The sequence below is a fragment of the Lissotriton vulgaris genome, chromosome 8 (genome assembly GCF_964263255.1).
Source record: "Lissotriton vulgaris chromosome 8, aLisVul1.2, whole genome shotgun sequence".
NCBI classification, from domain to species: domain Eukaryota; kingdom Metazoa; phylum Chordata; class Amphibia; order Caudata; family Salamandridae; genus Lissotriton; species Lissotriton vulgaris.
This window is the reverse complement of record NC_141696.1, coordinates 1,048,935,174-1,049,007,262: the sequence shown is the minus strand read 5'-3', so window position 1 is coordinate 1,049,007,262 and position 72,089 is coordinate 1,048,935,174.

Here is a 72,089-nt window from a genome sequence, read left to right as displayed (position 1 = left end):
AAGGACATTCCTGGTGTCGTTTTTTTCCAAGATGACATTCCTATTCATGGCAAGTCTGAATTGGAGCATGATGATAGAGTTACACAAGTTCTAGGCATTATTCAAGCAAGTGGTTTAACTCTAAGAGCTGACAAATGCAAGTTTTTTCAAGATGGCGTTGACTACTTGGGTCATCATATTTCCTAGAACGGCATAGAGCCGAAACTTAAAATCAGAGAGGCTAATCAAAATACACCCACACCTATGAACAAAGATCAACTCCGTTCCTATTTAGGTTTGGTGGAATATTATGCAAATTGTATTAGCAATTTCTCTACTAAAACTGCTTCTATGAGAAATCTTCTCAAGAAAAATGCCACATTTTTGTGGGATGATGACTGTTGCAACAATTTTGATTCCATCAAACAAGAAATTGTTCAAGCCCGGCCTCTTAAACTTTTCAATATCAATGACTTATGTATTGTTTCTACAGATGCAAGTAATGTTGGTTTGGGGGCTGTTCTTCTTCAGAAGAGGTGTGATGGTCGAGAAGAAACCATAGCTTTTGCTTCGAGAACCTTGAGGGGTGCTGAAAGTACCTACTCAACTATGGAGAAGGAAGCTCTTGGTTTGTGGTGGGGTGTTCAACATTTAAAAAAAATTCCCAGGGGGAATGAATTCATCCTGAGAACAGAGCACAAACCATTGGTTGACTTATTCCCAACTAAGGGTGGTGGTAGGGCCGCTCCACTTATTGCGAAATGGCAATTCAGACTGCAGGAATTTCGTTATCGGCTTGAGTATGCGGCTGGAGTTAAGAATCATGTTGCTGATTGCTTGTCCAGATTACCTCTTGCAGTTGAGAATGATAATCCTGAATGTGATGATTTGGAAATTGTCTGTGCTGTGTGTTAGCTGGAAAACACCATTGGTCATGCTCTTTTGGAGAGTGAACGGTTGAATAGTATGTCTGACGACAGTGTTGTGGTGAAGGTCATTGTCTTCCTAACTAACGTGTGGCCTATTGACAAGGATTGCCCTTCGGATTTGGTGCCCTATAAAAGAGTAAAGGATGAGTTGTCTGTGGTGGATGGTGTGTTACGTAGGGCGGGTTGTTGGTGGTTCCCTTATCTATGCGAAGTAGAATTTTAAACTTGGCTCACGAAGGTCATCCTGGTATTCGTGCCATGAAGCGCAGTATTAGACAAGATTTTTGGTGGCCAGACCTTGATAAGGATATTGAACATTTTGTAAAGGACTGTTGTGTGTGTGTCACAAGTGATAAGTCCCAGGTAACTCGTCCTTCCCCGGTTGAACAAGTTGTTGTAAAAAATACTCCTTGGACGAAGCTAGCTTTTGATATTGCTTATCCGTTTGGACTCATTGGATGTTCCCCTAAATATGCTCTGGTTTTGATTGACCACATGTCTAAATGGACTGAGATGAGTTTTGTTGATAACATCAACTCCTCTTCTATCATCAATTTTTGAGACGTTTATTCTTAGGGAGGGTTTTCCAGAAGAGTTGGTGTCAGACAACGGTACCCAACTAACTTCAATTGAAATGCAACATTTTCTTAAGGAGGTTGGCATCAAACATGTTCTTACATCCCTTTACCACCCCCGTAGCACCGGTCTGGTTGAACGTTTCAACCGGGTAGTCAAAGAACACATGAAACTTGCTTTGGTGAATGGTTTTTTTTGGCTCAAGGCTGTGTGTGATATGTTGTGAGCGGTGAGAACCCCTCCTCATATAAGTACTGGAGTTGCTCCATTTACTTTGCTTCGGTTCGGGGAAGGGTGGCTGGTTCCAAATTAATAAGGAGTGGATGTCCAGAAGAATGGTGGATGCTAAGAAACTATCTTCTGTAACTGATGTTAGAGCTGCTGTTCAATCCAAGTATGATACCAGGTCTGTTGTGCGTCACTCTTTAAATGTAAAGGTGGGAGATTGGGTGAGAATAAAAAACAGGTTTTTTTTCGCAAGGGAGAGCCTCGGTTCTCATCTTCTTTAAGAGTGACTGCTGTGAAAGACCGTGTTGTGACATTAACGGATGTAAGAGTCTGGAACAAATCTGCCATATCACTTGTACCTCATCCTATGGTGGATAGAGTCAACAAAAATGTGGGTGCTCATTTTCCTATGTCATTGTACCTTCGGGTATCCAGGGGAATGGAGGTGTTGTTCACTCTGATCGGGTTCCTTCGAGGTGTGCATCTTCCAGATAGAAATGTGCTCCGGTGAAATTTCGTGATTACAAGATGTCATAATTGGTTACTTACAAAATGTCATTATAATTTGTTTCTCACATTTTATTGCATTGATCTTACTTTTTACTTTTGCCTCTAATTTCATCTATTTTCTTTTTCTCCTCCTGTTTTTTTTATTTTTCATAGTGTAGAGAGAGAAGTGTGTTGGTAGCGGTCATGCTAATATGTCATATTCCATGTAGTGACAGTTTATTATCACTAAATTTCTTAATGTTCTGTTTTCACTTTTCTCTTTTCTTTTTCTTTTCTTATTTCTCTATTCTTTTTTTTCTTATTCATGAAGAAGGGGTGGTGTGTTGGGATCTACTCATTCCATTCTATTCTGGAATGTTCCCTGCGTGGAACGATGCATGTTCTATGCACGGCAGTTGCTGCCGGTGAGCTGTTGTACCTGGACATAATTAAACTACCTCCCACAATTTTGATGTGTGGCGCTTGCTTCTCTTCGAATGGGGTATCATATCTGAGAGTGGGTAAGGAAGTATCGACCCTAGGAAATTTCCAGTACAATACCTGGCTAATCTATGTTAAGAGAAACCTGGCTGAAATTGGACTCTGTCATCTTTCGTCCAGTCCAGCTCTTGTAGATCACGCCACAGTTGGCTTAATAAAAGACACCTTCATGAGCTGGAAACTTCTCGCCTTGGACAGGCCTGTTCCTCACATTTGACTTTTAACTATTTGCAAGAACAACATACATTAGGTATTTAGCTAATTGAATTTGTCACTGTTGCACACTGCACTTCAACTTCTGCTTGGGTACTCTACTTACCAGAGGGTATTTGACCAAGTTTGCTGTTAACCGTTTTGGGACCAATTGTTGTGATTGTAAGTTTGGAGTGTGGGAGACACACTCTCTTTTTGCTGTTTTCCACTAAAACCAATCACTTACGCTCCAAATGGCTTGTACCACTTGTGAAAAGTTGGCCTGGCATATGCTGTCCACTATTCTAGTGGGCACCTTGCACCAGTCCAAAAGACCCCTTATTGATGGTAGGTTAAAGACAACCTCTCGGAATGCCCCCTTACATTCTAAATCTCCTCATCAAACTGCATAATGCCAACTATGCTCAGGTTAGATGGGGTTTGAACGGGGAAAAGACCGACAAGATCTCGGTTGTGAGGGGTGTTCGGCAGGGCTGCGTTCTAGCCCCCACCCTATTCTCCCCCTATGTGAATGGGGTGGTAGAGCACCTGCTTGAAGAACCAGCAGACGCCCCCACACTGGGTGGCGTAAAGATCCCAACTCTGTTGTTTGCCGACGACACACTCCTCATTTCGAAAACCCCTCAAGGCCTACAAAAACTCCTAAACCGCTTCCAGGATTTCTGCGTAAACAGAGGACTTGTCATCAATGGGGACAAAACAAAGTATTTAGTCATGCACCCTCCCCGCAAACTTGGCCGCCCACCCATCCTGAACTCAATCCCCCTTGAAAGAGTGTCAGAATTTGACTATCTGGGAATCCGTTTGAGCGATGCAATGAGCTGGACCCCCCACATCAACAAAATGACTGTGGGCCACAAAAGGGTGGGGGGAGCTCTGTTAAAGGAGTACAACAACTCATCAAAACATTGTGTAGCTCCGATAATAGATATCTACAAAGCTCGTGCAGTATCCGCATCACTCTACGGAGCTGAGTTATGGGGCCTAGGCAACATGGAGTCTCTGTCTAAGGCAGAAAACAAATTCATCAAGGACCTGTTGGCTATCCCGATAAGCACCCCGACAGTTCCGGTGCTCCTGGATGCAGGTTGTAAGTCAATCAAGGACCAGGCCCGCCTCCGACCACTCCTGCTTTGGGCTCGCTTGTGGAGGGTCCCCGAACTAAAATCTTAAGCAGACGGGCTGGCAGAGGTGATGCATTCAGATGGCTGGCAAAAGATTAAATGGCTTAGGGACATTAAACACCTACTTGGGGACCTGGGATTGGGCTCTTGTTGGTCTACACACTCATCACCCCCAAAGGAGACCCAGAAAAAACTCTATTGGGAATGGGTTTCAGCCAAGCTCATTAGCAACCAGCGTCACTGCAGCTCTACCGCAGCCTTTTTGGAAATTAAAGACTTTGTTGCCTTTGAGCCATATTTAGACATTATTACCATCCCCATGGATCGGGCTCTCTACATTAAATTTAGACTAGGGACCCTACCCCTAGCCAATCTCCTCTCCAGATGGAACACGTCTAAGCAGGCATCACGCCACTGCGCCTTATGTACCGATAGACCCGAAACTGTGGCACACTTTCTCTTCGAATGCCCGGATTACGTGCGCCCTAGATCCCACTGGCTCAAACCACTTTGTAGAGAATTGGGCACTCGAGACTGTTTGGTGGCTCTAAGGATCTTATTAACGGACACAGCCCCTCCTATTGTTTGTGCAGTATCTACATTTTTAAAATGGGCTTGGTTGATCCGCTTAAAAAGACTGTCTATTTCAATTTAATCTCTTTTTAACTAATTTATTCTGATCAATTGCCATTTTTACCTGTTGATTTTAATGCTCAGTCTTTTCCTTTATCGATGTGCTGTTTTAAATTTGTTTTGTAAATGCTTTTATGATATATGCATATCGAAATAAAGCTATCAACCACCACCACCACTATTCTAGTGGGCACCTTGCACCAGTCCAAAAGACCCCTTATTGATGGTAGGTTAAAGACAACCTTATAGAAAGCTATCCTAGTGGTAGCTCTGGAGAGCAGCCTTCAAGCTAGGTCTTGAAGGAACGTAAAGCAGCTTGGTTTACCAGTCTATAATATCATAAATGATCAAATGAAAGGAGAACCACACCAGGTATATATATAAAATATATGCATTTATTCTAAACACACCCCTCTAGTCACTTTATGAGGCTTGAGGCAAAAGTACAGTACAATTACTTAAATAGCACACAGTAAATTAGCACAGTATACGTTTTGCCCTAGGGGACTCACAAACCATATACTAAGAAAGTGGTATAAGAACCACGAGAGAGATAAAAGCAAGGCCTAAGGCCTGTAGAACTGCTGGGGCAATCAGGAACCACCCAAGGTAGGTACGCAGGAGACCCACGGGGGACGCGTGCAGTGTCTAAACACAGCCGCGAATCACCCTTGACTTCTATGTAGAAAGTCGCGATTAGATTCGTAAAGAATAAGAACACTGAGGAGTGGACTAGGAATAACTCCCTTAAGTACTGGACACTTCGAGAATCAAGACCCACGAGAGCACCGAAGTACTTGTGTTACCTCACCCAGGGAAGCCGGGTATATAGGTGTCTTTTCGTGTCGGGTTTCGTCGTCGTTTTCCTGTGGAGAGCTGCAAAGAAGTGCTGCAGGCAACCAGATGAAGAGTGTCCAAATGGATCTTAGGGTGGATCGGAGATCTGAAGAACCTGAAAGCAGAGCGGACAGAGTCTGGGTCACTAGCCGGTGACCAGGGAGGCGACAAGAAGATGCCAGCCGATGTCAGGTGCTTTCAAGTGATGGAGGTGAAACTTGACTCTTCAGCCACACGGACCAGGAGGCATAGATGACAACCAGGAGCTGGATTCAAGCTATCCCATGTCGCGAAGCCTGCAGTGTCGGTATCCGGATTGGACCCAACAAGCCTTGGCAACAGCAACCCATGCAGAATGCAAAGATTGGCTTCGGTGCTGACCAGCAAGGTCTGAGGGACTCACCCTTTGAAGGGGAGTCAGGACTCATCTAGGGCAACTAGGAAAGCCCAAGAAACAAAAGAGATTCCTTTTTTGAGACCCACCAGTCGACGGACCAAGGATTGAAAAGGGGCCTCAAGCAGAAATGCAGGAAGCGGGCCCACGGAACACTCGTAGGCTTCGGTGCAAAAGGTGATCAGGGCTTGGACTACAAGTAGCCTAATGCACAACTTTGGGAAAGCTCGGAAAGTCAATGCACTAGCAAATGTTCTGGATGTCCATGAGTTCCGGTCCCACGTCTCTTGTGATGGCTACAGGTCTCAGCTTTGCTGGGGACTCGCGTCGGCCTCGAAGATGTCTGGAAGTCCATGTCCTGTGTTGCAGATTCTTCGGGATCCTCAGGAGCCTCGGAAATGCAGACCGGCAAGATGCTTCTTTGGTGCCTGTTTGAGCAGGGGAGTTACTCCTTGACCCTAAGGAAGATTTATTTAGTCTCCTACCTGAAATAGAATGTCAAAGATCCAAGATATATGTTGTAGAGTTTCATCCAGGATAATCTAAAGTCCTAGGGACTGGGTTCCCATGCTTATACTAAGTTTAGGGGTTGGACTAACTCTAAGGTCCCACCTATGGGAGGACCTGGGGAGAGGGTGGTTACACCCCTTCCCTTTTGTCCAGTTTTGCGCCAGAGCTGTGGCTGAGTGCCCCAGCAACCGGTATGAACTGGGAAATGCCCTGGACACCTTGTGTGCCCCAGGCACTGTCTGAAAAGCATTCACTGAATGCACACACCCTGCCCCAATACACTAAAGCCTGTCTGGGGAGGTGGTTACACCTCCCTGTGACAAGAAACCTACTGTCCAGGCTTCCCATGCTGGAGTTTCGTCCAGCAGCAGGAGGTCAGACTCACATCTGTGGCAGCAGCATCCATTTTGTGATGCGGGGGCTCTGTTTATCTTTTACCGGGCAGACCAGTGTGTACATGTCTTCTCCCTCTCTGCCAGAACTGGCGGGGGTAGTATTCCAAAGTGTTTGACACCAAACACGACATGTTTTGATGCAGCCATTCCAAAGTTGGCATTAACCGCGAGGTTATAATGCACTTAAGAGTATATGGTATGGCTGTATCACAGAACAGCTATAAGGAAGGGATTCTGAAAGCTGCAGAGGAGCTCAGCTCATGCTAGGGCACCCTCTCAAACAAAACAAAACACTCTGCCTCCAGGATTGTCAAGGCCTGCCATAGTAGTGACTTATGGGTTTATATGTGTCTGTTTTAAAAGGTAGATATAGGTATACTATACCTAAGTAAGGGGTGCAAGCACCACCTTACCCAGGCTGCGGTAGCAGACCTGTTGTGTCATTTTGGAAGGCTTCCCAGGCATAATACATGCTCCAGCCCCAGGTAGGCCTCTGGGGTACCTATGCCCTTGGTACCTAAGGTACCATATACTAGGGACTCACAAGGGTAAGCCAGTAACCAATTTGGAGTATCCCTAATGTACATGCAATCAGTTTAGAGAGGGAAACAGATAGGCTGGGACCCTGGATAGCAGGATCCCAGTCAAACTAAGTCAAAAACCATCAGAACACCAGGGAAAAAGTTGAGGTAACCATGCATTCGGATTCCACCTTCACCACTATTTAAGCAGTTCTCAATTGTAGACTCACTAAAGCACTTGCACTTTGCCTCAGAACGGTTAATCCAGAAGTCTGTATGGCAGTGGCCTGTTAAATTCTGCCTGCCTGGCCAGTTACAATAAGGTACTTGATATCCCAGGCTCAAGCTAACGATTATTTATGTTGGTGTTCCTTTGTATAATTGTCAATGTTTTTTCTCTTTTGGTATAATGAAGCATTGTTGGCCTAAGTATAGGACAAATGTCCCATAGTTTGTCACCTAACCAATGAAAACTTTGTCTCAGTGTAGTTTACAGCCTTTATACGGAGCTGAATATGTAGAGTGATGGAAGCTGGTGGTTTTAAAGGGATGAGAGTGCAGCAGTATTGTACAGGACTACAATGCAACCTTTGGCAGCTAACCAGTGTTAAAGAATAAAGGAATTGTCATTTTTAAGAAATGCTTTTCTTCTTTGCAGTGCTTTATAGACTATTATGAAAGACCACACAAATATCACAAAGCACTTTGCGGGTAATTTAAAGTTTGGCAGAAGCTACTCCACTGCAAACATGACAGCTTACCCTGTCCGCCAAACTGACAGTCTGTCCTCCCTGCTTAAGGTTGAAATAATGGTAAGCTCCTGACAGTGGGGGCTGCGTTGGCGGAAAGCTACTTCCGATGGCCCAACAGTATAGTACATCAGATCCCACTCTGTTTAGAGTGTACAGTCTGATGGGTCTTTTGTTTGTCCATCATCGCCAGGGAATACGTGGCGATGGGGCACAAGAAAAAATTGTGGGCCCTGCGTCCACACCATGAAAGAAATCTCTCAGGGTGTGGAGTCATTCTGTTTTTTGTTACTTATAAAAGTTCCATTTTGGGAGAAAAATAAAAAATCTTAAGTTTAGATCCCTGCCGTCAAAACCAATAGTGGCCGTCCACCCAATGTTTTGTGCCTTGAAGGGAACTATGATGATTGCAGTTCTTTTCAGAGTACATAGATGACCAGAGGACCAGTGGTCATCTCTAAATAAGACAGACTACTGCTCATCACGGTGGTGAACTTTGAGTCCTTTGCTAACCTATGGATGTTACTCGGTCCGCCAGGGTCTAAATCTGTTTGTAAGTTGAACATAATGTAATTGACTTAAATCTGCCTATTTTATTGTATTTGAATATCTAGACTTGCATGGTAGAGTCTAATTCCATTCATATATATTGTATAATATAACTTGCATATAATAACAGAATCTGTTATGGAAGTTAATTGGTTGGCATTCATTGTTACTATATTTATCTCTTCCCCAGGCATATTTTTCGGAATCAGTGGGAAATCTCTCAAACAAATTTGCTACATACTTTACTTCTGCTGGCTGGACTTTTTCCCTGAACTGGATTACTATATTTATCTGCTATTTTCTTTGGTTTGGATGTGCTCTTTCTGGGTTGTGTAGATGGTATTCACTTTGTTTATTTTACTATTAGCCAGGACTAATAGTTTATCAGGCCCATCAAATTGGCAAGCTAGAAGTTGATACTATACTATGGGTCTGACAACTTACTGTAAGAATTTAACTATAAATTGGCTCAAACTTCAAATTGCAAAGATTAACTGTCTATCCATGTCATGTGTCCAGCAATGTGCTTTATTGTGATATGGGCAAATCAGGGCTGGAGCTATGGTCCACTGCTTGAACTGGCAACTGTGGGGCAAGGAGACACAAGTGCTGATCGTGGCTTTCACAGTTGACTGAAGCATAGTCATGGGCAGATTTCCATTTCCTTGTAGGTCAGTTTTGTTTCTTTGAAAGGATGGAGGATTCTGCTCTTCTGCTCTTCCATCTCTGTCTCTCTTGCCTCTTTTCTCCGTGCTTTTTTTTCTCTCTTTCCTTTTCCCTCTGTGCACTCTTTTTTCTTTGCCTTGTATGTCTTTCCCTTTTTCTTTTTTTTGAAAGTGTTTTTTCTTTCTTTTGACAGCATGATCTCCCCTGCCGCTGCTTTCCCGTGCCGCCTCCCCCTCCAGTGTGTCCTTCCCACCTCTCAACTGACCCGCCCTCCCCTGATGCCTACTTAATGCCAGCTGCTGCGTGGCAAGAAGAGCAAGACCACTGACCTGGTCAGTGTGACTGCTCTCCCCCACGCAGTTCCACCTCTGAGTGTTGCTCACTGTTGCAGGTTGCTCGAGGCCCTCCTCCACCTGCAGACTCCGGCTTTTACGTCGTCCCTGGTTGCCCAGTGGAAAAGTACTCTGCTCTGCAGCCTTTTTACCTCTACCTTTCTTGCCTCTTTTCTATGTGCCCTCCTTTTCCCTCTTGGCTCTTTCCTCCATGCCCTCTTTTTTCCTTCCTTTTGTCTTTCCTTTTTCCTTTTTTTACTGCATACCCCAAGGTTGCTGCCCCCATGGCCTCTCCCCCTCCAGTGTGTCCTTCCCACCTCCCAGCTGACTCCCTACTTAATGTGGGCCACTGCACCGTTGCACAGCTGGCGTGCCTAAGGCATGTCAAATGAAAGCCCATCTGCTCCCCTCCGCGACCCGTGCCAGGGACCCAGGTCCTCAAACCCACCTCCACTACGACTCCAGCACCCTCCAAGCTCTCAACCCTGGAGGCAGCAACAACTGCCAGCTCTCTACACCAAACCACACCCAGGGTCCTCTCTCCTGTCTACACTGCTGTCACACCTTCACTCACCTCCGTACCTCAGCAGCATCTCCCAGCCTACTGGGCATCACAGATCACAAACCACTCAACTGCATCCTCCTCAAAGTACGTTCCCTACACAAGCACAAAATCTGGGATCTACTAAACACCCACTTGCGGGACGTCACCTTCCTCACAGAAACCTGGACCAAAGACAACTCTTCACCCAACATACAAGATCCTGTGCTAGAACCTCCCCATCGGCCCAGGAGGAGGCATAACAATCAAATGTATGACATTAGAAAGCAAACATTTACAATGCTTGCCTTTACAACACAGTTTTTACATTGCAACATCCTTTACAATGCATTATTTTAGTCTCAGTGTAGTTTACAGCCTTTATACAGGGCTGAATACGTAGAGTGATGGAAGCTGGTGGTTTTAAAGGGATGAGAGTGCAATAGTATTGTACAGGACTACAATGCAACCTTTGGCCGCTAACCAGTGTTAAAGAATAAAGGAATTGTTATTTTTAAGAAATGCTTTTCTTCTATGCAGTGCTTTATAGACTATTATGAAAGACCACACAAATATCACAAAGCACTTTGCGGGTAATTTAAAGTTTGGCAGAAGGTACTCCACTGCAAACATGACAGCTTACCCTGTCAGCCAAACTGACAGTCTGCCCTCACTGCTTAAGGTTGAAATAATGGTAAGCTCCTGACAGTGTGGGCTGCGTTGACGGAAAGCTACTTCAGATGGCCCAACAGTATAGTACATCAGATCCCACTCTGTTTAGAGTGTACGGTCTGATGGGACTTTTGTTTGTCCATCATCGCCAGGGAATACGTGGCGATGGGGCACAAGAAGAAATTGTGTGCCCTGCGTCCACACCATGAAAGAAAACTCTCAGGGTGTGGAGTCATTCTGTTTTTTGTTACTTATAAAAGTTCCATTTGGGAGAAAAATAAAAAATCTTTAGTTTGGATCTCTACAGTCAAAACCAATAGCGGCCGTCCACCCAATGTTTTGTGCCTTGAAGGGAACTATGATGATTGCAGTTCTTTTCAGAGTACATAGATGACCAGAGGGCCAGTGGTCATCTCTAAATAAGACAGACTACTGCTCATCACGGTGGTGAACTTTGAGTCCTTTGCTAACCTACGGCTGTTACTCGGTCCGCCAGGGTCTAAATCTGTTTGTAAGTTGAACATAATTTAATTGACTCAAATCTGCCTATTTTATTGTATTTGATTATCTAGACTTGCATGGTAGAGTCTAATTCCATTCATATATATTGTATAATATAACTTGCATATAATAACAGAATCTGTTATGGAAGTTAATTGATTGGCATTCATTGTTACTATATTTATCTCTTCCCCAGGCATATTTTTGGAATCAGTGGGAAATCTCTCAAACAAATTTGCTACATACTTTACTTCTGCTGGCTGGACCTTTTCCCTGAACTGGAATATGTTCGCCATAAGCAGTTTCCTGTTTGCTTGGCATATGCGGTGACAATCCATAAATCACAAGGTTTAAGTGTAGACAGTGCTTTGGTGAATATTGGCAGTTCTGTGTTCAAAGAGGGTATGGCTTATGTAGCATTGTCACGAGTCAGAACTTTATCGGGATTGTATTTGATTGAGTGTGATCTAGATTGTGTTAAGGAATACAGGGGCATATTATCAAGGGGGTTTATCTCCGCTTTTTTGGCTTTAAAAGCCAGGAAAGCGGAGATAAAATTATCTCCCTATCACCTAGCTGCCGCTAACACCAGTTAGCGACAGCTAGTAGGAGATAGCGACCATCTTGGGCCCCACTTTGCATGTCAGTGATATTTATCACTAATGAGATGCAAAGTGGGCGTGCCAAGATGTTAGAGACTGAAAACAGTCGCTAACATCGCTATCTCCTATTACCAACTTTTGGAGATATTCGCGCTAAGCGGGAATATCTCCAAAAGCTAACACCTGCCCTGAGCAGTTCTTAGCCATGTTATCCAATGGGAGGTGGATAACATGGCTAAGAGCATTAGCTCGCTAATGCATGAATATCGCTGACTTTTCAGCGATATTCATGCTTTGCGGCGATTTTTACCGCATTTGCGTTAAACCTTGGTAATACCAAGGTTCATTTGCGGTAAAAATCGCTGCAGCGCTGCGGTATATTTTTGTCTCTAACCAAGCAATAGCGATAATTATCCATTTGCTTGGTAATATGCCCCACAATAGGTTAAGAAGAGAGTATGCGCCACATTTGCCTCAATATCCTTTGTTTGAGAAACGTGTGGTAGGCCGGAAGCGAAGAAATTTCACCAATAATAGGGAGGTTGTAGCAAAAAGACAAAAAGTCGATGAACCCAAACTTGTAAGCAGAAAGAAAATCAATTCTGTTGAAGATGTTGTTGGTTTTGAATTTGAAAATAGTTCTGGTATCAACTGCTATGCTATTGTAGTGGTTAATGTTGTCTTTTCTCTAGAAACTTTAAAAGAACAGATTGTGATCAATTCGCATCAAAGTTTTTGCTGTTTGTTGAATTCTGTGATAGAGAAATGTAGCGCTGATAGAACAAGAGTAGAAAGTGTGTCTGAAATTCGAAATCTGTTAGACAAATGTTCAGGTCAAACACAATTCTCTCAAAATATTCAGCAAGATTGTCAGGAGCTTTTAATGTATATGCTTTATGTATTGCAAGATGAAGGTGTAGATGTAGATCATCTATTTGGCCTTTCTTATCAATGGCAGCATGACTGCGAGAACTGTAGGGTATCAAGTACTACTACTAGTGTGGACTCAGAAAGATTTATATATTTAACTTTGCTAGACAGTAAATCAGTATCCTTTAATAAGCTAGTAAAAGCAGCCGATCAAAACATGGAGTGTAGCCAATGTAAGTCTGCAATGCTGTCCACATTATTTATACGAAGATATGGCCAGTATGTCATTTTAATGTTCCAACGATGTAGGCCTGATGGAACAAAATTGACAACTTTAATTAAAAAATTTGTGGCTTCGCAGTTGTCAATATCAGGAAGGACTTTTCTAACTGCAGCAATTATATATCATGACGGTCCTTCAACAACATCAGGACATTACACAACTTATTTGAAGTCTGGAAACGGCTGGTCATTCTGCAATGATTCTGTTTTAACTTTCAAAAAAAGATTGCCTTTTGACCTTAAAAATTCTTACCTGGTGTTCTTACAACCAAAATTTTAGGGAAGGAATCTCGGGATTTGCTCTGAGGAATTTCAAGAGGTTCTAATGGCTCCTACACTATATGGCCTTGTGGATAAGTGTAGTACAGAGCGAAAACTGTTTGTTTTAATAAGCTAATTCAAGCAGCAGATCAAAACAAGGAGTAGAGGTAATGTAAGTCTGCAATGCTGTCCACATTATTTATAGAAACTTATGGGTGAAATGTCATTTTACAATTCCAACTATATAAACCGGATGAAAGTAAGTTGTCAACTCTAATTAAAAATGTTTTGGCTACACAGTCGTCGATTTCAGGAAGAACATTTGTAACTGCAGCTATTATATGACATGATGGTCCTTTGACAACATCAGGATATTACACAGCTTATTTGAAATGTAAAAAAGGCTGGTCTTTCGGCAATGATTACCATTTGACTATGAAGCAATGTTGCCTTTTGACTTAAAAAATTCTCACTTTGTGTTTTCAGAAGTGGGAATTTAGGGTAGGTAACTGGCCTATAATGATTCTAGGTGTTGATATAATTTAGTGTGCTGTTTTAAATTGCTTTGTGATTAACAGTGCTCAAGAGAATTAAATAATTGTAGTAGTCATAGAGGTAGTGTAAGTGTGCTTCATAGTAAGCAGTATCAGTGTTATAGGAAATGTGGAACATGAGTGAGCAAGAAGGGTGAGATATTACTAGTACAGGATTGTGAAACTGATCTTGGACGTTTTCTTTATGAAAGTTGTGGAAAAAGAAAATGATGGGATTTGCTTAGAAGAATTCCAAGAGTTATAAATGGCCTTGAGGAGAAGTGCGGTAGAGAGCGAGAAGTCATTTATTGTATGTCACATTTTTGTCAAAACGATGGAGCTTTTCTTTCAGAAAGTGGCGGGCAGAAAATAATAACAGCACAACAGAGTATAAGCTGTTCATAGGACATCCTTTGACGTCATGGAAAGTAAGTTACTTTTGAGGAGTTCTGATTTCTGATTAGTTATATTATATGGATTTTTTAAACACAATCATTTTGATTGTGTTTTTTTTTCCCGCTGTTATATGATGAATACCTTCAACTCACTGTTTTTAGTGAAATTTGATATATTCTGAGAACAGCAAAAATAAACCATTTAATATGTATAATTATTTCTGTACTTTGAATTGTGATTTTTAATATGTACTCCTCTTGTCTCATGCTCACTCATCTTTTACTACCTTCTATCAATCCTCTTTAGATACTCACATTGCCTTTTGTTTTATTCTCTTTCACCCTTGTTCTCTAACTGCACTTATCTTTCAAACATTGTTTCCCTATTCTAACTCTGCTTTTTTCTTTTCTCCCTTGCACCATTTTCCAGCTTTTAGACCCTCTGTTTCGCTTGTTTTTTCCATCTTTCCTCCCTTTGTTTACTAAATTAAAAATGTTTAGGTTCTCCTTTTTCGGTGCAATCAGTTAGTATAACTCACCCTCACTTACTTATTTTTCTTTCTTGCCTTACTCAGTCTGTATCTGACAGTCTTTCCTTCACTTCTTCTGTCTCCTCTCTCCCTCACACTTTTTTCCTTTTTGTCTCTGTCTGTCTATCACCGTTTCTTTCTCTTTCTTTCTGCATATTTATCTCTAACTTTATTTCTTTGTAAAATTGGATGATTTTTAATCTTTTCCCTTGTCTTTTCTAATTTTTAAATACATGTTTTAATATTTTTTAAATTTTTGTTCTTTCTTTCACAGATTGAAAGTATAAAAATAACAAGTGACTAAGTTAACGACAATTATAAGGTAAGTGTTTAGTACTCTTTCCGTTACATCTCTATCACATTTAACTTCTATTAGTTCCACTGCTTCATTTCTTTAACCCTCAGTTTCCTGCCTTTGCTACTTCCCTCATTCCTTTTCTATTACTTACTTATTCTACTCCTTCCACTCCTTTTCTCAGCCCCTCTGTTCTCATAGTTCCTCACTCCTGTTCACTCAGTCCGTCTCTATTACTCTCACTGTCTCTGTCTCTTCACTCTTTCACTACTTGTTCATTGTGCTTTCTCCCTGTAGTTGAAGCACACTATGTTATTTACATTTCTTTGCTGCTTCAATTATTCCTTTTCTGTCACTTCTTCTTTTCTGCTTTCTGTTTTTTCTCTCTGTTATTCCACATGTTTTAACCTTACTCACTGTCACACATCTTGTTTTATTCCTAGTTACTTTTGCTCACTCTTTTCTTAACACCTTCCCTCACGGTTGTTGTTTTAGTCCGGTTCTATCCCTACCTCTCATTCCACATCCTTTACTGATTTTCTTCTTAATTTGAACATTCACTCACATTCTCCAAGTAACTCTTGTTTATTATTCTTCTACTCTCCTTTTTTTCTTTCACTTCCTTATCTATTTTGTTTTTCTCAATTATACCCTCTTACATCTTTTCTTTGGAAAATAGATCTATTAAACAGTATCTCTGTGTTACTCCCTCTAGCTGTCTTTCTTTTAACATTACTCTCTGTTTCCTTCCCTTATACTCACTCTTCCTTTTTTTTTGTTTCGCTTCCTGTTCGCGTACCGGCGCGCGAACCGGGAAGCGAATCAAAAGAAAAAGAGGTTGCCAGAGTGCTAAACATTCTAGCATTTTTTTATAAATGGGAGGTAGTTCTGAAAAGAACTTTTTTTTAAATTGTTTTTGTTGTTTTACATTTTTTTATTTATTTTTATGAACATTTTTTAACTTTTTTTTGTATTTTAAGAACGGTTTTATATTTTTTTTGATTTTTTTGGGGGGGAAACGAAAATCAGTCATTATAAAGGGCTCAACAGGAGCAACAAAAAAAAAAGATAATTTACTTTCTGGGGCGTTTTGTACATTTATGATTTTCATAAGCTCTGTTGATTAGACGTACACTTTTCTCCCCATAGCAAATTAATTTGCCGCAAAAAATGCAGATATGCTTCAGGTCCCCGAAGTTCATCTGGATGTTTGGGACCGTCTCCCTCGCCTCTGGTCCCGTCACTGCCTGTTCGGTTGATTTACTGGCCACAGGAGGGGGGTCTATTTGCAGGTCACGTACCTGCGCAGCACTATAATTAACAGGGTGCCACCTGTCCATGTGGCGATGCATGGTGTGATTCCCGAAGCTGTACTTTTTTTCTGTCCCTCAGGACAGAACTTTGTCACAGATGAGACATGTGACGTAACGGGCATTCACTTTTTTTTGGCCCCGGGGAAATGTGAAGAATTGCCAGATATAATTATTCTTCACATGGGACCTCCTTGGCTCTTCAAGCAAAAACGGCCTCCTCTCTTGCTGCTCTTCCTCTTCTTCCTCCTCTTGATTAAGGAGGACCTGAGGAGGTGGCCCATCCTTTTTTGGTGGTGGTGGTGGTGGTGGATTGGCTCCAGCAGCTGCAGCTACAACACTTGCCATTTTAGAAAATATGGAAAGTAGGTCTTCCTTTCACAAAGAAGAAAGTAAGAGTGAGGAAAAAAGGTGGGGGATTTCATCATTTGTGAAAAAAAATGTAATGAACCAATGAAAAGTGTTATTTTCAGGTCACATGACCTGTTACGCTTACGTTACGTGCCCCGTCACACGCCCGGCTCGCTTCCGGGGTGTTGCGTTTCGCACCTCGGGACGCGGACCTGAGCACTTCCCGGTGCGCTAACGTGGCGCGTCATAAGACGCATTACGCGGCAACGCGATACGTCGCGCTTACGCGATGCGTCACGATGTTGTGTTCGGTGAAAGTTTCCCGGTGCGCGAATCGGGTCGCGGCACCAAATTGAGCTAACGGGAAGCTACCCGGTGCGCGGACCGGTAGCGAAACAACCAAAAATTATTTAAAAAAAATTAAAGACAGAAAAAAATTAAATTAGATACATATAAAATATATTTTTCCTTTAAAAGAACAAAATATTTTACACCATTTGATACTTGCTATTAAAAAACCATTGAAATTCACTGAAAAAACCATAGGTTATAGACCATAGATAGTTAGGAATTAGTATTTACAAAACCTTGAAAATTCACTGAAAAAACCATAGGTTTGAGACTATATATAGTTAGGAATTGGCATTTACAAAACCTTATTTTACTCACACAAAACCATTGAAATTCGCATATATAGTTAGTTGCACTAACTATATATCGCGCACCTGCAATCCACTGCTAATGATGTCACATATTACATCATTCATGACATGGTCAGTGACATCACTGATGACATCACTGATGACATCTCAAATGACATCACTGATGACATCACTGATGACATCATCCAGTGACTGTGTGTTTCTGTAAAGTTTAAATATGTTTTACATATTGAAGAATGAAGTGGATGTATAAGTGTCTGGATGAAGGATTTAGTAGGTGCGTGACTGACTGAGTGAGTGAATAAATGTGTCTTACTGAATGCATGGGTTAGTGACTAAACTGTCTGAAAGTGTGCATCAATATGTCTGTTGTTGTGCAAGCTGCTGCATGTGTTGATCAGTAGCTATATGAGTGGCTCTATGGGTTAATAATTGGTTGCCCAAGTATTTGTATGGAAGACTGAGTGTGTGTGTGGTTGGCTGGGAGGTGTGTACTTGTATCAGTAATTGTATAAGAGAGTAAGTATGTGTTAGTATATGTTTGAAAAAGTAAGGTGTTCTGTGTTTAACTGTATAGATGAGGAAATCGAAGTGTGATTGATTCTTTACAGGACTGACTAGGTGTGTGAGTAACTCTATGGTGAGTGGCAGTGTGTGAGTGTCTGCATAGGTGTATGAGTGCATATGATAGTGTTGTAATAATGAGTGACTGTATGTATGAGTGATTGTATGGGTGAATGAGTGAATGTGTGTGTAGACGTAGGAATCAGTGAGTGCGTATGTAGTAACTGGTATTGGTGTGTCAATGGTTCCAAAAATGATACTCTGTATTTAACACTGGGTGTAACAGAGGTTGTTTTAGAGTGTGAGGAGGTGCATTGTATTATCACATGAATTATATCATCAGTGACGTGATTATTGATGTCAAATGAGATGTCATCAGTGATGTGATCAGTGATGTCAATTGAGAAGTCATCAGTGATGTCATCAGTGATGTCATTTGAGATGTCATCAGTGATGTCATCAGTGATGTCACTGACTATGTCATGAATGATGTAATATGTGACATCATCAGCAGTGGATTGCGGGTGCGCGATATATAGTTAGTGCAACTAACTATAACTATATATGCGAATTTCAATGGTTTTGTGTGAGTAAAATAAGGTTTTGTAAATGCTAATTCCTAACTATATATGGTCTCAAACCTATGGTTTTTTCAGTGAATTTTCAAGGTTTTATAAATGCTAATTCCTAACTATATATGGTCTATAACCTATGGTTTTTTTAGTGAATATATATATATATATTACCTACTGGCAGTCGCCAGTAGGTAGTTATAGTTAGGATTTTTTTCAATGCAAAATCTCAAAATTTTATTTGGAATAACTTTGGCGCCGGTTGACGAATCTGCCTGAAAATTTCCTCAAATTTGCCTTGCGGAGCTCTGGTTCTTTCTTGAAAGTTTTGGGGGGATTCGTGAAGTGGGGGCCGAGATAAAAGGGGGTCCCAAAACGTGTTTTCCCCACGGTAATTTCCATAGGGCGCTCGAACTCACTTTTAGCCCGAGCGACTGAATGGATTTCCACCAAACTTGGCAAAATTGTAGGGACTGGTAGCCCGATGTGCTTTTGCTATGTCTCAAGATATGTGCTCCAGTGGATTTTGAGTAATTTAGGTTAAAAAAATATATATATCTATAGGCGCGCCCCAGTACGCGCACTAGGGAGCGCACCGGGTGCGCCACGCGACTTGCGCACGGAAAGCTGATTGGCTCTCGGGTGTCTGTAAACATTCGAAACAGTCCGGAGCGGCCGCCATCTTGTGTCTCCGTAGGATCGAGACACAAGAGGTGGCCAAAACAAAGGGGGAAATGACCATAAGGGGGCAGGGTAGACCCCCCCTGACCCCCTAGGTTTGATGTGGGGGCTATAAAAGGGCCCCACGGGGCAAAAAAAAAATGTTTTTCGTTTTGCGCGGGGGGGAGCGCCCGGTACGCGCACCGGGGAGCGTACCAGGGAGCGTACCATGGGGAAAAAAGAATGACAGACTTTTCAAAAATTATATGTTTATTAATTGTTCTTTTCATGTAGGTACCAATGCAGAGTCTAAAATGTAATATACACTGTCTCCTTTGTAGATATCTTGCATGTTGTTACAGAAGTTATTGTGGTATATGGAATTCATGCCAGAGTCTGTCAGGAAAGCAGAAACAACATGGAGGCAGGAGATGATAAAGAGATGTTAAATACACATTGGAGATGATATAGTGGGAGAAAGGAAGTAACTATGAGCAAACTTACTATGTAACACAAAAAAGTTGCACAGTATACTATAAGTCTCACTTTTTATTATAAACATTTTGGAACTACTTGATGAATTACATATAAAAATGAATAATGTCTCGAACAATTTTTGATTATTAAATATACATTTATTTTTCTGATTCTTTTTCAAAATTTAATAAAACTTCTAACAATATATTGTCTGGAATGTCCTCATTTTCATTCTGTGAATTTATTGATTCCACACACTGAACTAATTGATGGTCCAGAGACTCATCCATAAAATCAAAGTTATCATTCTCAGCAATTTTTTCTTCAGGGTTGTTGTCCAAAACAATTTCGAAAGAAATATTCTGTTCTCTTTCCATTTTGTTGCTGTAAATTGCATAAAAAATAAATATATCAGTAGAGATAGGGCACTGTTGGGTTTAAGTTCAGACAGGCACTTGTGAGTTTTTAACAGTGAAGTTATCTTTGGGCAGTGTATGGTTTCAGGCAGGAAGTAGAACTATTAAAAAGTGCCTGTGATGAAGCCTAAGTAAATTCATAATTATACCAGAGAAGCCTAACTCAATCCATAATTATAACAGAGAAGCCTATCTCAATCTCTAACTCTTACAGAGGGACAGTATATAACTATCTGAAAACGTTTTCCCAAATTAATTTAAAGTGCATAACATAGTTCTCCTTTCAAATTAACAACTTACCTATTTCAAAGTAGTTGAAGTTTTCTGTCAAAATTCTTTCCAAATGTACCTTAGGTAGTGTTAGTCAAAATGGCTGTGTTTTCCTTCTATTTTTCATATATATTCATGTACTTAACCAATCAAATGTCAGCACATTAAAGTACAAAATGTAAGTAACATTTTAATTGGTTGAAAATTCAAACAGTTTCATTATGTGTTTTTGTCATGTAATTTACCTCAGGATATTTAGACAGGGCTACAGCCCAAATGGCTCAATGGAATACCACCAAATTTGGGTAAATGGTGGGACTGCTATGTAGTAGGGCCTATTCTATATTTGGTGTAAGTGTCTCCAGTGGTTTTTATGTAAATTACTTTCCCAAATTTTTTTTGGGAGCGCTTACCGGTGCGCGCCCCGGTACGCGCACTGGGAGCGCTACAGAAGTCCGCCATTTTGTGTTTCTGTAGAATTGAGACACAAGATGGAGGACAAACAACGTTGGGAATGGGTAGAAGGGGGCATGGTAGACACTTCCTGACCCTCTAGGTTTTCTGAGGGGGGTTTAGAAGGCCCATTTATGTCCCCCCCAAAAAAACATTTTTAAATTTTCCACGGGGTGAGAGCCCGGTACGCGCACCGGGAAGCGTACCGGGGAGCATACTTTGGTGAAAAATAGTGAAAAAAGTTGTAAGAAAATCATTATGAGTGATCAGAGGTAGGGTAGCCCTGAAAAGAGCTTTTGGGTTCTGTGGCTGATTTAAGTACCTACAAGTAGGTTCCAATGCACAGTCTTAAATTCAGGAGGAATATTCTATTCCTCTCATCTGAGAAGTGCACACCATCTCCTCTGTAGATGTCTTGCATGTTGTAACACAAGTTATTGTTGTATATTGAACCCATTCCATAGTCTCTCATGTAAGCAGAAACATATTTATTCACATGTTTCCGTGCTTTCTCAAATTGTGGACAAAATTGGTTGGACCAGTTCCATTTCTGTCTTTGGCATATATTGGAATATACCAAGGCAGTTTGTGGAAAAAGTTTCATCAATTGAACAAAGGTGTCCTTTAAAAGCATTTCCAGACCAACCCCAGTCATAGTGCCCAAGTCATTTCCACCACAGTGCACTATTAAGAGGTCAGGGTTTGGCAGATGCAAAAAGGTTTTTACCAATGGTATCAATTGGTGACATCCCAATCCTCTCTGGCCAATCCACTTGATTTCCACATTTGATAAATCAAGGTTGTGAAAATGTCTGCTAGCTGCATACCTTTGAGCCCAGTGGATGTAGCTATGTCCAATAATCCACACAGAATACATGATGAGAGAAGGTCCTGGTGCAGTCAGATGAAGTGTGGGAATGAAATGGCAGTTGGAACAGTAGGAGTTTACAAAAAAATAATTGGGGAGTTTCCCTGCTTTTGAATCACAAGCAATGATTGGGGGATTCAGATAGTTTAAAACTGAAAGTTAGGGTGCATGGTTGTATTGTGTGAAAGAAGCAATTTGAATGGTTAAGAAAAAGTCACTAAAAGCAATAATGCCCTGGATAAGCTGGTGTATTGAGAGGTCAAACATCCTTGCTGACTTAATTTGCAACATTGTAGAATAAACTTTTGAACCTGAGAGTTCAGTTAGGAGGGAGTTGCTATGGTAACGGATAGAAAGGTCTGAGAGGGGGAAGGGTGTTGGTTTGAAAAAAGTGAGGGAAGAGTTTTGATTGGTTGAAATGAGGCATATGTGTGTAGAATTAGAGGTTTTCTCTGCCAGTCTTGGTTTCAGTGTATTGAGTGCACACCTTTTGCTCTGCTAAAGAAAAATTGGTGTGTGTGTCTGACACTGTTCTCAATCTCCCAAAGCATTTGTAAAGGTAAGTAATGATTCTTTTAATTTAGATAGAGACTTGTTTGCTCTATGGAGAAGATTTGGAAGCAGATAGTGAAGTTTCAGTAGTAAAATTAAATGCTTGTACATAGGACTTGTGCTGTGTTTGTAAAAAGTTATTTGAAAAACGATTTTGGGGTAAATGGATGGCTTATATTTTTGAGAAGAAATTAATAGTGTTTGCCTCATTAAATAAATATATTTGAACCTTTTAGAATGATGTCACCTGCATTACCTCAGATTTGGAAGCAGATTGAGATTCTTTCTTATTGGTTTGTGGCATGTTTTTTGGAAATGCTTGCTATTTACATTTGCAAGATAGGGGATTTGTATTTTGTGAAACAGTGAGGTTTCAGTAGTGAAATTGAATGCTTGTACATAGGTCCTGTGTTGTGTTTCTTAAATGTTATTCCAAAAACGATTTTGGGGGCAAATCAATGGTATTTACATTTGGGTGTTATTTATGATTGCCTTGTGGCGCCGGTGCGTCACTTTTAACATGGGAAAAAAGTGACACACCGGTGGCGCAAGGCCTTCATAAATAAGGTCCTGAGTTTCTTTGCTGTTGATTTCTGTCTTGCTTTTTGATAATGCTTGCTATGAGCATTTGCAAGATGGAGGATTTGTATTTTGTGAAACAGGGAGGTTTCAGTAGTGAAATTGAATGTTTGTACATAGGTCCTGTGCTGTGTTTCTAAAATGTTATTCAAAAAACGATTTTGGGGGCAAATCAATGGTATTTACATTTGGGCCTTATTTATGATTGCCTTGTGGTGCCAGTGCATCACTTTTAACATGGGAAAAAAGTGACGCACTGGTGGCGCAAGGCCTTCATAAATAGGGCCCTGAGTTTCTTTGCTGTAAGTTTGTGTCTTGCTTTTTGATAATGCTTGCTATGAACATTTGAAGATAGGGGATTTGTATTTTGTGAAACAGTGAGGTTTCAGTAGTGAAATTGAATGCTTGTACATAGGTCCTGTGCTGTGGTTCTTAAATGTTATTCCAAAAAACGATTTTGGTGGCAAATCAATGGTATTTACATTTGGGCCTTATTTATGATTGCCTTGTGGCGCTGGTGCGTCACTTTTAACATGGGAAAAAAGTGACGCACCGGTGGCGGAAGGCCTTTATAAATAAGGCCCTGAGTTTCTTTGCTGTTGTTTTGTGTCTTGCTTTTTAATAATGCTTGCTATGAACATTTGCAAGATAGAGGATTTGTATTTTGTGAAACAGTGAGGTTTCAGTAGTGAAATTGAATGCTTGTACATAGGTCCTGTGCTGTGTTTCTAAAAAGATCATTTCTCTATGCAGCAAAATGTTTTAACCAAGCATTATCCAAAAATATGAGTAATCTGAGGAAACATAGATGACATGATTGTGAAATGTGTTAATATATTTCTTGAATCATGCAGATACTATCTAATCAACCTTTTTCTTTGTAATATTCTAGCCTTGAGTTACTCTCTATTACACCTTTTGTCTGTTTTATACCGTCTCTCTTTCTGTTTCTGACTTTTATTCTCTCTTCCTGTTACACCCTCTGTCTGTCCTATTTCTTGTAACATCCTGTCTCCGATTTACTTCCTCTTACACCCTCTCTGAAACTTACTCTCTGTCTCTTCCTTTACAGGCTCTCTCTGTTTTAGTCTCTTTTACAACCTTTTCTCTTCTAACACCCTCTCTCTGTGTTAGTTCCTGTTACACCCTTTCTCTATTTTATACACTGTTACATCCTTTTTCTGATTTACTCCCTTTTTTGACTTACTCCTTTTCCCTATTACATCCTTTTTCTGTCTTTCAACATATTATACACTCTATTTGTCTTAGTCCTTTTGCATGTTTTACTCCCTCTACCTGTTTCTTTGTCTGAGTCTCTCTGTGTTTTTGTGTTACTCCCTCTAGCTGTTTTTCTTTGTCTTACTCCTAGTTATATAGTTGCTGTGGTATAAACCTAGATATGTTGCAAATTAGTGTTTATATCGTTTGCTTATTGTGATTGCTTTGTTGTTTGCTAATAGTGGTCTATAATGTGTTATTTTTTTCTTTACCACAGATTGAAATCAACATTTAAAAAGTAAGCAAAAATGCAGTCAAGGCAAAGGAGAAGAAAAAATACCATACGGAAAATAACAAAATTAGCAACGGAAGTAAAGGAATCCTCTACAACAAGTACCTCAAAAAACACTCAAAAAGGTCCTGGTAAGACAACTAAGGCTTTTTTTCGCAACATATGTAAAACAAAAACAAATGTTAACGGTAATGTGAAGATCCAGAAGGAGAGAGCAAATTTGAAAAGGAAGGAGAGGCCCTCAAAAAATGTCTCTATTGGAGCAGGAGAGAAGAATATGGATAGCAATAGAAGGTTAAATCAATTTAGGGACATTCGTAGATGAATGTTTCGTAATAGGGTCGTTTTAAATTTGCTAAAAAATGAAAAGAAAGGTAAACAGAGAGCTGCTTTTTACAAGAAAAAGAAAAGTGTAGAGAAGATTGTTGATCAGGCTTTTGAAGTTAAGAATTTTTTTTTATTTTAGTAATTATTAGAATTAGGATACTTAATAAGGCAATTGATGTTTTCAAATCGAACAGTAGATGGAAAAGAATAATTAATCGGACTAATTTTTATGAAGTATTTTCTAGAGAATGGATGCATAGTTCAAGTTCTGAGCCATTTTTTATTGAGGAGAGTTACTTTCAGGAAAATGATTTGGTGCATGCAGTTGATACGAGTGGTCGAGCATATGAGGTGAAAGATGGTTGTGTGATGGAAAAAGAGAAACTTGTGTCTAGAGATGCAGAAGAGGTGTTAGCTGATGAAGTTTTAGGGAGACGTACTAAGGGTCCAGTGTACACGGAAGTGCAGTAGTATTTGTAGTGTGCAACAGGATTCAATCGATTTGCTTCAAAATTTCTTACGTACATATAGTAAGAAAAGTGTAAAACAGAAAGTGAAGATCTTGCAAGAGTTAGATCCTTGCAGAGTGAGAGAAAACACAGGTTTGCGGGCATTCACTGGCTTGTCTTTCTAGAAAAGTATGTCAGAGTGTTTTTCATCTTTTTAGGATGTTAGCAGTGCATCATAATAAGGTGAGGAAATTAGTGAGAAGGTTGTATTATGCAAAAAGTCCAGCACTTAAGCTTAAACAGTTAAACAGTGCTCTTTTGCATGGATCTGAAGTAGATGTGAAGACTATTTGTGAAGAAATTGAGTTTTGGTATTTTGGGAACAAAGAGGACAGCGTAGAAATGGATATAGTAATGGATGGTAATGTGGTAGACAATGTACATATTTCAAGTACAGAAAAATTTGACGAGGAAATTACCAAGTTTAAGGTGAAATCAAGTGAAAGGCCTAATTTAACTTGTGTGTGTTGTCGACGGACTCATTATAAGATTCAGACTAGGTTAGTTGATTTATATGCAAAATGTGAATTGGAAAAAATTAGTGAATGGAAGGATTTTGTAAGTTATTTGTTGGTGGAGAATTCTTTTGATTTGAGTTTTGATCAGCGTATTTGTAATTATTGTTTGAGAAAATTAAATGAAAATAGAATGCCTGCTAGTGCTGCTCATAATAATCTTCAGTTGATAGATATTCCTTCTGAATTGATGGATTTAAATACTTATGAATCAATTTTGATTCAATGTGTCCATCCTTTTCAAGCTATTGTTCGCATGGAGCCTAAGATAGGGAAATTACCTCCTACAGATTTACAAAGAGGATTAAAGGGAAGAGTTGTTTATTTGCCTCTAGATGTCAAGAAAAATATTGATACAATTGGTGTAGAAAGAGTAGAAGAGGATCCTCTGGTTATTCTAGTTAATGGGATTCCAACAAAGAGTAAGAAAATCTGGCAAGATTTAGTGGATGTTAGGAAAGTCAAAAAGGCAACGTTGTTTTTGTTCAAAAACAATGAGTACTATAAAGATGTAAGTGTTGGAGCAGAGGAAACAGCTACAGAAGAAGACAGTGATTTTTCAGTTGGCCAAATTGAAAAAGTTGATGTGTCTAGAAGTGAAGAAATATATAAACATTATACTGTTCATCCTTTGCATTCCAAAGAAGTAATGGGGAATGCAATTGACTTGTTTCAAATGAAAGCAACAAAAGTAAGTCCTATTAGTGTATGGGAAGAAAGTTTGGAAGCTCGTTGTTTTCCACAGTTATTTCCAACAGGTCGAGGTGGACGATATGACGATCGACCAGTTCAAATTCCTGCAGCTGAATACCGGACTTTAAGATTATATGCTGAAGATCCAAGGTTTCGTCAATGCATTCCGTATTTGTTTCATCTACTGTATGAAAGTGATTTGTCTGGGCTTGCTTATGCAGTTAATCATATACTGAAAAGTGGAGCTCATCTGCAAAATGTTTCGGCGAGGGACTTTATGGAGAAAGTCAATCTGCAAGACAGTATTTTGGAATCTCAGCTAATCAATCTCATGGCATGCCAGCGTGGAACAAACGAGTATTGGTTCCATCGTCATGGGGAATTGAAATGTATGCTAAGAAACTTACAGCCTGATTCATCATAGTGCCCTTTTGCGAGTTTGAAATAGCGAATCATAAGGAATCGCTATTCCAGACTCGAAAAACGGCATTCATGTAGGAATCACAAAAAAAAGCGATTCCTACATATTCCTTATTTGCGATTAGCAAATTGCTAATCGCAAATAAGGAATAACTCCCCATTCATTTCTATGGGCCAAAAGGCCCATAGGAATGAATGGGGAGTATTCCTTATTTGCGATTAGCAATTTGCTAATCGCAAATAAGATTGCGATTTAAACGGTGCCAGGGGAGTCCAAAGGACACCCTGTAGCACCCCTTAAAAGTAAATACGAACAGGTGTTGCACACACACATGTCCAAAGGACATGTGTGTGTGCAACATGCAACTTTGAAAAATGCTTTTAAAAGCATTTTTCTAAGTTTTCGCTATTTACCACGAGGTTTGACCTCGCGGTAAATAGCGGGCCGAAATTGCGAATTTGCAATTTTAAAATGGATGATGAATTGCATTTAAGGAATCTCAAATTGAGATTCCTTAAATGTAATTCATCGCAAAATAGCGAAATCGCTATTACCGATTTTTGCATTTGGGATGATGAATCCCAAATGCAAAAATAGAGCTCGCAAAGGGCCAGATTCTCAGAATCTGGCCCTTTGCGAGCCCATTTCGGCTTGATGAATCAGGCTGTTAGGAACTCCTACATGGTTCCTCACTCTCAGCTGTGCTGAGTATGCATGGGGCTTACTTACTTCAATTTCAACGAGAGGCAAATGGAAACATACAAAATATAGAATTGAAAACACCTGGAGAACTGTGTTCTTTGGATCCAGTGAATGTTTGCAGATATTTTAATCATAGATTTGAAGCTATGATGTCTTTTATTACCAACAAAAAAAATCCTCCCCTTGGAGAGGTTTTGGATTTCTTTTGGAGGAAGGAATATCAAGCGAGAGGTGCTCCTCATATACATATGTTGTTATGGATTAACCCCTTCCCTGCTGGCCCGTTTCCGCCCCCGTGCGGTAAACAAATGAACAGGGGCGGGCCATGACGAACCCCAGCCGTCATCAGCACACGAGCACCGTAGTGCATGACGGCTGGGGTTCGTCACCAGCATGGAAGGGGTTAAAGATGCACCCAAATTTGGAACTGATTCGGATGACACAGTGATGAGTTTCATTGAAGAATATTCAACATGTGCTGTTCCGAAAACTACTGAAGAAAACAGTTTAAGGCAACAAGTTTTACGTTTTCAATCTCATTGTTGTGGAAAGTACTGTCGTCGAAAATTCAAAAACAAGGAAAAGTACTACATGAAATGTCGTTTTGCGTTTCCACGACCAGTGATTTCTAAGGGAAGAGTAAATAATTTGATGTCATCTCTACGACATACTGTGATGAGGAAATCACCCAAAAATACATACAATTTAAAAAGAAACGAAGAGTACAAGTACATCAACGTCTACAACCCAGTGATTTTGTCCATGTGGAAAGCTAACATGGATATTCAGTTCGTTGCTGACAACTCTATTGCTGTGGCTCGATATGTGACATCTTACATCACAAAAAAAGAAAAGACAGAACTGAAGGAAATGTGGGAGGACATTTCACATGAAAAGAGTCTAAGCAAGAAATGATACAGTTTCAGTCTGAAGATGTTGTCGCACCGAGAAATTGGAGCATATGAATGTTCTGATTGGTTATCATCAGCAAGTCTCTATGCCAAATGAAGAACAATCATTTGGGTGAGTCTAGGTCTTGCTGCAACACGAAAACGAGTTTTGAAATCTGTACAAGAATTGAATATTTGGCGGAGAAAGAAACAAACAGTACAGATATTTTGAAGACAAACATGTTGGATATATACTATCCAAATAGAAGTACTCATCTTGAGAACACTTGTTTGTATGAAGTTCTGCAAAACTACAGTTATAAGAGGAACATCACAGAAGATATCAATAATGGAAAATATGCTGTCATTGGGTATGAAGGATGTCTAGTGAAGCAGAGAAAAGGCCATTTGATTAATCATCGAAATTTGAGTTGCGAAGCTCCAGACAAAAGAGAATTTTACTATTTAGCTCTTTTGCAACTCTTTAAGCCATGGTGTACAGAAGAGAAACTACTTGGAGATTTTCTCTGTTATGAAGACTCTTTTAATGCAACTAAGGATACCATAGAATGTCCTGTTTTTCCAAATTATCTGCAAATAATGAACAAAGAAATAGAGCAAGAAACCACAATTGCTGAAGAGATTGCTAGAGACAGTTCTCAAGACAGTCAGAGTTCTACTTCATTGAGTCAGGATCCACTAGGAGGAGCAATTATCCAAAATGAAGCTGCAACTGCCATGGATGAGGTGGAAAGAGCTATGGAACAAGCTCAAGAGGATGTAGTTAACTTAAAACATTTGGTAAAGCAACTAAACGTTGAGCAGAAAAAGATATATGACGAAGTCACAGAACAGATTGAACATGGATTCAGACATGAGAAAAAAGTGTGCTCATGTACATCATTTAAGCCTGTTCGACTGTACGTAAGTGTAGAAGCGGGAACAGGAAAAAGTTTTCTGATTAAAGCCATTGCAACTTATTTGCAGAAAAGGACTGAATCACCGCTGTCTTGTGTTGTAACCGGTCCAACTGGACTGGCAGCACATAACATTAAAGGGATTACTCTACATCGTTTACTGACCCTGCCAGTTGAGCATGATAATAAATTGCATTACAACAAGCTATCTGGAGATGCGTGTTCTGAAGTTTCCAGAGTCCTGAAGAAAATGAAACTTCTTATCATTGATGAAGTAAGCATGGTCTCAAATCTAATGCTTGCTTTTGTGCATTTGAGAATGTAAGAAATTCTTAGAACAGAGTATGATGTGTTATTTGGAGGAAAAAACATTATTGTTTTTGGAGATCTACTGCAGTTGACTCCAGTAAAAGGACAACCAGTGTTTAAAATGCTCACGCATGAAGATACCAGGAAGTCCCTTGGAAGCATTGGAAACGTTAATATATGGTTAAATTTTAAATATGCTGAACTGCTTCAAAATATGCGACAGGCAAAAGATGAAGATTATAAAAATATTCTACAAGATGTAAGAATCGGAAAAGTAAGTGAGCTTGGGAAAGAAGCTTTACATGCTCGATTAATTTCAAATTTGTATCCAAATGAAAACATTCTTCCAGAGAATATTTTTTTAAAAATGACTGAGAAGAAATCTGGGATATGTTTGATGCCAACTCTGCAAGAATGTTCCATCTTCAACAACAAAATGTTAAAGTTAGAAAATGAAGAGATTGTGAAACTGGAAGCAATAGATAAAATAGAGCATATGGGTGCAACAATTGTTTTGTCGAAAAATTTGAAAACAAAATTGGATTCATTAGAGAAAAGTATATCTAAAACAGCTGGTTTTGAAAAGACTCTGAATGTGTGTTTAAATTGTCGTATCATTTTGAGAAGGAATTTAAATGTTGAAAGAGGTCTGGTAAATGGAGCAATGGGTTATGTTGTTGATTTTGTGAATTATAGAAATAGAGATGGAATTGAATTTTTAAAAATAAAATTTGATGGCATTGAGCAGGTACAACAAATCAGTTGTTGTTCTGCTAGATTTTTGCTTGTAAAAGACTTAAATGTTCGCCGAAAACATTTTCCTGTTTGTTTGGCATATGCGGTGACAATTCATAAATCTCAAGGTTTAAGTGTAGATAGTGCTTTGGTGAACATTGGAAGATCTGTGTTTAAAGAGGGTATGGCATATGTGGCATTATCACGAGTCAGAACTTTATCAGGATTGTACTTGATTGAGTGTGATGAGACAAAGATTTGTGCAGATCTAGATTGTGTTAAAGAATACAATAGGTTAAGAAGAGAGTATGCTCCACATTTGCCTCAATATCCTCTGTTTGAAAAACGTGTGGTAGGCCGAAAAAGAAGAAATGAGAATAATTGCAGTGAGGTAGTAGCAAAAAGACAAAAAGTAGATAAAAATGTAATTCAAAACAGAAAGAAAAAGGATTCTGATGAAAATGTTGTTGGATTTCAGTTTGAAAACTGTTCTGGTGTCAACTGCTATGCTAATGTAGTGGTTAATGTTTTTTTTTTCTTCAAACTTTACAAGAACAGATTGTTGAAAATCGGGATCAAAGATTGTGTGGTTTATTGAATTCTGTGTTTGAGAAATGTAGCAGTGAGAGAACAAAAATAGAAAGTGTAACAGAAATTCAAAATATTTTAGACATGTGTTCTGGTCAAGATAAATTTTCACAGAACATTCAGCAGGATTGTCAGGAATTTTTAATGTATATGTTTGGTGTTTTGGAAGATGAAGGTGTAGATGTAGAAAATCTTTTTAGCCTTTCTTATCAATGGCAGCATGACTGCGACAATTGTAGTTTATCAAGTACTACTAGAATAGACACTGAAAGATTTATATATTTTACTTTACCAGACTGTAAATCAGTGTAATTTAATAATCTAGTTAAAGCAGCAGATCATAATATGGTGGGTACCCAATGTAAGTGTCCAATGCTGTCCACATTATTTATACAAACTTATGGTCAGTATGTCATTTTAGTTTTCCAACGATGTAGACCTGATGGAACTAAATTGACAACTTGTATCAAACATTTTGTGGCTTCTCAGTTATCAATTTCAAGAAGAACCTTTACAACTGTAGCTATTATTTATCATGATGGTCCTTCGACAACATCAGGACATTATACATGCTACTTAAAATGTCAAAAAGGTTGAAGTTACTGCAATGATTCTCATTTGACTTATAAACAACGTTTGCCTTATAACTTTAAAAATTCTTACCTAGTGTTTTTTAAACCAAAGTTTTAGTAAAGGTAATTGGCCTTTGAAGACGGGAGAAGTTAATAAAAAATAGTTAGTTAGTTAGTCTAATGTTTAAAATTATTTATCTCATATAGGTACTGTAAGCGGATTTCATAGTAAGTGATATCAGTTTTATAGGAAATGTTGAACATGAGTGATCCAAAAAAAAGGATATGAATTTTTAAACATTGTGAAAATGTCATATGAGCTTTTGTTTGAAAACTTCGTGTAAACGGTAATTTCAGAGTTTAATTAGAGAAAATTCAAAATATACTCATATATCTGACACTATTTGGCCGTAAGGAAAGTAAAAGGTATGAGTAATAAGTCATAACGTAACACAAGGAGGAAAATGAAAACAAAGAGAATTATTTCAGATGTTCTTAGATCTTTTTTCATAGGAAGTCGATGAAATGGAAGTTTTAGAGAACAGCAGAGAATTTTCCTACCAAAAGGACCTTCACAATCTACTATTTGGCCTCAAGGAAAAGTAAGTGAATCAAAGATTAGTGTACATATATGATTTGTAAGTTTATTCGTTTTTTTTTAAACACAATCTTTTAGATTGTGGCTTTTTTTTCCCCGCTGTTATATGATGAAGAGTTTGAACTCACTGTTTTAAGTGAAATTCAATATATTCTGAGAACAGCAAAAAAACTATGTAACATGCTGTATAAGTTATTCTATAGTTTGCATTGTGTAATTTATATTGTATTCTCATTGTCTCACACTCATTTTCCTTTTTCCACCCTTTTTCAGCTCTCTTTACTCACTTACGCTGCCTTTCTTTCACTTTGTTTCATTGCTGTTCCTTTACTCCACTTCTTTCACAACTCCTCAATCCAATTTCAACTGTCTGCATTCCTTCTGTTCCTTTCACCACTTTTCAGATTTCTCACATTCTCTCAGTACCACTGCTTTAGTTCTCTTCCCCTCTCTTTCCTTCTTTTGCTCCTTTACTCTTTTTCCTTTCTTCACTCATTGTACTGCAGTTCACTCAGTCCTTCCCTTTGTCTTTCTGTGTACTTACTTCCTCACTCCTTTTTCCTCTATCGTTCTCTATTAACCTCATTCCTTTCATCCCTTCACTCTGTGACTCCCCTTCTCTCACTCTCAGTCATCTTCCATTCCTCTTTCTTATTAATGGATCCTCATTTAGACTCCTTTCCCTTTCACTCATTTTCCTTTTACTTACTTCTCTTTCCTGATTTCGTTTTGGTATCTCACATTCTTTTAGTATCTTACTTATCTTCAGTAATTTGTTCTCTTTCTATTTCTTTTTCCCTCTTTTTTGTCTTTCTACATTACTTTATTTCTGTTTCAGTATCTTTCACTCTTGCTTTATTTCTTAGTACACTTTTTTTCATTTTTTACTTCTTGACCTGTTTCTTCTATTTGAAAATATATATTTTACTAATTATAACTTTTTTTTCTTTTGTCTTTCACAGATACAAAGTGTACTTTTAACATGCAAGTAAGTTTTCAATAATGATATGGTAAGTGTGACTAAAAAATGTAGTTTGTCATCACCCTGTGCTTTAACCTCACTACTTTTCTCTCACCCTACCTCACCCCTGTTTCCTTACTCTGCTTCCCTCACTTATTCTTATCCTCCATGTTTACTTTTCTTTTCCTTACTTTCCTACCACATTCAACTTCTTTCAGTGCCCCTGCTCATGCACACTCCCTCACTTACCTTTTTTTCTGGTTCACTTAGTCCCTTTCTGTCACTCCTTCCTTTACTCTCTCTGTTCGTTCTCTCTGTCACTCCCCGTGTCTTACCCTTATTTATTTTTATCCACACTCTTTCACTCCTCTTTACTTACACTAACTGCTATTTTCTTTCCCTCCGTTACCGCTGTTCCTTTTCTCTGGTTCCGTCACTACCCGTCATTCCCCATCCTTTACTCTCCTTCCTTTTACTTTCATCACCCATTCACATTCTCCCAGAACCTCTGCTTTAGTCTTCTTTCTCTTTCTTCTCTTCTTTTGCTCCCTTATTTATTTTCCTTTTCTCAGTTACTTCCTCTTATACCTTTTCTCTGTTTTACTATCTGTTACACAGTCCCTCTGTGTTCCTCCCTCTAGCTCTCTTTCTCTTTACACCACTGTCTCTGTCCCCTTTGCTCATGCTCACTCCTTCATTCTTTTTTTTCCTTTTTTTTTGGGGGGTGCGCTAACGGGACGCGCCCCGGTACGCGCACCGGGGTGCGCACCGGGAGCGCTCCAGGGTGAAACATAAAAAAAAAAAATGAATATACTTTAAAAAAAATATATTATATTAATATACAATATAGGATTCATTTTTAGAAAAAAATACTTTTCTTAGCTATAGACATTTGCTAATAAATAACCTTAGAAATTCACTAAAAAACACATAGGTATGAGGCCCTATATAAAGTTAGGAATTAGCAGTTAAAAAACCTATGAAATTCACTGAAAAAAACCATAGGTTTCACACCAGTTATAGTTACCTGGAAATTTTACTGTCATAAAACCATTGAAATTCCCACGTTATAGTTAGTTGGACTCACTATAACTTGCGCGCCTGCAATGCACTGCTGATGATGTCACATATTACATCACTCATGACATGGTCAGTGACATCACTCATTACATCACTGGTGACACCATCCTTGTGACAGAGTGACAGACCTCCTTTCAGTGTAATGTAACCCTTAAAACACATATTCAAAAATAGAAATTAATATTTTCAAAAAAATGGAGATACCCATACCAGTTACAACAAACAATTCAGTAATTCCAACATCTATATACACATCCACTCATTCACCAACAGTTCTATATAGACACTCATACATATACTCACTCATCATATGTAGTGATACACCTATACATCCTGTTACACACCGAAAGTCATCCAAAAGTTACTCACACGCATACTCACACATGCAAATAAACTATTGAGCATCCATTTATTTGCATATACAACTATACACACACTACCACCTTACTTCTAAGGAAACTTACACATACTTACTCTCTTAAACAAACACTTATAGAAACACATACTAATTTAAACAGGAACTCTTACAATCTCTCGCTCTCACATATACTTACTTATAAACATCAATACTCACATATACTAGATTAAAACATGTCGTTACTGTTAACGACACTAGTGAGACAGTCATTCACTCACTAACACACACATATACACACTCATCCTCCCTTACAATCCTACACATATGCTGTCTTCAAAACACATACAAACAGTGAGTCAGTCATTGATGCATCTATGTGCTAAGTAATACCCCCACCAAACCATACAGACACTCATTCTGATACTAAAAAAAACATCTAATAACCCATATACACACACATGTAGGTACTCACCAACCCATGCAGCCACTTATACACAAAGTGAAACACTGATACATATATTTAAATATTTAAACATTACTCGCTAATATATGTATTCACTAAGATACACTTAATAAGCAAGTTAACCAATCAATTTTTTTTTTTTAAAACATACATTTAGACACTTATTTAAACATTTATTCTTTCATCTACCTTTACATATACATATATAAAACATATTTATTTCTCAGAAAGACACACATTCACTGGATGGTGTCATCAGTGATGTCATGAGTGATGTCACTGACCATGTCATGAGTGATGTAATATGTGACATCATCAGCAGTGCATTGCAGGCACGCAAGTTATAGTGAGTCCAACTAACTATAACGTGGGAATTTCAATGGTTTTATGTCAGTAAAATTTCCAGGTAACTATAACTGGTGTGAAACCTATGGTTTTTTCAGTGAATATATTTATATATATATATATATATATATATATATATATATATATATATATATATATATATATATATATATATATATATATATATATATATATATATATATATATATATATATATATATATACAAGAACTCCTCCGTGGGAAGAAGAGAGACCACAACAGGGGAAACAGCGAAGGCACTTTTATTCTGCAGAGATATACATTCTAAGTGGCGAATGCATTTCGGCATCTGTATCGCCTTCCTCAGCGCCAGGGGTGTGTTCAGGATGCGGGCTCCAATCTTCATTTAAATATCCTGCCCCTTCCTGAAGCTAGGCACCTAATTCCGCCCCCAACGTAAGTTCCGATGTCAAACACTTCCTGCAGGCTGCTTGTTGTGCAATGCCTACAGGGCCCAGAATGCAGTGTTCATGGCAGGTTAGTGTTTGCGGGAGTGGTGTGGCGCCAACAAGTTGTTATGCCCCCAATTAAGGTGTGTACGCCGATTTCAGCTGCCTCCTCGGGTCCCCAGACCGCAACAACCCCCAAGCCACAGGGTTTCCTTTCGGCGGAGGCAAGGCTAGAAGTCCATCTCGCCCAGGTGTTATATTACTGATTACAGAATCGCCCCATCTCCTTCTGGTCCTGAAGGTGGGCCTTGGTCAATCCAAAACCATGAATACAACGAAAATTCCACCGAGGCAGAGACCAGCGTGTCCAAGTCCAACTTAATGCTGCGGGGGCCTCTCAAGCGTGGCTATGGTGCACGCGCTAAAAATATGGACAAGAATTTCTCCGTGGGAAGAAGAGAGGCAACAACAGGGGAAACAGCGAAGGCACCTTTATTCTGCAGGTTAGTGTTTGCGGGAGTGGTGTAGGGCCAGCAACCCCCAATTAAGGTGTGTCCGCCAATTTCAGCTGCCTCCTCGGGTCCCCAGACCACAAAAACCCCCAAGATTTCATTTTGCTAAAGTTTTTTGACTGTACTTAGGTCAAGTGTACAATTTTAAATATTGTCTATTGAAATCTCATGTATTGAGAATGAAATATATGATTGATTACTGAATGATGAATAGATATGTCTAAGAGTCTTTTTGAATAATTTGCTGAGACATTTTTTGTCTTCAGTTGTGCTCCACGTAGGCTGTGGTTTTCCACAGCCTTCATAGTTATTTAATTACACGGAGGGGTTGGGGGCTACATCCCTCATAACGTGGATGCACGCAAAACTTGTGAAAATTGGTCGAATTTTGTCTTATCTAATCTTTATTTATTGTTAGAAATCAGGTGTGCGGATTCACTTTTCACATTTGTAGCTTCCAAAAAGGGCCCCACAGTGAAACCAGCACCCGCTCATTTAGAATGTCTTGCAAGGACATAGCTGGCCTAACCACTAATCAAGCAGAAACTAAAGCATACACCACTGATGAATCTGAATCTATATATTCATTAGTTAGAGAGGTTTGGGACTTTAGTTCCTCCACAGGCAACACAACACAACAGTTACAACAGTTAGAATATTTACTTAGGAAGGAGATAAACCAGCGCCTTCACGCAACAACTTTAATAGAATACCAAAAAGTTAAGAGGACCCCGAGAGGACTGCACATTGCTTTGAGACCAATGTTATTTACATTTAATAAAGCTTTTATCTCTCGCTGGTATGCGATATTGAACATATGTTCTCTGGACTTGATTTTTTAAATTATTGAAGAGATTTCATCAATACTAACACACTTGTCACATGATATTAACAAATTAAAGGATGATATATCTCAGAAAATGTATCAAGAGGACTGGAATAAAGTACTGGAAGAAATCAACAAAATTTGGATAAGCATGCATAGGAGATACATGAGCGAAAAATGTGCAAAGTTCGCAGGTACACCATTGACTATAAATTAGATGAGGTGTACTCATGGGCTGAGGCCTATGCACAAAAAAAATTGTTTTTAAAAACTGGAAGTTAACTCATCTGCGGAAAGCATAGTGAAGATCAAAATTTGACAATACAACAGCCTAAAGCTACCTTAGCATAAACGCAGACAAGTGTACCACCACAGGAAACTGCATCTTCGTCAGGTATGCAGCCGCCTATTTTAGCGGAGGGTCAGGCGTCAAAGTCACCACCAGACAAAACTCCAATAGCCCCAGTACCAGTACCCGAAGGGGGAAAACCAAGAAAAGCCCCACAATCAGGCAGACTTCAGAGGAATCAGAAGAAATAGAATCTCTGGTCATGAACATTTCTAGGAGAACTTTTAGTAAAGATGAGTTGAAAGTTTTGAATAAAGGTATTTCCTTTGTCCCAACATATTCTTCAAATAGTCTAGAAACTGAAGTAGCCTTATTCAAGTTCATGCGGAAAATGCGTTTAAGATGGTTCTTTTCCACGATGCCTGCAACTGAAGATCAAAACCAAGAATCGAAACTTTTTTACCCAAAGAGCAAGTTTATGTCTCCTATCACACATAAATCCCTTGATACTTTCAAACTTTTGTTAAAAAAAACTCAAAGCGATTGGGTACAATAAATCTTCCCGGTCAAACCTGACACGAAAGGAACTTCGGATTCTAAATGCTCTAAGACAAGACACGTCTCTCACCTTTCAGCCCGCCGATAAAGGTGGAGCCATGGTAGTTCTTGACGCAGACTATTATAATCTGAATGTAGATCTGCATGTACAAGATCAAGACATAAACATTCCATTGGACGAGGATCCTACCAATGAATAAGTGACCTTATGGACTAACATCGTGACAAAAGCTGTAAACAATGGTATCATTGATGAAAACACTGGCACAATCTTAATTAACCATACACCAAAGGTTCCGCATATTTAGTTGCCGGATGTAGCTCTATCCATGAAACAGTAGGATACTATCTAGATTATCATTTACAACCATTGGTACAATCTTGGGAGACCTACATCAAGAATACGACCAACTGTTTATTGAAATTGGAAGCTGTTCGCCATGTCTTTGATGATGAGATTCTCTTGTGCACCATTGATGTGGTTGCTCTATATACATCGATAGCTCACAATGAAGGTTTGGAGGCCATTGAATGGAGGCTGCTGGCCTCTTCTTTAACATCGGATAAAGCAGTTTTCTTACTTGAACTATTACATTTTGCTCTCTACCTCAGTTATTTTATTTGGCAGATGAACTTTTATTTACAGAAGACGGGCACATCCATGGGCTTTCCTGGAGCCCCATCGTATGCCAACACATTTATGGCTTACTTTGAGTACAATCATATACTCACAAACCCCACATGGACAGAAAATGTGGCCATGTTTCTGAGCTATATAGATGACATACTTGTCATTTGGAAAGGCTCGAGATCCCTGATGGAAGACTGCATTGCTGAATTAAATTGTCATAATCCTAGAATCCAATTCACGCATGATATTCAATGTGAGAAAATTCATTTCTTAGATATAGAAATAATAAAAACAGGAAATGGTCTTGTAACATCTGTTTACAAGAAGCCAACGGATGTCAGAGTGCCCAGCTCTATTTGCTCAAGCAACATCTACCAGTTTCCCAATTCACAAGAATAAGGAGGATCACTTCAGATTGCTACAGTTTGTACCAATTTGATACAAAATCAACTTACCAGATATAAGGCAAGGGGGTACCCGGTTGAAATATTAACAGAAAGTTGCTTTAAGTAATAGGGAAGAACTATTAAAGCCAACTGAGAAAAAATTGAACAAACATGAGGTTTTTGTATTGAAATACTCACAAGCATCTCAGATTAAAGCAATCATTAGAAAACGTTGGGAAATTATAGATCATGAACCAGACTTTGCTGATCTGTTTCGAGGTCCCTCAATATTTGTGCACAACCGTGCCAAAAATGTAAGTGAATTACTGAAATATAAAACTACTGTTGAAAAACGGAATACTAAGGGCATGGTGAAATGCCACAATTGTGGCCAGTGCAGTAATGTAATTTTGGGCGATGTGTTCCCGCATCCACACACAGGCAAAAAAATGAAATTACAACATACATCAGATTGTAATCGTGACAGAGTGATTTATGCTATCAAGCGCCCTTGTGGATTGGTTTACGTAGGGAGGACGAGCTGCAAAATTATAACGCGCATGATAGAACATAAAAGTAGAATCCGCAATAAGAACACTAACTCCTCTCTTGTAACACACTGGTTACAGGCCTCACACACCATACCACAACTCAGATTCACCATTCTTGAACAAGTTATGTCTAGTTCAGGTACAGACATTAATACAACCCAAGCACAAAGGGAGACACATTGGATAAAAGTGTTAGAAACAGTGACCCCAGGTGGGCCTAATATTGCCTTATAGCCCGCCGTAGAGGGCTATACCGGCTATTAATGGCCCTCTCCAGCGTTAAAGGCCCCGAGCCGAAGGCGAGGGCCTTTAACAAGGGAGAGGGACTTTAATAGCGATATAGCCCATCTACAAAGGGCTATAAGGCTATTAGAACATTCTGCCACTAGAGGACAGAATGTTCTAACAAAAAAAACAAAGCCTTTTGGGAGCATGAGGGGATTGGAATCCCTTCAGGTTCCCTGAAGCCTTTGTTCACAGCCAAAGCTGTGAACAAAGAAACATTGGAATGTTGGAGCTCCAGGCTTATACCAGTAATTATAAGCCCAGAGCACTCCATTGTTTTCAATGGAGCTCCCAACATTCCAATGTTCTAATGACCATTATGAATTATTATGTTTTCTCTAAACCTTTAACTTTGTAAAGGATTTGCACTCATACATTTTCTTCACATGTTGCATTATGTAACACTTCCTTGTTTCATTTCCTTTATGTTTAGAACCATGGTTTAATGGAGGTAGGGTGTACCCAGTTTGCGATCTATAGTTGAGCTTGTGGTCGACTGGTTTAACGGAGCGGTAGGTCCTGAATGGCTTATACCGTGAATACACACAATGGACAATGGATGTTTCTAGCTCGTGCCATTGATTCTTGTATAACAAAGTTTGTTATACTTTTTTTTGCGGGCGCATTCAGACGGCATCTCTGAGTACACACACGGCCCCTTTAAATCCGCTATACATGATGAGCATTCTGCACGTATCACGCCAGTAGCGCAATCGACACAGGAGGAGAGAGGCGCAGAGCCGTTCCTAATCTTTTTGTCATGGTGAGGACTTGTTGGGTTAAAGGGTGTGGTATATTACTGCTGTTACCTCTGTTACACTGCTTCACCGTAACAATTGGGCTCATGCTATACTTTACTTACTTTTTTCAGAACCCAGATAACTTTATTATCGTAAGGGGATCGGCGTGCGCCATAAGTTAAGCTCGAAATATAGCGTAGATACAGTGATAATCATGCCGTTTACTACCTATGATTCGGTACTGCAGTTGTTTTATGTCACTCGTTTAAAAAAAAAAGATTGGGTTCATATCGCATTCTATTTCTGTTTTTAGTATACGGATTACACCTTTGAGTACACACATGCACATATAGGAGTATATGTTTCATCACTGCAAGACGGGTAAGAGATCTGTCAGCACTGTTGTCAAAATATATGTTTATTGAGTAAGGCACCAAGGTCCTTTTTTAATACCTATCTGCTCCTTTGATTCTAGCCAAACGTATCTGGCAGTCTTTTGGAGGGTAAGAGTCCCTCGTCTGGTACTTGTTTCTTTTTTGGTGACTCAAAAGGTATCTTTGGTAGGTTTATGCCTATTCTGATCAGCCTATTCACGGGCATCTAATAGAATAGGTGCTCCCTCTGGGTGAGGTTCTTTGCATTGTAAATGTGACACTTCTTCATGTGAAATCATATATTCATGAATATGATATCTGATAGTTATGCTCTATAGCATACCCACCTCTAGTTTATCACTACGTTAAATTTCATCCCTTCTTTCTTTTGAGTGCAAATTCTATTTGATTGTACTGAAAACTGTATTCTGTTTGACACATTTACAACTTAATGTGCTTTAGGTCCCTGAGGAGGACGCAGCTGATTGATCAAAGCTTCTACGTGTTATTGACATTTATTTTTTTCCCCTGATGAAGGGTTCAATTTGAACCCGAAATGCATTGGGATTGTCCTTTAGAATCTCACTGGCATGTAAACTACTCATGTGATTTTTGTCAAATGGTTAATGTGATTTCATTTTGCTAAAGTTTTTGTACTGTACTTATATCAAGTGTACAATTTTGAATATTGTCTATTGAAATCTCATGTATTGAGAATGAAATATAGGATTGATTACTGAATGATGAATAGATATGTCTAAGAGTCTTTTTTGACTAATTTGCTGAGAAATTTTTTGTCTTCAGTTGTCATCCACGTAGGCTGTGGTTTTCCACAGCCTTCACAGGCCTCTTCAGAAGTCAGGATGGGCTGGGTACAGCCCCATGGCTACCCTTTGAAGTGCAGCCAGAACAGGGCCACAGCTCCTCCTCAGCCACCCTGCCAGGCTTTCACCTTTTCAAAATAGTAATTTCAAATCTTACTTGACCATTAGCTTGGATTTAAAAAAAAATATTTCAATGAGTCCTTGAATCATCATTTTAGCTAGTACCAAAATTAAGTCATTTAGGGCCTACCCGAGGGGTGAGTTATATGTATTAAAAAGGTTGGTTTAGGTCTGTCCACAGGTTTATTTTGCCAGGTTAAAATGGCCGTTCACAACTGCACAAAGACTGCAGGGGCAGGCATGTAGACAGGTTTTTCAATGATACTTAAGTGGTTGACACCATGGCCAACTTGTGGCATTTCATTTGCAGGCCCTGGGTACCTGCAGTTCCATATACAAGGTTTGTATAATTCAACTAAATGTATGTCAATTTTACCATGTTAAAAATAAGAACACAAACACTTTATTACTGCTTAGCAGCAGTAAAGTGTGCAGAACCCAATGGCCAACAAAAATATTTTCAGTCAAAGAAGGCCAAAAAATCTGGAGGAATACCATGCAAAAGATGGTCATTTATCACTTATGTCCTCCCCCAGCTGAATGCAGGGAGAACTACCATCCCCATGGAAGGCTAAGGTGGAAAAAGATGATCAACATAGGCATTTTTAGGAACAGGGCTCTGTTCCACTATAATATCCTTATCCTGTAGGAAGATGGACACCCTTAATATTTTTTTATTATCTCTCTGCATTTGCATCAAACATCCACAGGCTTTGTGGTGTATGTGAACCCAGAAGTAAGTTCCAAACAGGTATGCTCTCAACTACTTCAATGCCCAGACAACTGGAAATAATACCATCTCAGTTACACTCAACCTCTGTTATCTGGGGACTAGCGTCCTGCTGATGAAGGCTACAGGTTGGACTAGGCTCCTCATTCAGCTGTGACAAGACATCCCAAATACAATGTTCTAGAGCATCTGTCTAGACTAAAAATTCCTTGTAGAATTTGGGTGCCTTAAGAACTGGTGCTGTGCTATTGACTTCCTTCATGGTATCAAATCTATCTCGCACACCTCCATCGAAATTGCGTTCTTCTTTTGCCTCTTGAAAGTAATCTCAGTTAGGGGGTCAACAGTTGTGCCACAGCCCTTCAAACATATCCTGTAGAACCCAAAGAGGCCCAAGAAAGCTCTTGTCTTGGTCATGGGGACTCCAAAGATATAATGGTCCGTATTTTTGGCTGAAGGGGTTGCACCTTGTGCCTAGCAGGCTTGGTGGCTCAAGTACAACAACTGAGCCCTACCCTATTTGACACTTACTGGCCTTGATAGTCAGGACTGCAAACAATAGGTCCTTAAGCACTTCCTGGAGGTGGTGTAAGTGGTCATCCCATCTGGAAATGAACACAGCAATGTCATCCAATAGGTGACACTAATGTTTTCCAGACCAGCCAGGACCCAGTTGACCAACCTCTGGAAGGCAGTGGAGGTATTCTTTAGAGCAAAGGGCATCACTAAAAACTTAAGGTAGCTGTTTGGGGTGGAGAATTCCACACTTTCCTTTACTCCCTCAGCTAGGGTGATCTGTCAAAGGTGAAGATCAATTTGGCAGCTCCCAGATCAATGAGCTCATCAGCTCGGGAATATGTTGAGCATAAGTCTTGGTGACTCAGTTGAGGGCTTTGTAAACCACAAAGAACCCAAGTTGCGGAGCATTGCCTGGTGAAGCAGCCTCGGGGACCAGCATCAATCGACCTGACCAGGTATTACAGGAGGGTTCAATTACCTGCAATTTCGAATACATCTTCCTTTATCCTGGCTCTCACCTGTCAGACAGCCTGTGCATTTTGTTTCTGACAGGCATGCTGCCACGCAAATCTATGTCATGGTTCCACAAATCAGTGAGTCCTGGGGTAACTGAGAGGAGAGAGGCATGCTGGCCCAATATGTATCCATAGTCTTTCTGGTGCTTTGGAATTCAGGGTAGAGGAAAAGACAAATCCTTCCACTGCCCTATCCTGTTCCTTGGAAAACAGAATTGCCCACACTATGGCAACGTCTGTGCCATTGTGCAGGTAATTATTTCCCTTGTTTCTTTGGAGCCAGAGTATACTTTAATGGTACTATGATATACAAACCTGACACCAACCCTGTATGTTTTCACAGATTTATTTTTCCCAGTCCCTGTCCTGAAGAGAACCTACAACACCCAGGTTCGAAACGCGTCGACACCCCACCCTGTGGCAACTTCAAAGGGTGCCGCTAGGACACAACTAATTCCACTCTATTGGACCCTAGCAGTGCAACCCCATTTAAATATCTGACCACAGGTTTTGGCAGACAGGCAGGCACTCATTTCCACCTCTATCCCGCCTGTCTCTTGGGTTCATAGTTCTAAGGACTGGTTTTCCTCCTTGTTTCATGCATCAGTATTGCATTGTTTAAATCTGCAATTGAATTGAATCACTTTATGTTCTACTGTCTTGGTGTGTTATTATTTGTTTCATTTGACTCGAGTGTTGTAAATAGTGTACATTTGTAAATTTGCATTTTTGTAGATACCGTGTATATGAACCTACTGTCTTGATGGTTTTTTGTTTGTGCCGGTGTTTTTTGAAACTTTAAGAATCTGAAAAAAAGAAAAATAAATGTGTTCTGGAATATAAATACAGTGGTCACGTAGTACATATAGACTGCGTGCCTGCAAGATTTCTGTGTTAAATTGTCCTGTCCAGCCACCCTTTTCTGTTTATCATGATATAAAAAGTGGCAGCATGCTGCAACATCGTGGTTGGAATAGGGAAGATCATTAAAGAAAACAGTGCTCACCCACTAGATAAAGCAGACCGTGTAACAACACAAGTAAAAAGTCCAGTCGTTATGAGAGGATACAAATCCAGACAAGGCGGTACCAAGGAGGGACTACTAAGCCTATTCACAAATGAAAATCAACAATTTCGAAAGGACAGTAACGAGAACCAATTAAGAAGACGGGTGGGAAATTAACAGAACTTCCATGCCATACCTCAATATAGCATGCCTTGCAGAGGAGCACATGCCCTGCCAGGGCTCAAACTGAAAACAAACAGGCGCTTGGCCTGAAATGATACAGTGCTGTGTGAAGAAAATGTGCACAAGCGCCAGTTGAGCCCCCAGGGCACTATATCTAATATGACCCCCGGGTGGTTCCTTTATAAGGGTGGAGGAGCATCGCCCCTACCTGCGGTGACTCTTCCCCACCCTCTAGATGCTACCATTGTTACTACTTTATAATTATCACCGGCAGTCAGGCACATGTGCTCTGTTCTAGTGGCGAGTTTTAGAGTTTCAGGGCTGTCAGACTGGCAGCAGCAGGAGCGGGGTGATTTCTGAAGCTGGCTGCTAGTGCGCATGTCAGAAGGGCCGGCCGTCTTGCGACGGCCAGCTAAACATGCACACTTTACACTGCACGACGCACAGATGGTGTTAACCTGACGGGTATTGCAGGCACAGGTACCCAGACTCAAAAGGAGCACTAGGTTAGCCTGCTCAAATCAATCCTGGGGCTTCTCTCATGCTGAGAGCAGCTGCAGGATTGGTTAGGTTCACGTTGGCACAAAGTCAACGTGAACCTCTTTACATTTCTTTCCTACCCTGAGCGTGTGCACTATACACCACCTGGGAGTAAAGCAGAGGAGCTAGGGTGAGGAGGAGAGGAAGGGATGGTGCCAGGATCTGAAATAGCGATTGTGGCAGTGAGCGAGGCTGGGAGCAGTTGAGGAGCCAGAAATCGCTGCACTCACAATGCTGCCAGTCTGACTCTGGCCTCCGTATTGTTGGCATCCTTGGTCTCCCAGTCTAAGCTGGAGCTTCAAGACAAGTAAGCGCTAATAAAGAAACAGCTGTGTGCTTGCTTTTGTTCTCCTTTGAACTGACCAGAGGTAGGGGAATGGTGCACTGGGGGGCTGTTGATGTCAATGCTCCAAAGTGCATGCTCACTGTGTCTTGTTGTATTTCGCAGTTGACGTGCCCGCTATCACGTCCTCACTGAACAGCAGTTAACAAATAAATATGTTTCCAATTAATAAACTTCAATGTTTGCCCTGCCACTCCCGGCGAAGCAAACGATCTCCATAGCTCCACGCAGCGCCGCCTGTGTGCCCCTGCTGCCACTCGCTGGTAAGTGTGCTCCCTCTTAGTGCCCCATTTTTTGTTCTGTGCCACTCGCTCTTCCCCCCTTTTTGTGCCCTATTTTGCTTGTGTACCACTTGTTTCCCCCCCTTTTGTGCCCCATTCTGCTCTCTGTGCCACTCGTTTTCTCCTTCTCTTTTTGTCCCATTTTGCTTTTTGTGCCACCGTTTTCCTGTGGCTGTGCCCCCTGCGGCCCTGCCCCCTGCCCACTTGCTTCTCCTGCCTCCCGCCACCCAGCTGCTCCTCCCTCCCACCTCCCCATATATGCCAGATGCTGCGCGATGAGGAGAGCGAGCCCTGACCTTCCTGGTAGGTCACTCCCCCTCCACGCAGAACCGCCATAGTGCCCCTGCTGCCACTGCCGAGGAGTCGCTGGTAAGTGTTCTCCCTCTTAGTGCCCCATTTTTTGTTCTGTGCCACTTGCTCTTCCCTCCCTTTTGGTGCCCCATTTTGCTTGTGTACCACTCGTTTTCCCCCCGGTTTGTGCCTCATTTTGCTCTCTGTGCCACTCGTTTTCTCCCCCTTTTTGTGTTCCATTTTGCTTTCTTTGCCACTGTTTTCCTGCTGATGTGCCCCCTGCAGCCCCACACCCCCTGCACACTTGCTGCTCCTGCCTCCCGCCTCCCAGCTGCTTCTGCCTCCCACCTCCCCATATATGCCGGACGCTGGTGTGCCAAAGGCCGCGCCAGGACCGCGCCCAGTGCCAGAACCCCTGGCAAACGCCACAACGCCAGACTCCGATACGACGCCAGCACCTTCCACGCAATCAACGCCGGCCGAGACCACAGCTGCTTCCAGGCCGCCCCAAAACGCACCCAGAGACCTTTCTCCTGCCGCATGTGCAGCTTCACCTGTGACAGAGCCACCAAAACACCAAGGACAGGACCCAACCACCTCCGCTGAATACTCCTAAACACACGCTCCGCACGCAAACATGCCGTCGAGCTCTGGGACCTGTTCGACACCTCCACCCCAGACGTTGCCTTCCTGACTGAGACCTGGAGGAATGACTCCTCGGCTCCTGACATCGCCATAGCTGGCCCGGACCGATACAAGATCGTCCGCAGAGACCGCATTAACGGAATTGGAGGAGGAATAGCCATCGTCCACAAGTCTACCCTCAAGGTCTCCACCCACTCCGACGACACTGTTAGCACCGCCAAACACCTGCACTTCCAGATCCATACTGACCTCAATACCACCCTCAGCGGAACACTCATCTACAGACCCCCCAGGTCCCGGACACAGTTCAGTGACTCCATCGCCGACCTTGTCAGCACCCATGCACTCACCTCCATGGACTACATCCTCCTCGGGGACCTGAACTTCCACCTCGAGAACAACAAGGACCCCAACTCCGCTACCCTGATTGACAACCTCGCCAACCTCGGCCTCAGACAACTCATCACCGCTCCCACCCACACAGCCGGCCACACGCTTGACCCCATCTGCTCCACAAGCACCCATGTCACCTTCGACCATACCACCGAACTTCACTGGACGGATCACCACTGCATCCATTTCACCTACAAGAAGCCCACCACGCACCACCGCAACTAACAGCTGCCCCGCCTCTGCTGGAGCAAAATCACCGAATACCAGCTGGCCACCACCCTCACCCAGAACCCTCCCACAGACCCCAACAACCCAGACGCCGCCACCCGCAACCTCAGACAGTGGATCAAAGACTGTGCCAACACCCTCGTCCCGCTCAAGAAACCCTCCAACAGAAGCACCAGCAAGAAAGCCACCTGGTTCACCAAAGAACTCCAGACTTTCAAACGAGCATGCCGGAAATTGGAGAATAAATGGCTCCACGAACGAACACCGAACAGCCACGCAGCCCACAAGGACGCCACCCACAGACATCACAATCTCATCAGATTAGCCAAGAGATCATCTTTCAAAGCCCGCCTGGACAACAACACACACAACAGCAAAGAGCTTTTCAGCATCACGAAGGAAATCTCCAACCCCAGCTCCAACGACAACCCTCCCTCACAAGAACAGTGTGACTCGCTGGCCACCTTCTTTCTCCGCAAGATCGCTGACATCCATGACAGCTTCATCACCACCACGACCACCCAGACAACGTCAGACTTCACCCCCCCTACGAACACCACCCGCACCAACCGCCTGACCTCCTGGACCAACTTCAACAACAACAAAACACGCAAGATCATGAACTCCATCCACTCAGGATCACTGTCAGACCCATGCCCACACCACATATTCAATAAAGCAGACGCAGCCATCGCACTCCAACTACGGAAAGTAATCAACATCTCCTTCAAGACAGCTACTTTCCCGGAAAGCTGTAAGCACGCCGAAATCAACGCCCTTCTCAAGTAGCCCAAGGCGGACCCCAAGAACCTCAAGAATTTCCGGCACATCTCCCTGCTCCCGTTCCCGGCGAAGGTTATCAAGAAAATAGTCAACTGACCCGCTACCTCAAGGACAACAACATCCTAGACCCATCCCAGTCCGGATTCCAAAGAAACCACAGCACCAAGACAGCCCTCATCACCGCCACAGATGACATCAGGATCCAACTAGACAACGGCGAAACATCAGCCCTCATCCTCCTGGACCTGTCAGCCGCCTTCGACACGGTCTGCCACCACACTAAAGACATGCTTCCAGGAAGCCGGAATCCAAGAGAAGGTCCTGGACTGGACCAAATCCTTCCTCTCAGGCATAACCCAGAGCGTCCGTCTCCCCCCTTCTGCTCCAAAGCCACCAACATCCTCTGAGGCGTACCCCAGGCATCATCCCTCAGCCCGATGCTGTTCAATATCTACTTGGCCCCCCTCGCTCATGTCGCCCGCCAGCATGACCTCAACATCATCTCCTACGCCAACGACACCCAGCTCATCCTCTCCCTCACCAAGGACCCGCACACTTCCAAAACCAACCTCCACGAGGGAATGAAGGCCGTCGCTGAATGGATGAGAGGAAGCTGACTGAAGCTGAACTCGGACAAGACAGAGGTGCTCATACTCGGATTCACCTCCTCTGAATGGGACAACACAAGGTGGCCGACCATACTGGGAACAGCACCGACACCCACCGACCACGCACGCAACCTAGGAATCATCCTGAACTCCTCCCTCTCCATGTCGAAGCAGATTAACCCGTCTCCTCCTCCTGCTACAACACCCTCCGCATGCTCTGCAGGATCAACAGGTGGATCCCCACCGAAACAAGAAGAACGGTGACACAGGCCCTCGTCATCAGCAGGTTGGACTACAGCAACGCACTCTACGCAGGAATCCCGGCCAAACACCTACAACCACTGCAACGCATCCAAAACTCCTTTTAAACGTCCCTTGCCACAGCCACATCACCCCCCTCCTGGGAGACCTACACTGGCTCCCCATCAACAAGAGGATCACCTTCAAGCTACTCACCCATGCACATAAAGCACTCCACAACACCGGACCAGCCTACCTCAACAGGAGACGCAGCTTCTACACCCCCACCCGCCAGCTCCGCTCCGCTCCACCACCCTCGCCCTAGACGCTGTCCCCCGCATCCAACAAACGACCTCCAGTGGCAGATCCTTCTCCTTCCTCACTGCCAAAACCTGGAACACCCTCCCTACCCACCTACGGCAGACTCAAGACCTGCTCACCTTCAGAAGACTCCTCAAGACCTGGCTCTTCGAGCAGTAGCGGCACCCCCCCTCAGGGCCTTGAGACCCTCAAGGGTAAGTAGCGAGCTCTATAAGTACAATGATTGATTGATTGATTGATGTAGTCCTTAAAGAATAGCCTGTTCCATTCCAGGGCCAACTCTGATGCTAATATTTCCCCTCACAAGCCAGCCTTATCTCCACTAAGGCTCTCTGAGATTCTATATGTTTCTCCTCCGGGGTCTTTTTTTAAGTGGACTTAGCTTTCCTTTCTACCATGACCAGAGTGTCCATTTGCAGGCTCAGCTCCCTCTCCTGTCTTCCAGCTATTTAAGGGTCAGGCTATTGGAGGATATATTCTTACTGGCTGGTGACCTCACTTCTTTGGGGCTTCCACTCTTCTTCGGCTCTGCGGCCATGGCCAGGATGTTCTCTCCCTCTATTTCACTGTTCTCTTCTATATCATCATCCGCTTGCTTCTTTGATGTAGACTAAAACATTTGTACCTCATCCTAGGATCTGAGGACTATCTAGTGAACCAGTTTCTTGGAAACATTTTCTAGCTTCACTCTCCTCTCCTTGCAAAATGTTGTCACCACTACTACAGTGAGACCTGCAAAATTTGTAGCTCCCTTTCCATTTGTAACACAATTCACAGGTGTAAATTATAAAGCAAGAACTAAATTTGTATTTCAAAAAAAATCATTGATTAAAATTGGGGGGTATTTGAAAATAAAACAATGATTTTTTATATCAGAGTATAACAAAGTATTTTTTTGTTTTACACAGACAATTGAGTGGCATTTCAAAAGTACTGGACCCCACAGCTGAGCACCACTGTAGGAAATTGTCTTATTGGTTGAAGGGTGCTGGTCTTTTTTGCAGGGTCTCCCCCAGGTTTCTGCCTTCTGTTGCTGAGACAGTCTTTGTTGAAATGATGTCTTTATTTACTTTTTCCCCTGTTAACCAGTGATAAAGTGCTTGTGCTCTGTCAATAAACCATGGTGCATGTGACATACACAGAATTGGTACAATCAATTTTTTGAAAGTATCTAGTAATTGTTGCTATATGTACAAAAATCTGGTAAATTAAATGCTGCTATTGAAGGTGATGCCTTGAAACTAGTCCAAGGATGCTTGTTTCTGGTCAAAGGAGGATGTGGCTTGGTAGTTTGAGCTGGTCTGTTCCCCTGGGGAGCATGTTCAAGACTGATTTGCATATGGCAGGGTCCGTACTGGGGTGGCGTGGTGAGCAAAAGACTGATGGATTAAACCCAGATATCTGTGACTGGGGCGAATGTCTGCATTGTTCGGCATTCCGTCCATCAATTGTTCTTTTGCTTTTGTCACCCTAAATGTAAAGGGTATGCCCAGATGCAGGTCCCGTGCTTACTGCGCCACTAGTTTCAAGCTACCCTGGATGATGAGGTTTTATACCGCAAAACTAGTCCCAGGATGCTTGTTTCCAGTCCAGGGAGAACCTGACTTGGCTGTTCCGGATGTGCTGTTCCCATGAGAAGCAGGGCCAATGCTGATTTGCATATGGCTTGGTCCAAACTGCTGTGGCATGGTGAGCAAAAGAACAATGGATTAAACCCACATCGTTGTGACTGAAGGTGAATGTTTGCATTGTTCAGAATTCCATCCATAAATTGTTCCTTCTACTTTTTTAGCCTAATTGTGAAGAGTATGCCCCGAGGTAAGCCCTCACTGAGCCACTGGTTTAAAGCTCACCTGGCTGATGAGGGATGATGCCCCGAAACAGTTCCCCGAATGCTTGTTTGTGGCCCACAGAGGACCTGGCTTGGTAGTTTAGGGATGGACTGTTCCCATGAGGAGCAGGGTCAAGACTGATTTGCATATGGCTTGGGCCAAACTGCGGTGGTGTCGTGAGCAAAAGAACAATGGTTTAAACCCAGATATTTGTGATTGGTGGAATGTTTGCATTGTTCAGTATTCTATCCATCAATTGTTCCTTTAACTAGTGGGCCTGCAGCACTTATTGTAACTTCTGAAAACATGCAGTTTAAAATTGCTAATTCATCTTGGCAAAATACACATTTAGCAAAGCCTAAAACTCAAGTTTTAAATACATATACATCAGCTCTAGATCAATCCCTACACAGCTCATAGGGCATGGTGCATTGTATATAAAAGTTGGACATAAATGTCTAAGTTGTATATGTCCAGTGAGTGATAAACTAACAGATTCATTTTTCACTTCTTGGAGGCCTGCGTCTCCCATGGGATAACATTATGCCTTAGTACATTTATTAAGTGATAATGTTTGTTTAGGAACAGGTGGAAATATCAACTTTGGTGTTTAAAGAATTGTAATTTAAAATCCCCTTTAATAATAAAGTGAGATTTTATCTCGCAGATCCTGTTCTGCAGCTCCTCTCTGGGAAGAAATCCAGCCTCCTGGAGCCCTTATCAGATACAGGCTGTAGCTTTGTCCCGCTGGATATTTTAAACTTCCAAAAAAGTGAAAAAGTCTTAACGTAGAAATCTTCACCTTGACCTTATTCAGTTGCTCACTGATGATGAGGGGGCAGATTTATGTTAACTGGCGCATCCCCAGGGATGCGCCAGTTAACATGCGCCACAGTGTGCCACAGCTCCGCCAGCCATGGTGCGCCGCATTTATAATGCGGCGCACCATGGTGCAAAAACGGCACAGATGCGTGACGTATCTGTGCCAGAAATGTGGCGCATTGCTGGAGTTGCGTCGCAAGCGCGACGCAGCTCCAGCAAGGCTCGGGGGTGCCCCATTTTAACAACGCTGCGTCAAGACCTACGCCTGCTTCAAGCAGGCGCAGGCTTTTGACGCAGCATTGGCTTAAAAGTGACTGAGTGAAATCTCATAGATTTCACTCAGCCACTTTTGCGAGGCGCACCTGCCCCGGAATGCCCACCCTGCGCCGGAACGCCCACAAGCGGCGCAGGGCTTTACAACGTGACGCATCTGCCTAGATGCGTCACGTTGTAAATCGTTCGTAGGGATGCGCCACGTTTATGCCGCCGTGCGTGACGCAACAGCGGCGTAAACGTGGCGCAAGAGACTCATAAATCTGCCCTGAGGTCTTTTACTCCTCAGGCGCCTCTGGCTGCTTGTACCATAGCACTTTACCTTCTCAGGTAATTTTCTCAGAAATATCTTCTAAATCTTAATGTAACCTAAGACTGGGCCCAGTCCATCTTGTTGAATCCGAACCATGATCCATTGATGTCAGCCATAACTTAGACTTTTCCCCATTCTTGTGCAACTAGATTACTGTGGTTAGCGCTTTGATCTTTTAAGGACTTCATTGCACTAAAAGTTTCAAAAAAACTTATAACTACAGTTCTACTGATTGGGGTTATGTTATACTGAGGTCAAATAAGGCATTACATGTTACTCTATTTTTCTAAATTAGTGTGGGATTTTTCTTTTTTTCATTTTTTTTTGTCCTCATTTGCCATAACCTCCGACCACGGAAACTCGCCAACCACCACACGTGTCTGCCTTAAGGTACTTTAGCGATCTACCCTCCGCCCTGACCTTTTCCAGACCCAAATGTTTTAATGGGTGGGAGACCAGCCTCTTAAATGGAAAATGGAGAAACTCCAGCCATCGGTATTCAAACCTGACGAACCCAGGATATACGTACGGGAAAGACCACATCCTGGGGTCTCTGGAGACTAATCAGCGTAATCATAGGACCCGGGGAAAAAACCCCAAAAAAAAAAAAAAAACGAAAATCCTGTCTCCAGTTAATTAACGAATCCCAAAAGGACAGATTTCTTTTGCTACATGATCTGGCCAAGTCTGTTTTTGAGGTTTCGTGCAGCAGCATTAACCAAGCTGCGTGGGATGGAGGTATAACATCCACCCAAAATCTACATATTTGTTGCCTTGCCAAAATAATTGAGTAAAAAAGAAGGGACTTTTCCTGACCGGTTACATTTTCCTCCAATCCAAAAATTATTAAGGGGAGGGTGATATTCAAAGATATATTTAGGATAGAATCCAGGGTGACCTTCACTTCTTCCAAGAACTGCATAATTACAGGACATTCCATGAACATATGTGTATCTGGAGCTGCCAGCAAATTGCACTTGTTACATTTCTTCCCTGGAAGAAACTTTGAGAGCCTAACGGGTGAGAGGTCGGCACGATGTAGAGTAAACAAATGATTATGTCTTAACCAGGCTGGCTTCACTGTTTTATAGAGGAGTCTTCATACTGAATGGTCAAGATATTTCCCCATAACTTTTCTGGTAAGTCCCCATCCGCCTCCTCGACCATGTTCCAATACCAAATTGCCACCTCCTTGCCCCCTTCTGGCTTTTTAACCAGTTGTTGTTCGAACTGACTGGATTTCCCCAATTGAGGGCGCCTCCTGCTTACTGCTCTTGCACAACTGTCCACCTGTATGTATTTAAACATGGAAAGAGCTGGGCCCACCCTGTCCCTCAGCACCTCCCAGTCTTGAACCCTTTCATCCACCAATAACTCTCCTCATCTAAATATCCCAACCTCCTTTATCGGGGTTGCCAAAATGTCCTTCATACAGGGCGGCAGCCCAGGAGAATCCCACACCGGGGCAAAGTTGTAGTAATAATGTAGCCCGATTTCTTTTTGATCTGCACCCAACTTTTTATAACAGACTGTAGAGTCTTTAATCTGACCTTTTAAAGAATTTCATGTAGCCAAACTTAAATAAAAATCTGTCTAGCGGAATATCCACTCCCCCAATCATAGCCCTAAACATGGCCCCCAAAGATGATGTTACGGGGGTTTTAAGAAGCATCCTGGAGTAGGTCAGCTGAAGTGACCATGCGTGATACAACAAAACTGGCAATGCCAACCCTCCCTTCTCCCTCCTCCGTCTCAGCTTCTTCCAGGTCAACCTAGCTGTTTTGTAATTCCAAATAAAATAATTTATCTCTCGCTGACTTTTTTCCAAAGATAAGAGGAATAGAATTGAAAATAAATGTAAACTTTGGAAGAATGGCCATTTTAACTAGGTTTGTTCTCCCAAAAATGGAGAGTGGCAAAAATGACCAAGATTTCAAAAGATTCCTACACTCCATGGCAACCCGATCCAAATTTATCTGTGCCAATCTTCCTATTTCTTGGGTGGTACGTATTCCCAGGTATCTCATAGATATTGCAACTGTTAATTGTACATTAGGAATATTCCAACACATAATCTGGAAGCTGCACCTCCTCGCTGCACGTGAGCTCGAGACGGAACGAAGAGCCAAATTTGAGCGTTTTAATCGTTCTTGTTTGTTTTACAGTTACTTTGTTGGAGAATGCCGAAGAAGATGGGAAAGCGCATGACTACTGACCAGATGCTGCGTGTTCTCATGAAGGAGATGTCCGAGCTAAAGAAGCGGGTGGACAAGAATGAGGAAGGGGGTCCAAAACGTCCTTTGGCGGGAGCAGCCCCGGAAGGGAGAAACAAGAGGCCCAGGAGGGGGGCAGCGGGTGAAGACATCCCGGGTCCCAGTGCCCCGCTCGAGGCTCCAACTCCCGTGCCGGAGGAGGGGAATCCAATTCCCGTTGTGGTCACCCCCGTGTCCGAGGATGATATGCCGCCCGAGCTGGCCGCACAATTGGCAGCGTGGTTGGGAAAAGGTAACGAGGGCGCCACGGCTGTCGATGCGCAGGCGCTGATAAAGCAATTATGCCGGCTGCAGTAGGGGACAAGACACCAGGGACGATTGCGACCACAGAGGCAGCGTCAGGTGCAGGTAAGCGGCCATTGCCGATCGCGAGGGATGAGTCAACACCCTCTCGGAGAGAAAAGTTGGGGCAACATGTTCCTTTGGCAATTAAGGAAAAGATTTGGGCGGGGGAGTATGTGAACATTTTCTCACTGCTTGTTGATCATTATGAGGTAGAGCATGTAAAGAGTCAGAAGGATCTCATGCATCCGAGTGTTTGGCGCGCAAAAATGGCCGCCTTTAAAGTGAATGAGAATATCGGCAATTGGGGCAATGCTTGGGGAATCTTTACATCAATCTTGGGGGAACGTAGACCTGAGTTGCTTTCCGAGTTCCCAATCTATCAATCACGAATCATGGGGTACTCGACATCGCACCAGGGTAATCATTGGTTCTGTTACGATAATCTGTTCAGAAAAGAAAAAGAGCATAATAAAAGTTTAACCTGGGATTGTTATGATTCCTTGACTTGGGATAAAATGAAGGAGTCAGGAATGTTAAAAATGCCGTTGGTGGGAAGTAATGTTGGCGAATCCTCCCGGCAATATGCGGGGACGCCCTTTCGATCAGGTACGGGTGCCGACGATTACTCGAAACCTGCCGGCAATACCGGGAAAAGGGGTTTCTGCTTTAATTACAACAGAGGTAAATGTACTAGACCCCAGGGATCGTGTAAATTCAAACATGAATGTAGTGGTTGTGGGTCGTCCCATCCTGAGTCCTCGTGCAGAGCCAGAACGGGTGATAATGGGGGGAGAGGAGGTGCCAAACAGGTCTAATATAGTCCGAGGGGCGCCTTTACCTACCCCAGTTGATACCCTGGCGATGATTCCCTGGCTCAGTGAATACCCGGATCGTACTTCTGCTGGGGTGCTGCGGAACGGTTTTTCGTATGGTTTCCGCATCCCGGTTGGGGACTTTCAGGGTGTGGAAAAGTGTAAAAATCAACTTTCCGTCTTGCAGCATACGACCGTAGTACAGGATAAGATCCGGAAAGAGGTGACTCGAGGTCGGGTCGCCGGCCCGTTTAGTGTACCCCCGGTCCGGAATTTTGTTTGTTCTCCCTTAGGGGTAGTCCCCAAGAAAGACCCCGGTGAGTTCCGACTGATTCATAATTTATCAGCTCCACGAGGTCTTTCCGTAAATGATGCAATCGATCCAGAAGTGTGTTCGGTGCGGTACGCATCCTTCGATGAGGCCGTAGCCATTTTAAATCGCCTGGGGCCCGGGGCGCTGATGGCGAAGTCAGATATCGAGTCAGCGTTCCGATTGCTCCCGGTACACCCAGACGACCAGCGTCTCCTAGGTTTCATGTTTCAGGGTTGTTATTACATGGATAGGTGTATGCCAATGGGGTGCTCTATATCCTGTGCTTATTTCGAGAAATTCAGTAGTTTTCTACAATGGGTCTTCACAAAGAAAACAGGTTTCCAAGATGTAATGCACTACCTTGATGATTTTCTGTTTCTTGGGGCAGCCGGGGATCTTGAATGTGGCCGGGCCTTGGCCGAATTTTGTGTGTTAATGAAACAGTTTGGTGTGCCATTGGCGCCGGGTAAAACAGTGGGTCCTACGACTTGCCTCGAGTTTCTGGGGATCGAGTTGGACTCCATTGAAGGGTGTTTCCGTTTGCCAGCTGAGAAAGTGTTGAAGTTCAGGGCTGCGCTGCAAGTGTGTATAAATGCATCAAAAGTTACGCTGCAACAATTACAGCAGTTGGTGGGACAGTTGAATTTTGCCCTGAGGGTAATGCCAATGGCCCGCCCCTTTTCCCGTTCAATTGCCCAAGCGATGGTCGGCCTTAAAGAGTGCCATCATCGCACGAGACTATCGGCCGAGATCCGCCAGGACATACGTATTTGGTTAGCATTTCTGGCAGACTTCAATGGTAGAATCGTCTGGAATGAACCAGCCGTGTCTTCTGAAGAGCTGGGGCTGTGGACAGATTCAGCAGGAAGCATAGGTTTTGGCGCCATCTTCGGCACGAAATGGTCGGCACAAAGATGGCCGACATGGTGGCATGAGAATGGTCTGACTAGTAATATTGCTTTCCTGGAACTGTTTCCCATCTTGGTGGCCTTGAGAACATGGCCCGATGGGTTCAAAGATCACTCTGTCATATTTTGGTCTGACAATATGACCGTGGTCGAGTGCATCAATAGTCAGGCAGCACGTTGTAAACTGATTTTAAGACTGCTTAAGGAAATTGTTTTACTATGTATGCAATTGAACGTGCTATTCAGAGCAAAACATGTTCCAGGGGTGATGAATCAGGCGGCTGACGCACTGTCTCGTTTTCAAATGCAGGCTTTTTCGGGTTTCCTCCCCTCAGCGGACCCAGAGCCGGCACCCTTTCCCGAAGCTCTCTGGTCTCTCGGTGCCCCGAACTTCGTCACCTCGTGGGAGAGAGTCTAGCACCAAGGACGAGGAAGGCATACGAAGGGGCGTTTCGGGCCTATTTAGCCTTTTTGGGGAGTGATAGAGAGCGACTTTGGGGTCACGAGGAAGGGGTAGTGAATTTCCTGATGTCCTTACGTAGGGCTGGGAAATCGGTGGCTACGGCCCAGATGCATCGTGCTGCCATTTCCTTTGTTGCCAGAGCACACGCTATCCAGGACCCAACAGCGTCTTTCGTTGTACAAAAAGCGCTGCGTGGGTGGCAACGCCTTGAGGGTCGCAGAGTAGATGAAAGGCGCCCGATAGGTTTGGATAGATTGTCCCAGTTGTGGGCCACACTCCCGGCCACATGTTCATCTCAGTTTGAGGCGGTGCTGTTCCGAGCCGCTTTTACGCTAGCATTTCACGGAGCAATGCGGGTAAGCGAACTAGTTGCAAGGAACAAACTGGATGTGGCAGGGGGTTTGTGCCAGGAACACGTTCAGATCAGGGGAGAAACAATGACTGTCTCCTTTGTAAAATCCAAGACTGATCAAGATGGGATGGGTGACTGCGTCATCATACGCAGGATTCCTGGGTCCTCCATGTGTCCGGTAAAGTGTTTAGAGGATTACCTAGCACGAAGGGTGGCATCATGGGGGGGGACTTTGTTAAGACACGCTGACGCCACCCCACTGACGAAATTTCAGTTTCAGCGGGTGCTTGCGATGTCAATTGCCGCTGCGGGCTTGAACCCGGGCGAATTTGGGACCCATTCCTTTCGGATAGGGGCTGCTACGGAAGCTACAGCCAGGGGTCTTAATGTTGAGCAAGTGAAACGAGTGGGGCGTTGGTCCTCCAATTGTTACAAAAGATACGTGCGGTTGCACATGTTGTGAAGCTGTAATAATGTACTCACGCTTCTTGTTTTTGTTTGGTTTTCAGTTACGCAAGCCTACGAGGCGGGGCGGACTATGCAGTCGACCCTACACCGGGCCAGCGGTCAGACATCACCGGCTGTGAAAAAGGAGGTGTGGGTCGTGGGCCACTCATACGTGAGGCGTGCCGCAGACGTATTCAAAGCAGGTGACATGATTCACGTAGCTGGGGAATACGGGTACAGGATGTCCTTCTACGGAAGGGGCGGTCTCTGTATTGACCAGTTTCAAACATTTTTCGAGGGTTTGTTAGGGCGGACAAGGTCACCACCGTCTATAGTTATAGTGCATGTTGGGGGTAATGATTTGGTCACCATCGGTAGACGACTACTCCTGGAGGCAATGCTTTCCACCGTAAGTTGGTTGGCGAGGAGAGTTCCGGGGTGCACGATTGCATGGTCCCATTTGATTCCACGAAAGGTGTGGCGGGGGACTATCTCTATTCCTGCTTTGAACCATTCTGTTAGAAAGCTTAACAATAAAGTGAGTAGGTTGTTCCGTTCCAGGGCATTGCATTCTATTTCTCATAGCTGTATTAATGATGACAGTATGTATTCGGGGGATGGTGTGCATTTGTCTTGGGTGGGGAATGAGTTACTCTTAGGAGACTTCTTAGCATGGTTAAAATCGTTGAAACATGACCTTTAGGTAGGAGTTGTGTGGGGGGTCCGGATAGCCGGTCAACTATCCGGCCTGTGGCGGTAAGGTCATGATCGGTGAGCACTAATTGGAAGATCCCTATGAGTGGGCGTCACCCAACACGGATGGGAGCGCTCGGGGGAGGTGGCCTTTGGCCCCTCAACGGGGAGGCGGTCCCTTCTAAGGATGGGTCGCCGAAAGAAGAGGAAAGGCGGTCAAGGCCCCTTCCTGTGTAGGAGGGGTTACAGCCCCCTCCTGGGGAATTTCCCGGGGCCAGTGACATCTGCGACGGCAGATGCGGTAAGTTGTGTGGGGTTGGGGGGAGGTCTACGATACCTTCTAGATACCTCACACGAGTCTTCGAACGACCTTTAACTGGCGTCGAGTTGATAAGTGCCCCCGTCAAGTCAAGGGAAATTGGTAGTAGTTGCACTCGAGTACGCCTCAGTGCTGTCGCCCCTCCAAGTGGGGGGGGTATGTCTGGTTAGGGATCTTGACACCGGTTACGACCTTGCCGTTGGCCCTTAAACGTTAGGATGTACAATTTCAATATTTCAAGTAAATGTTTTGTAGGATGATAGTTCGGCTAGGAGAACCTCTGTATTAGAGAATCTGTTAAGGTTAGCCAAACATCGCAATGTGGTATGAAATTGTACATTAATGTTTAAATGTTTATAATTTTTTGTTTTAATAAATACGGCCGGGAAGGTCACTCCCTCCCACTTCCAAAAACTTCAAGAACTGTTTCCGGTTTCCCTCCTTTGGGGATTGTGTTGAGAGGGGGTGGCGGGTATCTCAGCCATATGGAAAGGGGCGACCACTCGGTCCCCCCGAACGTATGGCAGAGTGCCTCGATCCCCCCGGGAAGCCATTTTGGGCGGGAGGCGCGTCTCGGCTGGTATGCCCGAAGCGGCGTAGCCGGGGCGCGCTTTTTCACGCCCTAGAGTGGGCTGGCCTAGACACTGACGCGGCTGGCCACGCCCTCGGGGCAGGCAGGGGCGGGTTTACGCCCGCCCTGAAGATGGATAAAAAGGGACGCAAGACCAGAAGACATCCTCTTGTTCCTGTGCTCTGAAGCTGCACCTCCTCGCTGCACGTGAGCTCGAGACGGAACGAAGAGCCAAATTTGACCCACCCACCAGCCCCTGAGGACAGCCAGTGGTTTTAATAAATTTGATCAATTATTCTATTTCGTTTACAGGTTATTGTAGTGTTGTGTTGATGTTGAAATGCGTAATAAAGATTGGTCTAATTTTACAAGTTTGCGATTAAAGAACTTCGGATGTAAGGTCCATTTATAAACAGGTTTTTCGGTCATAGTGGCCAATGTAGTTTCGTTTAGTTAGCATTTGTCGTATTTATTTTGGTCGGGCGGTAAGGTCATGATCGGTGAGCACTAATTGGAAGATCCCTATGAGTGGGCGTCACCCAACACGGATGGGAGCGCTCGGGGGAGGTGGCCTTTGGCCCCTCAACGGGGAGGCGGTCCCTTCTAAGGATGGGTCGCCGAAAGAAGAGGAAAGGCGGTCAAGGCCCCTTCCTGTGTAGGAGGGGTTACAGCCCCCTCCTGGGGAATTTCCCGGGGCCAGTGACATCTGCGACGGCAGATGCGGTAAGTTGTGTGGGGTTGGGGGGAGGTCTACGATACCTTCTAGATACCTCACACGAGTCTTCGAACGACCTTTAACTGGCGTCGAGTTGATAAGTGCCCCCGTCAAGTCAAGGGAAATTGGTAGTAGTTGCACTCGAGTACGCCTCAGTGCTGTCGCCCCTCCAAGTGGGGGGGGTATGTCTGGTTAGGGATCTTGACACCGGTTACGGCCTTGCCGTTGGCCCTTAAACGTTAGAATGTACAATTTCAATATTTCAAGTAAATGTTTTGTAGGATGATAGTTCGGCTAGGAGAACCTCTGTATTAGAGAATCTGTTAAGGTTAGCCAAACATCGCAATGTGGTATGAAATTGTACATTAATGTTTAAATGTTTATAATTTTTTGTTTTAATAAATACGGCCGGGAAGGTCACTCCCTCCCACTTCCAAAAACTTCAAGAACTGTTTCCGGTTTCCCTCCTTTGGGGATTGTGTTGAGAGGGGGTGGCGGGTATCTCAGCCATATCAGTTTTGCTGGGGTTGATATCGTAACCTGAGATCTGTCCAAACTCCTCCGCCTTTTTGATTACCACCGGGAAAGCTCTTTGGGGATCTGCTGTGTAGACCAAAATGTCATCCGCATAGAGAGCTATCCACTTCTCCCACTCACAAAATACAAAAGGGGGGATGTCCGCTTCCTCTCTCAAAACTTGGGCAAATGCCTCAATATAGAGATTGAATAGGAGAGGGGAGAACGGACATCCCTGCCTGGTTCCTCTGGTAATTTTTATGGGGTCTGTAAGGGTGCCATTTACTAGCAATCTTGCCGTGGGGGCCCTATACAGTTTCTTGATGACCCTACAGAAGACCTCCCCCAACCCAAACCTTCTCATCACCTCCACTAGGTAGGGCCAATTGACCCTATTAAAAGCTTTGGTGGCGACTAATGTCAAGGTGGCCAGTGGAAGGGAAAATGCAGTTGCAATATCGATTGCCCCCACCAAATCTCGTGTATGATCAGCCAACTGCCTCCCCCTTATAAAACCCCTTTGATCTGAGTGAATTATCGAGCCAATTACCTCCCCCAATCTAGATGCCAAGATAGATGTAAAAATTTTGTAATCGTTATTTAAAAGGGAGATTGGCCTATAGGATCCACAATCTAAAGTATTTTTGCCTGGCTTAGGTATGAGAACAATTGTGGCTTCATTCCAAGAATCAGGGGGATTTTCCCCTCTCAGAAGAATGCCATTAAGGATAGCTGTCAGTGTTGGAACTATGGCAAGATATATCTCTCGATATAATTCTCCGGGTAGCCCATCCGGACCCGCCGATTTCCCCCTTTTCAGATGACCGATCGCTTTTCCTACCTCCTCCTCTGAGATCTTCCTCTCTAAATTAACCCTTTGTAGTATTTGCAGAGATGGTAAGGCAATGTTATCTAACCACCTATCCCTTGCCTCCTGGTCGTCCCTGACCTCTTCACTGTATATTTCTTGTAAGAATTCCTGGAATGCGATCCCTATCTCCAGATCTGATGTCCTGACAGTGGGTTCTCCTTGTTTGATCTCTTTAATGTACTTTCTTGCCTGATCTACTTTGGCTTTCCAGGCGGGGACCTTTCCTGCAGCTTCCCCAAATTCAAAATGTGAAATTTTGCTCGCCTCCCATCTTTTTGTTATTCGTTCTTGTAGTATCGTTTCAAGCGGACCCTTTAAGTTGACCTGTTTTTCTACCACCTCCAGGGATGCCATAGCGGAAACCAACTGCCCATCTAATTTAGCCAGCTCCATCTCAATGGTTTGAATTTTCTCTCTGTACATTCTCCTTCTGTGGGTTGCTCTGTTAGTTATACAGCCCCTCACATAAGCCTTCATGGCATCTCAGACAATATTAAGGCCTGCAGAGTCCAGGTTTAATTCTAGAAATAACTTTACCTCCAATAACAGAAAATTATTCTCATCCTCCTCTAATAGGATTGTGCGATCAAAAGACCCTGCAGATTCTTTCTTATAAGTGGCCCTTTGGAGGTCAAATATAATGGTCATATGATCTGACAAGTGTGAGGGAAGATAGGCTAACCCCACTAGAAAATATTTTAAAGTGTAGCTAAAAAGGGCTTAATCAATTCTTGACTAGTGCTTGTACTTTAGGTTTTAAAAAGAAACCCCCAATTTATATCCTGTCCTTTCCCTCCATACATCGGCTAAACCAAAATTTTCCATTATCTCCCGCAAGACCACCCTTGATTTTGATGGGGTAACAGCTCTTGAGTTAGACGACTTGTCTAGTAAAGGGTTAAGCACAATATTGAAGTCGCCGACCCAGATAACTGGATCCTGTAACAATATAAGTTGATTCCGAATTTCTTTCAAATGGGAGGGGTCATCTTGGTTAGGCCCATAGTATCCCACCAACGTCAAAGGATTACCCTCAAAATTAACCATCTCCCACTATGGTCCTCCTTGCATTCCAAAATTTGCACTTTTAACGACTTCTTGAAAATTATTAGTATCCCTCTTATGTTAGCGGTTTGGTCTGTACATAGAAACACACCTACCCATCTCTGTTTCTTTAGTATCTCACAGACCTCCGTTTTAAGTAAATGTGTCTCCTGGATGACAATGACCTGCGCTGGAGAATCTCTCAATATTGTAGGATTTTATACCTTCAACTCCTTAAACGCAGGCCATTGACGTTCCAGGAGAGGAACTTTATAGAGGCCATCTAACCATGAGTCTTTTTAACCGACCCCATGAACTGATTTCCACTAGTCATAGGATCTACTTTGCCAACAACTGGTATGTTCCGATTATCTGATAAGAAAAAAATTATAAGGCAGACTAAATTACTCAACCTGGTGAGGTCTGACTCCTGAGGATTTTTATTGCTTTTCCGCCACCCCCCCCTGTGCCCCCCCTATCCCCCCCACCCTTGGAAAACCCCTCCTTCCTTACTCTTGCCAGATGTATGACAAGTTTTACGTCCTCCCCCCGCTCCCATTTGCACCACTGCACCCAGTTTTTCTTACGAATTAGAGTATTTAGAAGTTAAATTGTGAAAAATAAATTTAAAAAATGGGTTTAAATTTGGGTTTAACTCTGCATTAAAATTATGCTGGTCCAATCTCTTCTCCCTTGGACCCGCCTCTTTCTAGAAAGGCAACCGAAGAAAACGAAAAGTAGAGGGATGAACACCACCACAAAAAAGCATTTTTTAGAATATACAGTTTCTCTTGTTATGTCTTCTTGTCTTTCCCCTCTTTATTATATATTTACAAACTCTATTTAAATCTGAACCTAACCATCATTCATCGTCTGATTAGTATATACATTTTGTTTACTTTGTGAAAATAAATGTTTTTTTTTTTAAATCTTCCTTTTTTTGTTTCTTTGTCTCTTTTTTGTCTCTTTTTTATGTCTTCTTTATTTCTTTTAAGATTGTGGGTTTTTTCTTCTCCTTCTTCCCTCCCTCTTTTCCCTTTTTTTCTTTTCCTTTTTTATGCCTCCTACACCCCATAACCTACCCCGGTGATTTACCATATATCTCTATAAACAATAGGAAAAGCAAGAAAACAAAAAACGGAAGAAATGCTAAAGACCTATCTGGCCCATTCTGTTAGAACCCCCTCCTCGAGCTCTCCCCCATTTTTCCTAAAAAATCATCTACTTCAAAGGGGGATCGAAAATGATACATCTTATTATTATACATTACCCGTAAAAAAGCGGGGAATCGCATCTGGACCGTGGCCCCGGATGCCCTAAGTTTTTCCATCCTCTGACCCAGCTCCCATTGCCAGTCTAATGCAACTTTGGAGAGGCCTGACCTGATTTCACACGAAAAATAACTTTTAAAGCAAGATTCAAGATCTTTTCTTTCAAAGTATAGGTCTGAAAGTTTATCAGTATTTTTCGTGGCTTTGTTCTTCCGGGATTAAGGCGAAAGGGATCACGATGAACCAGCTGAATGTCTCTATCTAGAAACTCTGTTGTTTCATCTAAATTTAAAGAGTCCTTCCAGGAAGAAACCACAAACGCTTTTAAATCCTCCACCTCTCTCCCCTCAGGGACTTTCAAAATCCGCACATTGTTCCTTCTTGAACAATTTTCAAGTGACTCGACCCTCTCCTTCAAAGCTTCTCCTTCCCTTCGTAATGCCTGGATATTAGATTCCGCCACCTCCAAATTTGCTTTAATGGAGCCCACCTCTCCCTCTAAGCTCTCTTTCCTCTCGAACAATCCATCTACTTTTCTTTCCAGTGTTTCACAAGCAGCTCTTATTTCATTTTGCCTTGGATATTGCAAAGTCACTTCTGATTTCCTCCCTCATGGCTGACATCGCAATCAAAATTGTTTCAATAGAGCTTTTTTGACTCTCTCCCTCCTCCCCCCTCCCCCAACCTCCTTGCAAGTGTTTGTCGTGGAGTTTATAACCTCCGTAGCGGGATCACCGGGAGGGATAGGGGTAAAGGTGGAGATAGAGTTGGTGATAGGAATGGAGGTGTGTGGAGCGAGAGAGGGGAGAGAAAGGAGGGAATGCGGGGATGCCATGTCCCCTAAAGGGAGAGCCTGTAAGGGTGAGGGCATTTCTGGGGTAAGAGACTTACTTATGAGCCCCCCTTTAGAAGGACCCACGCTTATTTCAGCCATACTTGTCTGTTTTGTTAAGTTTCCAGACTTTTCGGGGTTAATAGCTAGGACCTGGGGGAGAACTTTAAAAAAAGGAGCGGAGCGATGGGGTGACCCGAGCAGCGCTACTCAGTATACTTTTGTCTTTACCCTTTCTTCTCTTTCCGGTCTCCTTACTCACGTATCCATCCTTGCCCTTCTCGCTGGGAATATCCGGATTCTGACCTCCCTCTGCCTTATCTTTATCTGAGCTGGATGTGTTAAGTCACAGTGAATGCTCCACCTCCGGGCATCTTTGGCCAAATTTTGCCCCGGTTTTTTACCACGTAAGCCCTTTTCCCCTTATTTTTTGTGGGTATGCTACCAGACAATTGCCACTTATGAATAAAGTTAGTGGTGTGGTTAGTGCCAGCCCCCCCTTCCAGCTCTCCCCCAGCCTCAGCTTCAACCTCAAGTTCAGAATCACCTCCTACTTCACTCCGCCCTCTACCCGCGACTTGTGTTATGGAAGCCCCTGCATAGCCTTGATCATCCACTATGGCAGTCTCCCCACGCTGTCCCTCCCCCTCACCAAACCTCTCTGCAGAAGCCCACGAGCCACCGCCCTACGACCTCTCCTAAGCTCCACGGCTGCTTTTCTCCACTTCGGAAGGCAGGCGAGGGGGTGGAGTCTCTCCTCTGAAATCACACATATCGGCTCCCTCCTTGAGGTCCGCCGAGAAGAAAGCCACCACAAGGCTCAGGTGAAGCAGATCCAAAAAACCACGAAAGACCCAGTCTGTATGCAAGCCTTGCTGTCCTGTTTGATGCTGAAGAGTCTTTATCACAAACACTCAAAGTCACCGGAATCAAGTTATACACTCGTAGCACCAAAAAAACGCCATAGCACAAGAGGCACGCCTCTGCACTCCAACTCTCCAGTGTCTCAGCAACTCCGGGGCCAAAACCGTATCCAAAGTCCTACTGCGATCTAGGTGCACACCGCCACACTCCGTTCATAAAAATAAAAACTGTCAGATTCCACATCTCGGTAATGAGCCGCCAAGCGCCGGGCACTGACCCCTCAAGAAGGGAGAGAAAGACCTCCGTGTTAAGGAAGCGATACCGCTGACCTTACGACTCTCGGGCGTGAAACGCCATTACGCGCCGAGCTGTCAGACATTCACCAGGGGTCCGAGGCAGAGATCGCGCCTGCAAAATCACTCCTCCATACTCGGCCGCGCTACACCCAGTTCAAAACCGGCCAATAGCCTCCGATGATGCAGTGGTGCGGGAGCTCCGGGAAAGACGTGCAACTCGCACTAGCCTGCGGCCGCCATATTTTCCTTCAAGTGTGGGATTTTTCTTGTGTTGTGTTTTCACTTTATTACTATTTAAGTGCTTCGTAAAAACTTTATTGTAATCAAACATCAGGAGATAGCCAGTAAACCCAGTTGAAACCTGGGTAAGTAATGCTTAGCTACAGACAGACTAATAGTAGTAGTACAGAGAGTCATAGCAGAGGCAGTTAGAAGGAACTTGAAGGCAGGGATAACCAGAATTTGGAAACAGACAGTCAAGGTCAAAGAAGCTTTTGTAAAAAATTGAATTAGGAAGTGGAACTGTAATTAGTATTTTAGAAAAAATAAGGCTCAGTAAAAGTTAGGGAAATATAGTTGTTAATATTAACCACTGGAGGACATACCGGGGCCAGCAGCAGGGCCCTCGGTAGAGGAGCGGTCCTCTGGTGGTTGTCCCGCTGACTCGGACCCCGTCTTCTTGCCCCTGAGTGGTGCTGATCATGGAAGATATAATAAAGAAAGAGACAAACATTAATGAGTGCTGTGAAGCAAATAAATCATTTAAAAAAATGCTCAAAAAACGTTTTAGGAAAACAACAATTGCAATAAAATTAACATGTCTTACCAGATCGACTACTGGCTTGCAGGATTCACAGACCGTCTACTTATTTATGAACACTAATCATTCTGATTCCAGAATACTAATGAAGCCTAAGTACCACCTGACCTAGACCACCTATTCCAGACAGGCCAATTGTTCAGTAAGTCTAAATTTCCATTTAATTTTTGCCTTAAAAAATGCATAGATGAGATGGAGGAATCATGCATAAATTTGTGCATACACCAAATTGTTGATTGGTTGCGTCTGATTTTGTTCTGCTACTGACTGACACTGCTAAGCCTACCACTCACTAAACAAACTACAAAAGGTTCTACGGAGGACTGGGCTAAGCAGCACCCAGTGACAGATGAGGTGTCATGCAGACCGTAAAAAAATATGAACTAATACTAACTAAACCTAGTATCCATCCACCACTATTTCACAAGAATGACAATGGAAGGACTAGACTCTCTCTAGCAATAGCATTAACTAACTTCAGTTCTCTAAAGTACACTCTTACATTAATCAGCCCAAGCTAGCGCAAAGTTGTAAACAAGTAAGAGTAGCACCGAGCACCTGTGTCCTACAATCACAGTAGATTTTGAAACGTAATTTTCCTGCAATGTAAGCACCAGTAATTCATCAAAAAATTATTATACACAATACTTATAGTACTATATATTAGCTACTCACCAAGCCCCACAACCTCGACACCTAGCAGGTCCCACAGATCCTACTCCCCGTCCAGGATATCTGACCACCGGTGGGCCAGCTGGTTGTGGGTGCGCCGGGTTCCTGAGCAGCGAAACACTGTCCGACGCACCTTCGCCCACTGGCAGTGACGCTCCTGGGTAGGGTACCCAGAGCCTGGCAGGCCGCCTGCTGCCAAGGTCAAGGGGAGGTGGTGCTGGATAAAAAAAACAAGGGCGATCACCTCTGCCTCGCTGAAAAGCTGCCGGGCCTGCACCCCTGCAGGGCGCATTCTGCCGCAAGGCATCCGGCTCATGGGTACAGGTGCCTTGCCCTTAGAGCCGGTACTGCTGCCCTTGGCCATGGTTCTGGGGTGGAGGCAGAAAAGAAAAGTTAGAAGGAAAAAATAAAGTTAGGGGGAAAAGTAAAAAAACCACAGTAAAAGTAGAATTAAATGCAAAATATAAACTTAGGGACATAGAGAGATAGATGATAAATAAAAAAAAGTCAGAAAAACTGTGTAAAAAACTAAGGATTGCAAAGATTAAGTAAGGATAGAAAACTAGGCCCAGACCATGGCCTAGAGTGAAAAAACAACAGGCCGTGCCTATCGCTGCCACGTCGGTAAGTTTGTGCCATATTTCCCGGCGATCCCGCAATAATCGTAGCGAAAAAGACATGTGCGTTGCGAACACGCTATACGCGACCCGGAACAGGAAATAAGGCATCACGAGCGGGCGGGACAATTGAAAAAACAGGATGGCCGCGCCAATAGGCGACCGCATGGGTAAGTTTGCGAGATACTATCCCCGGAGCATGCAAACAGGGCCCTGAACATGCACAACTCGAAAACCATTGCGAACGGGCACGACAAGCAGCTACACATTCTTGCGAAGCTACGCTTAGCTCGCGTAGTGCAAGAACATCTTTGCGTAGCTCGACTACGCGCACTACAGCCAGGGCTAATTATGCCCACTCCAGTCTAAGCAGCAGTAGAAAAATAAATAAACTTTGGCAGTGTTTCATTTACTATTCCCACTCCAGTCTAAGCAACAGCGGGGAAAATGCAAGCCTTAGAAGTGGTTTCATTTACTATTTTCACTCCAGTCTATGCAACAGTAGGCAATGGGACAGAGGGGTTAGATTTACTATTGCCACTTCAAAGTATGATACAGTAGCATAGTGTTGGTCTTCGTGGGGTGGGTTAAAGTTTCTATTCCCACTCGAGTCCAAGCAACTTCTAAGAAAGTGTTTGACTTATTTATTGTTCCTACTCCCATCTAAGCAACAGTAGGCAATATGTTGGACATTTGAGGTGTTACATTGATTAATCTCTTTGCAATGTTTGCAACAGCAGAGAATCCCATAATAATTACATATACCATTCAAACTCATAAGTTTTTTTATAGAAAACATTGAAATAACTATAATTAATATTTTAAATAATATTTTCCATACAAGTGCACTCACTATAAACATTTAAATAGTAAAAATATATGAAATATTTAAAATTAGAATAATTTCCCTCCTTTCTACTGAAAAAAATATACACCTAAAAAAGGTAATTCAAAAAATATTTAAGTTAAAATATTATTTAAATGAAACAATTGAAGTGTAAAAAATACATTTTACAGATATTACTATAGAACACAAGTAATACTAAATTAATAAATAGATAAAGTCAAACACATATTTTGGATAGTTAAGAAACAATGAAAAATACACAAAATTATTTATGAATAAAAATGTATTACAATTATCAATTAATTTGAATAAATATATTGTTAACAACTTTCTACCTTATTCCCCTGTAAACCCAACAACTCATTACTAAAATGTAAAATATTATTACAAGAATAAAAAAAATGTAAATGTACTTTATAATTAATCTTAAATATTTAAAATGACACTTAAGAAATAAAAGATTTGAAAAATGAGGACTGCATTATTAAGTTTACATCACAAAATATTTAGAATATAAATTATATGAATTACATTTAATTTCCTTCACACCTTCTTCCACAACAAATACAAAAACCTGCAGCTAAAATATAAATGAAATTGCTAACAACCTCCGAGTGGCCAGGCTGGTGCCCGACAGCTGGTTTTGGCGGCGTGGTCTGCGACGCAGTTGGCACTGAACACAAGATCTGGAGTGGCACCGGAGACCGGGGAGATGGCCGGAGGTTGCCTGTGAGTCGTGCGCCTGCGACCTTGCACCAGCGGAAGATCCACTTACGTACATGGGAACAGCACCAGGAGGAACCGCTCCGACATCTGAGGCCTGGGGAAGCTGAGGCAGTCCGCCCCCTCCAGTTCTAGGCCCGCCACAAGTTGGAGCACCACACTTCACCCAGGCTGCCTGGATCCAAGATGGTGCCCGAGGAATGCCCTGGCTAGCGAAAACGGAGAGAAACTTCGGAATTCGGTAAAGGAGTGCCACAGCAGATAAGAGGAGGTAGGAGGCTGATTCCCCAGAGCTACCCGCTGCCGCATGCGTGACCCCATTCATTGATGCTTGTGCTGGTTGAACAAAGTGAGGATAGTCACTACCTGACCCTAACATGGCGGCTGTGGCTTCTGCACAGTAAATCTATGGATGATACCGCCTTACCCCTTTCAGACATAAATGGCGCACACCTAAGTTCTTCTGATGCTTACCCTGAGGTAAGCGCCCTAGGGATACAGTCTGACATCACCATTTTAAACAACCCCAGCAAATACCTGGGACTCCCCTGACAGGGCCTACCGTAGACTGAAGACTCCTTACAATCCCTGCATAAGGAGCCTCGAAAAAAAAACAGTGGAGGATCCTAGCACTGCAAAGTGACTGGTGGCGGTCACGCTCACGAGACCGTTGCAAACAAAATAAAGGCACCTCATAGCCGAAGGCACTGTTGCACGTGGCTCAGATGCCAGCAACACAGGCACGCACAGAACAACGCCAAAACAGCTTAATGGGGAAACCAAGAAGCACACAGAATATAACAGTGCTGGAGACCTCACCAGAGAACTAACCAAGCACCCGCGTAGTGGCAAAGACCACCGCGACTCAATCGGATCAATTCATATTGGACAAACTCGACCAAGTATTGGCAGCCATTGAGCTCTCCAGGGTCTCCATGGAGGAACAACTTGGCACCCTGACCACGCACATAAACCTCCTCCGGGATGACCATTGCATACTGGCTGATAAAGTAAAAGATGGAGAGACGGTAAAGGTAAAAATGCAACCTTCTGTCCACGCTCAATAAAAAGCCATTCAAACCATTCTGGGCTGCCTGACCGCCATGGAGGAGCATGTGGACAATCTAGAAAGGCTTTCAAGGCACTGCAACATTCCCATACTAGGCCTCCTTGAGGGAATTGAGTATGAACCCGGTGGAGCACATGGAAACATGTGTGAAATCCTTCACTCCACCTACAGACCGCACAGTCTTCTTTTCCATTGAAAGCACCCATCTGGTCCCGGCCCGTAAGCCTCCGGCCGGAGCCCCACCCAGACTGATGCTGGCAAAGTTCTTGCACTTTTGAGACCGCGAAGCGGTGTTGAGGGCCGCCAGACAATCAGGTCCAATTTGTGTAGAAAACAAACATATTATGATCTTTCCTGACTATGGAAGAGCGGTGCAGAAGCAAAGATCATCATTTCTAGAAGTGAAACAACGCTTGCGGGCGGACAACATACAATATTCCCTGCTGTTCCCAGCCCGGCTCAAATTTATATATGACAGCTCCACCATCTCCTTTGCAGATGCCCAGGAGGCACATGATTGGGCGGATAGGCATTGTACACAATGCCCCAGGGACAAGACCACACGAGAACGAAAATTAGGAACACCACAACCCAGGAGACGAAAATCCAAGCAGCAACACAGTGGACGGGCATGGCAGCGGCGATCCACACACTGGAGCAAATCATGCAGGACAGACGTAAGGCCTTCCAGGCAGTGGCCGAGCTGCAGACATCCCCACCCACAGCAGACTTAGACCGGGCTCCGCACCTTTTCTCTTTGGATGGAGACGA